This window comes from Chiloscyllium punctatum, chromosome 52 (assembly GCF_047496795.1).
Source record: "Chiloscyllium punctatum isolate Juve2018m chromosome 52, sChiPun1.3, whole genome shotgun sequence".
Classification (NCBI taxonomy): Eukaryota; Metazoa; Chordata; class Chondrichthyes; order Orectolobiformes; family Hemiscylliidae; genus Chiloscyllium; species Chiloscyllium punctatum.
This window is the reverse complement of record NC_092790.1, coordinates 46,436,440-46,507,916: the sequence shown is the minus strand read 5'-3', so window position 1 is coordinate 46,507,916 and position 71,477 is coordinate 46,436,440. Positions and strand designations below refer to the sequence as shown.

At 50.3% G+C, this 71,477-nt stretch overlaps 1 protein-coding gene across 1 annotated transcript; it reads right to left on the bottom strand.

Annotated features, from left to right (window-relative positions):
- Positions 1-26,142: 26,142 nt before the first annotated feature.
- On the bottom strand, positions 26,143-63,760 carry LOC140470630 (uncharacterized). The gene is made up of 4 exons (XM_072566674.1): positions 63,711-63,760; positions 53,152-56,955; positions 48,060-48,188; positions 26,143-26,203 (listed from the first exon to the last, which is right to left on the bottom strand). The coding sequence occupies exons 1-2, from the start codon at positions 63,758-63,760 to the stop codon at positions 54,864-54,866; spliced, it is 2,142 nt and encodes a 713-aa protein (XP_072422775.1). The 3' UTR covers positions 26,143-26,203; positions 48,060-48,188; positions 53,152-54,863.
- Between the last annotated feature and the right edge of the window lie 7,717 nt (positions 63,761-71,477).

The window sequence follows — 71,477 nt, the reverse complement described above, 5'->3', positions numbered from 1 at the left end:
TAGCAGCAGAATAGTACTCCCGCACAACCTCATGGCCTGGCATATCCCCCTCACAACAATTAACATCAAGCCAGAGGATCAACTTTGATCCAATGGAGTGTGCAGGAGGGCAGGAGCAGCACTGGGAATACCTGAAAATGAGGTGTCTGCCTGATGAAGTCACCAACCATGACTACCTGCGTGCCAAACAGCATAAGCAGTTAGTCATAGACAGAGCTAAGGGGTCCCACAAGCAACGGTGCAGATCTTAGCTCAGCAGTCCTTCTACTTCTAGTAGAGAATAGTTATGGACAATTAAACAAGTCATCGGAGGAGGACATTCCACAAGTATCTCCATCCTTAATGATGGAAGAGCCTAGCACTTCAGTGCAAAAGATAACGTTCTTGCATTCGCAACAATCTTCAGTCAGAAGTGCTGAGTGGATGATCCATCTCGGCCTCCTCCAGTGGCCCTCAACAATTCAGTTACCAGTCATCAGCCAATCTGATTCACTCCACACGATATCCAGATTCAGTTGGAGACACTGGATACCTCAGAGGGTACATACCCTGACAACATTCTGGCAATAGTACTGAAACGTTGTTCTCCAGACCTTGTCACTGCCCTCACCAAGCCTTTCCAATACCGTTACAACAACATTTCCCCGATTACATGGAAAATTACCCCAAGTATCTCCTGTATATAAAAAGCAGACCAAATCCAATCCGGCCAATACCACCGCATCAGTCTCCTCTCGATCATCAGTAAAGTGGTGGAAGGTCTCAGTGCTTTTAAGCAGCACCTGCTCAGCAGTACCCTGGTCAATGACGCCCAGTTTGGGCTCCACCAGGGCCACTCAGCTCCTGACCTCATTACCGTGGTTCAAACATGGACAAAAGAGCTGAATTCCAGAGGTGGGGTGAGAGAGAAAGCCCTTTAAAACAAGGCTGTCTTCGCCCAAGTGTGTTATCAAGGGGCCTTTGCAAAACTGGAATCAATGGGCATCAGGGGCAAACTCCCCGCTGGTTAGAATCATACCTGACACGTAGGAAGATGGTCATGGTTGATAAAGGTCAGTCAACTCAGCACCACGATAAATCTGTAGGAGTCCCTCGGGCAGAGGCCTAGGCCCATACATCTTCAGGGCTTCTTCATCAATGACCTTCCCTCCATTTTAAGGTCAGAAGTGGAGATGTTTGCCAATGATTGCACAATCTTCTGCAACATTTGTGGCTCCTCAGATACTGAAGCAGTCCATGTTCAAATACAACAAGACCTGGACAGTATCCAGGCTGACAAGTGACAAGTAATAGTCACGTCACACAAATGCCAGACCGTGAACATCACCACTAAAATACAATCTAGCCTGCCCCTTTGCATTCAATGGTGTTACTGTCACTGAATCCACAGTGGACTGCAGTGGTTCAACAAGGCAGCTCACTACCACCTTCTCAAGGGGCAACCAGGGATAGGCAATAAATGCTGGCCCAGCCAGTCACACCCAGATTCAGGAAATAAATATTATTTAAATAAAATAACAGAGGAAGGTTTCTGGGATATCACAGAGATCAGTGCTCAGGTCCCAGTTGTTCACAATGCCCATTAAACATTTGGTTGCAGGAATCAAATACAATATATCCCAACCTGCTGATAGAACTAAAGGATGTTGGATTGCGAGTGGGTGAGGAGGTTGTAAAAAAGCTTCAAGGTGACTAAGACAAGTGGAATGAATGGGCAAATACGTGGCAGATGGAGAGCAAGGTGGGTTGAGGTGACAGTGTGCCCATTGGTGGGAACAAGAGATTGGCAGCTTTTCGTTTGAAAAGGGATTGTTTGAAACATGTTGATCTGAAAAGCGACGTATGGGCCTTTTTGTTGGTTCCTTCTGCGCGGACCTCCGAGTTCCCTGCAGCACAGTGAGGTCTGAACCCACAAGGCAATACTGGGAATGGCATTCACACGCTGCCCAGTGTACATAGACCTACCAAGTGGGGAGCTGTAACATTGCAAAGGATCTGGATCTCCCTGTAGACCAGTCACTGAAAGCAATATTGCAGGAGCAAGAACCAGATAGGAAGATCAATGATGTGCTGACCTTCATTTCAGGGGGTTTTGAGTCCAGGAGTAAGCTTGTCTTACTGCAACTGTAGAAGGCTTTGGTGAGACCCTATCTCAAACACTGTGCAGTATTCTGCTGATTTGGTCTCAGTACATAATAAAGGACAAACCTGACATTGAGGGAGAGCAGTGAAGGATGACCAGACCGATCTTTGTGATGACAGGCTTGTTGTGGGAGCAGAGTTTGGGGCGACTGGGCCTGTATTCCATGGGGTTTAGGAAAATGGGTGGAGATCTCAGTGAGATATATAAAGCTCTGACAGGGTGAGACGGATTGGAAGCAGGGATTATAATTCCCCTGGCTGTGGTGTCTAAAACAAGGGTCCACAGTATTAGGTACAGACAGACCATTCTGCAATGAGATGACAATAAACGTCTGCACTCAGCGACTGGTGAACGTGGGGAATGCGCTCGAACCTGGAAGCCAGGACACTGAATATAAATAAGGATTTAGAGACAGTAAAGGAATGGTGGGAGAGAAGGAGAACGATATGGAAATAAAGGGCCAGGTATCACTATATTGAATTGGGTAGCAAACTCGACAGACCAAATGGACTACTGCACTTCCTACTTTATAGCTTCCCACAGTAATTCACATTAAGGGATGTGTACAGTGTGTGGAAAAAGTGCATTGTGTACGTATTTGAACATGAACTGGAATGGGGAAGGCTCAATGTGTTGTATGACCTACTCCATTCCCGATGTTTCTATGTAGTCTGTAAATGTTGTCACAAGCTCTCAGATGTTAGGAAGGAGATCTCTGCACGGTCAACAGGACGGTGTTTCTCATTCCCTTTTTCCGATACTGAGGCTGGGGCCGGGTGTTCTGTCTGGTTTTATCCTTTAGACCTCGGAACAGTTTGACATAATAGAATGTCTTGTTTGGCGGATTCTGAGACCATTGAAGAGTTTATCACATGTCTGTGTGTCTGCAGTCACGTTTAGGCCAGACCAGGAAAGCACGGGAGATTCACTTCCTGATGGGACATTTGTGAAGCAAATTGGTGTGTACAATCGACATTGGCTTGACGGTCACTACGGACACCAGATTTTGCATCTTAATATTTTGTCAATTGTCTTTAATTTACACCAGCTGCCAGAGCATTAGCCTGGTCTGGATTAGTAATCCAGTGACCTTTCCACAGCAGCACTATCTCTAAATGGGGACCTACCTGAAATCATACTTAGCAGGTTATTTCTGTGCTGCTTGGTAACTCTGTCAAAAAGAACTCCCACGAATTTGACTGTCGAGGTGGGTCTGAGGGGAAGATAACTGGCCAGACTGTAATTATAATCCTCTTAGGAACTGGACATAGTTGAGTAATTTTCCACATTGCCAGGGAGATGTCAGAGTTAGAGCTGGAATGAAACAGCTTCCCCAGGGACACGGCTTGTTGTGCAGCACAAGTCTTCAGTCCTATTACAGGAATGGGGTCAAGGACCATTGCCTTTTTCGTACGTACTATGTTCAGCTGTTTTTCATGTCACGTACAGCAAAATGAATTGGTTGAAGACTGGCATCTGTGATTCTGTGGGTATCATGGCGAGGGTGAGGTGGATCATCAACTCAACACTTCTGGCTGAGTTTGGTGCAGCTGCCACATCCTGGTCTTTTACACTGATGTGCAGAGCTGTTCGATTACTGCGGATGGGGATTTTTGTGGAGCCCTTTGCTCCAGTTATTTGTTTAATCATCCATCACCATTTATGTCAGAATGTGACAGGATTGCGGAGCTTCGATCAGATCTGTTGGTCAAATGTGGTAGCTTTAATGGGTTAGCATCAGGTTTAGGTTCACGTGGTTCTGACCCAGTCATGTTCACCCACAGTCATTACTGAAACATAGATCGTATTGATGGCAATGGCAGACTGAGGAAATTATTCGAGGCTAAAAGTTACAGGTTGTGGTTGAATGCTGTTTTGGTTCTGCTGCTGTAGTCTACAGCAATACATAAATACGCAGTTTTGAGCTGCAATATCTGCAATGCAATTCTGCTGTCTGTCCCTTAGTTCACATCGAGACCCATTCACCCATCAGTCATGTACTCAGTGACCTACTCTGGTTTCTGATGTGGTAACACTTCCATTTTCATACTGTCATTCTGCTGAGGGTCTCTTCCCGGGTCACGCTTTCAATCTGACACATTCTGCAAAACCAATTAACTGATTTTAATTCAATTGTTTAATTCATCTGAATCTTTTTCCTTGAGTAATACAATTTTCTGTGTTTAAAGTGAATGTATTTCCTCTGTTTCTCTCCCTGACCATGATTAAGAGCTCTGCAGTGACAGTGATGCCAGCCTTATGTAGTTTCCGAGCCAATGAATTCTCTGGATTCCCAATCATCTTCACCACATTGTATGTTTCCTCTTTTGGTTTGATGCCTTATTACTCATGGTTGCCTTGTCCTGTCATGAGTATATTTCATCATCTTTGGGAGAATTTCTGATATCCTCCGAAATATCCCCAGAAATTCCTGCTTTTGCTGTTCCATGGTCTGCCCAGCTCGGCTCCCCTTCCAATTAACTCTGGCCAGCTCCTCCCACATGTCATTGTAGTTACATTGTTCAATTATAATCACATTACATCAAGAAGAGACCAATAGATACAAACCGACAGAAGGAGCTTTGAGAGAGAAGACGCAAAGAATAATTGGTAAATTTCTTAACTAGATACAAAGAGAGAAAGAGCGAGACAACATAGATGAGGAAATATGAAAAATGAGAAAACTAGATCATCGAAAGAAGTAGATGCACATCCCTCAACGTTTTGGCAATTCCTGTGTGCTGTGGTCCTTTGTATAGTGCATGTACAACAGAGCAATATGTTCAAATGCTGAGTCTGATGCCAGAATTTTTATCTCCAAAAATATGACAGACACTAGCTTTGAAAAGTATCCATCAGGCCAATATATTGAATTCTGGTAGAAAGGGGATTAACTGAAATAAGTTGGGACACCAGAAGCAAGAATTTATAACACATCCTGATAAGAATGAGAGATTGGAGTGGAGAATTCCAGAAAAACAGGGAACGTTGAGAGAAGGGGAACATGTCATTTTAGATGAGAATCAAATGATGTTTTAATGTTTTATAAATTTTATACATCATATGCATCACTTTTTGTTAACTGTGTCTCCGTTGTTCATTTAGAATTTGCTGTGCACATATGAAAAATGTTACTTATCTGCACACACACATTATTTAAACAGTGTATATAAAATCATTTTTCCGCCATTGAATTGGTCCTGTTGTTGTGTTACCAGGATACATGAACACCAACTGGCCACCAAAAGACATGACCCATTATCACTATGTTCCATACATACAGGCAAAGAAGGGCACCACTTTGATTGGGACAATGCACACACATACTAAGACACGCAAGGACGTTCTTAGAGGAATGGCATTCTGACCAGAAGTCCATCAATAAACGCATCAATTTAGATCCTATCTACCTTCTCTTGTGAAACAAGAGAACTGGAAATGACATCACCCATCTTAAGAACCCAAGACCTATAAATAGAGAGGCGCAACATACCACCAGCACTTCAGCAGAGACTCTCACTGATGATGTTACCTAGTCATAGTGTCGAATTGTCAGAAAACAAACCTTCAAGCACAGCGAGCTAACTTGCATGCATACAAACTGTTATTTTTCTTTTATTAGTAGAACTTGGGAGTTCTTTGTCACTCATGTATTAACAGATTACGAGGTGAGGTGAGCTTTTTAGGTTTGTGGTTTTAATTAACAGAAGTGCTCGACATAGATGTCTCCACAGTTTGGGGCCCCGCTGTAAGGGACTTGGACAGATTTGAACAGATTTCAGGTACAAAACGTCCCAGCAAATTCCAACACGTTGCAATTAGTGACCTAGATCTTCAAATAAAACCGGTCGGAAAATCTGTTTAATGTTGTTTACTGGTGGTTGTTTAAATTAAAAGTGAGGGAAACGGCTTTTAACATTACTAAAGAGGTTCCCAAATTTGCCAAGAAAGTTTAGAAAGACAAAAGGAGGACATTTTTTAGAATTACCAAATAGGTTGGAATTGGGTTTAACCAGGGACAAAAGGAAAGCTGAATTTGTAATGGAGTTGGTAAAGCACTTTGATGTATTAGAGAAACAGACAAGTGCAGTCGAGTTAGATAAAACTTAAATTGAAAATATGGCAACTGAAGTTAGAAGATAAAGAAAGAGACGGAAACAGAGAGAGAAAAAAAGTGAAGGAGAGGAAAAAGAAAGAGAGAGAGAATTTGAGATTCAGAAGTTGGGATTTAGACAAGAAAGTTAAATTAACAGGATGGAGATGAAGGGAGAACGTCGGGATGTATACAACTATGTTAGTGCCTTGCCATATTTCGGTGAGAAAAATGTCAAAACCTTTTTTTATTTCATTTGAAAAAAATGACTCGGCAGATAACGTGTCCATTGAACTTGTGGGTAATGCTCGTTCAGACAAAGCTGGTGGGCACAGCTGGTGAGGTATGTACAGCGCTGTCAGATGAGGGGTCAAGAGATTATCAAGATGTTAAATTGGTTATTTTGATTGGTTATGAATTGGTACCAGAAGCATATAGACAGAGGTTCATAAAAATAGAGACGGAACCAGGTCAGACTTATGTTAAGTTTGAAAGAATTAACTACAGTCATTTTGATAGATGAGTGCTGGACTTAAAAATAGATAAGACCTGTGAGGCTCGAAGGGAGATTATTATGCTGAAGAAGTTGAAAGACTCACTTCCAGAGATGGTAAAAATTCATCTGCACGAACAGAAAGTTCAAGAAGCGAGAAGCGCGTCAGAAATGGCAGGTAAATATGCATTGGTGCATGAGATGAAATTTAGCTTCCAGGAGAATTTTCATGCTATGTGGGATAGAAATTGGGAGAAGGGAAGTTCACACATTACAAAGCGAACAGTAGCGCACAATAGTTTACCACAAGTGAAAAAGAACCCAAAGGGATTGAAAGGTGGTGAAAGGCCTCAGGTGTTCTCAGTACAAGGGAGTGGAACACATAAAATGACAGTGCTGATGGTTTAAGAAGGGCACTGGGAAAAGGTGTTTTCATTGAAGTAAGCTGGGACACACTGTGATGGTCGTTGAAGGAGGGAACTTTGGGAAAGATGCGGTAGAAGAGGCTAAGCCAGTGGCTTTAGTGAAACTGGTAAAGGAGACCCCAAGTAGAGCTGAGGAGCTGCAGGAGAGTGCACATCCGAGGCAAGGGCTGGGTATGGAGGCAGTGCCTGATCTCTCTAAAGAATTCACCTCTGTAGATAAAGTTTACTCAGAAAGATCAGGAGGAGAAGGACAAGAAGTTATAATTTTGTGAGATATGGGATCTGCTCAGTCTCTAATAGTTGATAAGTGAGGCGCCAGAAAAGCACAAAAGATCTGGCAGCATCCAAAAAGCAGAACAATCGAATATCAGGCAGAAACCGATTGTCAGGAATGGCGTGGGGGGACAATGGGGCTGAAAGATAAATACGAGGGTAGTAGCTGGGCTGGTGGGAGGGTCACTGGGAAGGCGATAAGAAGATGTAGGTGGGTGTAATAGTGATATGTCGGTTTGGAGGGTGGAGTCGGTAGGTGGGAAGGAAGCTGGCCAGTTAGGATGGTTCAAGAGGGCAGTGCTAGGTTGAATGGTTCAATCTGGCAGAGGTTGGGGGAGGGGAGATTTGGAACTTGGTGAAGTCAACGTTGATGATGGTTCTAGTTTGAGGGTTCTAGTTGTCCTACCACCTATCCACAACACCCTCCTCTCCGATCTATCACCATCACACCCCACCTGCGTCTACCTATCGCCTTCCAAGCTATCTTACACCCAGCTCCACCCCCACCCTCCTATTTATTTCTCGGCCCCCTTCCCCCTCCCTTACCCCACCTCCCACTTTCCTGATGAAGAATTTATGCCTGAAATGTCAACTCTTCTGCCCCTCAGATGCTGCCTGGTTGGCTATGCTTTTCCAGCCCCACACTTTTCAACTCTCACCTCCAGCATCTGCAGCCCTCACTTTCTCTCGGCCTCTAATAGTGAGAGATGAAAGTATTGTCACTCTTTCTGACATATTAATCAAGATCGTAACAATTTGTGGAATGGGGTTAGAAATTAAGTATTCCCTTGTGTAACATCAGGATGGAATGCCAAATCAAGGTTGGGGAAGTAACAGTGACAGTGAGTAACAGAGTGTCAGTTCCAGGAATACAGTTTATTCTTGTGAACGATTTAACAGGATCCAAGGTGGGAGTGGCACTCCTTGTATTGGAGAAGGCAAAAGGAAAACTAGGGAATTGGGGAGTTAAAAGAAAAATACCCAGGATTTTTCCAGACTGTATAGTAACAAGATTCCACTGTCATAAGTTAGAGCAGGAAGGAAAACCGTAATAAAAAGCCAAAGGAGTTGATGTGCAGTGAACTGACTCCCTGTTTGATGTCACAGTGCAGGAAAAACCTGAACAGGCAGAGGGTCAGGCAGAGGTGTTTAGTCCAGAAAGGCTCATGGACTTACAACAGATATATACACTCATTCACACACACATACACATGCACACACACAGAAAAGGAATCCGAATATATTGTCGAACGTTATTAACTTAAAGATAGAATGCTAAAATTAAAATGGAGACCCCGATCGGTTAGTGCAGAAGGGAAATGGGCCGAAGTGCACCAGATTGTTTTAGAGGTAGCGTACAGTGTTACGGGTAGCACATAAACTAACGACAGGGGGTCACATTGGTGTACAGAAGACTCAGGTTAAGGTACAGAGGCATTTCTAGTGGCCTGGAATGCACACGGACGCGGGTTTTTTTGACGTACATGTCAAACATTCTAAATGGTAGGTACGTCACAGGCAGTAATAAAACCAGCACCTTTGTTACCAATTCCTGCATTCGAAGAACATTTCACGTAGGTTATGATGAGTTGTGTAGCTCCCCTATCTAAAATAAAAGTGGAAACTAATATTTGCTAGCCATAGTGGATGTGTCTACGAGATTTCCAGAGGCAATTCTATTATGGAGAGTTAAGGTAAAAAGGGAGGTGGAGGAGTTGGTATCTTTCTTTACTCACAGTGGGCTCCGCAGAGAGATTCAGTCAGACCAAGGTCTCATTTTACCGCTCAGCTATTTAAGGAAGTCATGGATAGCTTAGGCATACAGCAGTTTAAATCAAGGGCGTCCCATCCTGAATCCCAGGGAGCCTTGGAAAGTTAGCATCAGACGCTGTTCCAAACTTCAGCAGCGTATGGGTACCACTGATGGACTTAGTAAAGAAGAACACAGAATTGTGGTGGACAGAACAATGCCAGGAGGCATTTGAGAATTTTAAAGCAGGATTAATCACCACACCAGTTTTAGCTCCACCAAATATTTTGAAACCCTTTGAAAATTGTGTTTGATGCTCGGGATATCGGGGTCGGAGATGTATTGATACAGAAAGAGGATGATGGAATTGAATGGCTAATTGGCTACTTGTCGAAAAAACTCAATATCCACCAGAAAAAAATGCAAAATCTCTATTATTGAAATAGAATGATTATGTTCCACACTGGCCTGACAATATTTTAATGTGTATATGACAAACAAATTGTCAGAGATGGTTGTGGACAACGACAAATCTCTCGCAATTTTTGGAATATTTAAAGACCAGAATATGAGAGTATTTCATTGGAGTCTTACCTTACCGACTTTAAACTCACAAAATGTACAAGCTGTGGCTCCTACAATGTGATAGCAGATGGGTTTTCGCTGATTTAAAGGAAAGCAGTGTAGATAAGATTTGACTTATACCAGTGTTGTATTGGTGTGCAGAATTAATATGAATGATATAACTGAGATTAATACTTTTGCATTTCATATAATTGGGATGAAGAATTAGAGGAAAAGAAATGTAGCCATCTTTTCATTCTGCTTGTTCATTTTATTTTCTGAAGCAGGAAGATGTTATGAAGCCAAAAACATGTATGGGTACTTTAAGACATATCGGATTTTGTTGAATAGAAATTAAAGCCACAGATGCTACCTAAAGGTCACACTGTTCCACATGTCACCATTAGCTGAGAAATGGATACCTGAGTTTTGGTTGCTGTTTTGACAGCCATCCAAACGCAACCAAAGAGGTTAAATAATGCTTAGGATACCAGAAACCAACAGAATTTGAATATTATTGTTTGGACATATGGACAGCAATCAAATTATGAGAATTATTATATCATGGGGAGTACATAAACCCAGCATTTTGAACACTGGAGGGAGAGCTGCTGCCATCCAACAGCAGAGTAACTGCTGTAGAGCAGGAGTGCTAACTGACCATGCGAAACACTCTCTATCAAAGATACATGTTCATGTAAACCTACTTGCAATAGAAAAAACATGACCCAGGGAGATCAGCAGCTGGAAGAGTGAACACAGCGGGGAAGATGGAGACTGTAGGGTCTTGAGATTTTAATGTTTCATATGTGGGTTGTTGGAACAGCATATTTTTACAGAGTTGGAGTCAGATAGTAAGTGGCTAAGAAAAGAGGGGCTTGTATTTGCGAATACTTGTTGTTTAGTGTTCACTATTAAAGTTCAGAAACTAACTTCATAATTTTTGTTTAAATAGTGGAATGTAGGAGATCTGTGTCGCTCTTATTTTAACAGATTACAAGGTGAGGTGAGCTTTTCTGGGTGTTTGGGTTTAATTAACAGAGGGGTACGAGTCCACCTTGTAAATATCCATCCACACTAACCCCATTTCCCTGCAGTTGGCCCATACGCTTCCAGTCCTTTCCTATCCACATATTTATCAAAATGTTTTTGAAATGTTGTTAATGTACCCCCCTCAACCATATCTGCTGGCAACTCATCCACGTACCAGCCTTCTGTATAAAGAAGTGGCCCCTCAGGTTCCCTTTTATTCCTTCCCTTTAACCTTAAACCGATCCCCTCTAATCCTCGATTCTCTACACCTTGGAAAAAGACTGAGAGCATTAACCCTATCCATACCCCTCGTGATTTTGTTCAGCTCTATAAGGACTCCCTCAGTCTCTTACACGCTAAAGAAAAGGTCCTAGCTTGTCCAATCTCTCCCTGTAACTCAGACCATTGTGTCCTGGCAATGTCCTTATAAATTTCTTCTGCACTCTTTATAATTTAATAACATCCTCCCCATAACAAGGTGACAAAACTGAACACAATACTCCAAGTGCAGCCTTACCAAAGTCCTGTGTAACTGCAACATAAGCTCCCAACTTCTATACTCAATATCCTGCCTGATGAAGGCCAATGTGGCAAAAGCCTTCTTCACTGCCCTGTCTACCTGTGACTCCATTCTTAGAGAACCGTGCACCTGAACACCAAAGTCCCTCTACCCACTGCACCCTTAAGACCCTCCCATTCACCATGAAGGTCCTACCTTGATTTGAGTTTCCAAAATGCAAGACCTCATGCTTCTATATTAAATTCCATTTGCCATTTCTCGACCCATTTCCTACCTGATTAAGGTCCTGATGCAATTTCTGATAAACGTCCTCACTGATTATGCTCCCAATTACTTTAATGTCATCTGCAAACTTACTAATCATACCTTGTACATTCTCAACCAAATCATAGATAACAAACAGCAATGGACCAAGCCTCCGGTCTGACAAACATCCTTCCACTAAACCCTTTGCTTCCTACCATCAAGCCAACTGTGTATCCAATTGGACAGTTCCCCCCGCATTCACGAGATGTAACCTTCCTGAGCAGCCTGCCATGTGGAACCTAATCAAAGGCCTTACTGAAATCCATCGAGACTACGTCTATCACTCTGCCCTCATGAAACGTCCTGGTCACTTCATCAAAGGACTCTAAGAAATTTGGAAAGCATGATCTCCCACTCACAAGTCTATGCTGACTGCTCCGAATCAAACCCTGTGTAAGTAATGGGTGCAGACAATGGTACGCTGTCCTTCATTGTAAGATGATCCGAGTACATAAGTAAAGCCATCTTCCTGCTGTTGTAGAGACTTGCTGAGAGAGCATTTGGGGCACTCTGTACAGATTTGATCACCTTTGTAAGGAATGATTCCCTTACCACAGACACGGGTGATGGTAACATGAGGATAGAGTGAAGAAGCTGAGTGTTTAATCTGTAGAGCTGTGAGAGATGAAGAAATGGTGACGCTGAAACACAAGGAGTGGCAGCTATCTCTTATTTCCAAAAGAGACATTGACAGAGACAGAAATTATATACTTTACCCAGGATTTATTGGTTTGATTTATTTTCACGTGTATCTCAGTACAGGGAAACACTTTGCTTATGAGCAGTGGAGGAAGATCATAGTAAGCATGACCAGACAGATCATAGGGTGGAAATAGACTTGGACAGAGTAAGGCATACAGGATACACTGAACAGGACATGCACTAGACAAGATCAACATGAACAAGATCAGCATTATTTGAACTTAGAGAGTCCATTCATCAGACTAATGTGACTTTCCGAATTAACTCTCCCCATGTTATAGTGCAGTCGGCGAGTGAACCCTGTACTGAACGTTAGGTTGCTCACAATCCCCAACAGCAGCCACAATATCTTCCATCTGAAACAGGTAGCCATTCCCACCAGCTTCCGACCTACATAGAGAACACCAGGCCATCTTTGTGGAGATGGAAGATGCCTTCTTGAGATTTCACACAAGACATATGGCTTCCCTGCCCAACTCTAGAAAACCATGTTAATGTCCCACATGTGTATCATAAACAACGGAGCCAAGAGAAACAACGTGGAATAGTCTGTCTGTGCAGCCTCTGCCCCACTTGTTCATCATCTTCGTGCATCAATTAGGAGACCCTTAAGACTGCCGATGCTGGAGATCAGAGTAGAGCATCAATTGCTGATAAAGCACAGCGGGTCAGGCAGCATCCGAGGACCAGGAGAATCGACATTTCAGGAATAAGACATTCATCAGGAATCAGCAACAATTACCTCATTCTGCCCCCGTGTAAGTGCATTGAGGTGGGAATGGCCTCCTGCTGTTCCTGTGTAAGTGACTCAAGGGAGAGATTGGCTTCAACCTCGTCCGATTCGACAGGGCCAAGGGCCTGACTGGTTAACCCGGGTTCCTGTTTGCCAGCTCATTGTACTGACTCGTGTGACAATGTTGCAGCTTTAAGAGGTTATTTTGTCCTGGTTTATTTTATGAGAGTTGGAAGCTTCAGTGAATGTCTCCTGGCTGCTACTCTCTCTGAAATTCCTCTTGATACTGTTTTTAATTCTTGGATTGGAGAAATGTTTGTGACAATCTGTGTCTGAATATTTCTTTTTGCGAAGGGGCTGTGTTTATGGGATTTCCCTATATTGGAACAGTTCATCAGTACTAGTTCCGAGATGTATTATTCTCTTAAGATATCCAATAGAATTGCGTTATTCTAAATTCCTCTTTCTTTGGTTTCATTTTCTCTTTCGTGTTTAAGTAGATGGTGTTTTGCTTCACACCGAGTAGTTTGACCAGTCACATTGCATCTGGAACAGACACTTTACATTTCCTTTAAAATAAGAAAACATTAGAGTCTAGGCTACCGCATTCAAATATTTTCGAGTGGCTCTGGTGAGCTCCATCACACTAGACTCCTTCTCTTCCTGAGTAATAGGCTGGAGGCACTGAATGGGCTGTCCCTGTTCATCTCCAATAGTGTCAATGGGCTGAATGGCTTCCTCATATTCCTGTGAAACCAGCGTGAGGTGCTGAATGAACCCTTGTTTTGCTGTGGCAATGTGCAGTGCCAGGCAGTACTGTTACATGAATGTTACTGATACTTTAACAGCACAAGTCTCAATGGAGTCTGGATCCTGCTAGTTACAGACAAAGACCAGTTCAGGAGCTGACGGGGGACAAAATGTTCTGAACATTGTGGAATCTTCAGCGAAAATCCCCACTTCTGATCTTATGGTGGGGAGGGTGAGTGTGGGGAGACATTGATGAAGCAGCTGAAGATGTTTGTGAAGAGGAAGCTACCCTGAGGATCTCTCGCAGAGGTGACCCAGGACTGAGATGATGAACATCTTCCTTTGATCCCAAACACTGGAGAGGTTACTCTGATTCCCATTAAGTTCAGTTTTGTTAAGCTCCTTGATGTCAACAGAAGTTAACCACTGCCTTGATATTGGGGCCAGTCATTTTTACCTGATCCCTTGTCTCAACTTCTTTTGTTCACATCAATAGGCCATGATATACGAGCAGCAAGTGTTTTCTTCAAACAGGTGGTATTGAATGTCAGGATTTCTCTCCTCAAGGGTGTTCGGGGAGCGAGATGACTGAATGTATTTGAAGAGGAGGTAGATGGACATTAACCTGTCAGAGAGTTGAGGGCGATGAAGAATTGGATATGAAAGAGGGTTTGAGACGAAGAGCAGATCAGTCATGATCTTAGTGAAGGGCAAGGCAGGCTTGGGGAGGTGAACAACATGCCCCTGTTTCTGATGTTCTCCCATTCTGTTATTGGAAAGTTAGTTGGTGTTATTTTCATGAATGTTCTGTTATTGAATGTTGCAGTCAGGGAGACCAGAGGATTTTGTGAGCCATCCCTGAGTGAGGTATGGGGGCTGTATTCACACTGAATCTGGGTGTACAACATGACCAACAAATGAAGCACAAGTTGCAGAGAGGGGAAGCTCTGTGAAGAGAGATGAGGGGCCTCTTTCATACCCAGCCTGGGTTTTCCAATTACATTTCCCAATTCACTTCAAACCGTGTGGGACAGTACAGAGGGGGCTGAAATGTCTCCTGTGTTTCTGTGCAACAGGTTATAGGAGTAAGTAACCTCTAACTGCTCCTGTCTAGCAGGTTTGAGGAGCTAAATGGAACACAGGAACTTGGGAGTGAGCAGCAGGAGTGGGTCATTAGATACTTTGAGCCTTCTCCACCAGGCACGAAGATTGTAGCCGATCAGGTTATGGTCTCAGCCCCACTTTCCTGTCTGCGTCCCATTGTGCACTTCTTTAACAAATATTTAACTAACGCAGCTTTCAATCAATGTGAACATAGAGACACGATAACTTTCCACTGAAGAGAATTCCGACTTGAAAAGTCCTTTCAGAATTATTCGTCATCCATCTTATAGAATCAGAGAGTCATGCAGAATGGAAACAGACCCATTAGTCTAATCTGTTCACTCCGATCAGATATCAAATCTGATTTAGACCCATTTGCCAGCATTTGGCCAATATTCCTCCTGTGATTGTACCCGCCTTGACCACTTCCTCTGACTGCTCTTTCGGTCCACACATCACTCTCTGTATGAAATATTTACCTTCAGGTCCCTTCTAAATCATTCGCCCTCTCCCCTTCAACCTATGCTGTCTTGTTCTGGACTCCCATATCATTGGGAGCAGAACATGGCTGTTCAGAATATCCATGCCCCTGATGATTTTATAAACCTCTATAATGTTGCCTCTCAACCTCTCACACTCCAGGGGGAAACACCTCAACCTAATCAACCTCTCCCTAAAGCTCAAGCCTCCAGTCCTGGAACATTCGTGTAAGTCATTTCTGCAGAAAACCGAGTTGTACGCAGTATTCTGAAAGTGGCCTCACCAACGTCCTGTACAGATGTAACATATCACCACAACTCCTATACTCAATACTCTGACTGATTAAGGCAAATGTGCCAAATGTGTTCAGCACCACTCCGTCCACCTGCGACTCACTGCTAGAGGTAATCATGTACGTAAACATCAGAAAGTTAACATGATGGTAGTGCCAGCAGATAGGAGGACCAGTGATACATTAATCATTATTGAGATTAGATTGTGTTGGGAACATGAGCTTAACATGTCAGGAAGTGAAATCAAATCAATGGTTTCAGGGTAGTTAATACACAAAATAACAGATAGCCCGGAGTGATTTACAGACTGGAATCTAATGGAGGGGTTCGGGTGATTAATATACAGAATACCAGATACCCCGGAGCGAGTTACAATCTGGAATCTAATCTAGGGGTTCAGGGTGGTTTATGTACGAATAACAGATATTTCAGAGTGAGTTACAGCATAGAATCTAATCTCGGGTTTCAGAGTGGTTTATATGCGGAATAACAGGTAGCCCGCAGTGAGTTACAGCCTGGAATCTAATTGCAGGGTTCAGGGTGGTTTATATACAGAATAACAGATAGTCCAGAGTGAGTTACAGCCTGGAATCTAATCGAGGGATTCAGGGTGGTTTATTTGCAGAATAACAGATAGCCTGGAATGTGTTACAGGTTGGAACCTAGTCGAGGGGTTTAGCATGGTTTATGTACAGAATAACAGATGCCATGGAGTGAATTACAGACTGGAATCTAATCGAGGGGTTCAGGGAGTTTTAGATACAGAATAACAGATAGCCCGGAGTGAGTTACAGACTGGAATCTAATCGAGGAGTTCAGGGTCGTTTATATACAGAATAACAGAGAGCCCACAGTGAGTTCCAGCCTGGAATCTAATCGAGGGGTTCAGGGAGTTTTAGATACAGAATAACAGATAGCCCGGAGTGAGTTACAGATTGGAATCTAATCGAGGAGTTCAGGGTCGTTTATAAACAGAATAACAGAGAGCCCGGAGTGAGTTACAGCCTGGAATCTAATCGAGGGATATGTTCACCTTTTTATATGAAATAACTTGTAACTGGGAGTGACTCACAAAGTGCACTATTGGCCAAGTGGTTTCAAATCTTGACTCACATAAACAGAATGCAGTCACAAACTACACAACTTTACTGACTCCCAACTTTACTTGTTTGAGGACTATCCTCCTCTGTTTTCCCCTTTCACTGAAAGTATTAATATACCTTTTATACTGCACTGCCATTCTGGTTACAGTGCTACCTATCTCTCACTGTCTCATTTATCTTCAATCCTGTTGAAAGATACGTAAACCAAATAAAAACACAAAGTTCCAGAAAGAGTTTTGTTCAATTGCAGGTGCATTACTTTCTTTGATTTGTAGACAACACACAATTTGAACCCATAGAAGGTCAGTGTGGGATTTGAGAAACTCTTCACTTTGGGATGAGGCCTAGCCAGGCAGGCTTCTGATCCAAATCTGCAAATCTACAATTCAGTGACTAAGCTCTATCAGGTTTTGTATATTATGTTTCTTCATACATTAGGAGCTTGGAAAGTAAGGCAGACCTTACTGGAATGTCACATTGTCTCTCCGCATTCACTGTAAACAGGTTCTGGGATTTACATTTTAACCACCTTCAAAGAGCTGTCTCCATTTCCTATCTCTGCTGGCATCAATGAATGGAAATGACTTTTGACACATTGCCCCCTCTCCCTTGCTGAAAGTATTCCGGACACAAATCAGTCAGGCAGTCATTTTAGATTTGTCCACAGCCACCATTTTATATCAGCAAAACGATGACATTGAGTTTATAAATAAGGAAAAGCAAGAGAGACTGGCAACATCAATACAGTTCGAAAATACATAAAACGATTCACTAGAGAGGAAGAAAAGGACAACCAACTCCGATTCCTAGACGTGATGGTACAGAGAACACCGAACGGAGAATTCACCAAGTCCTAAACTATGAAAGCAACCACCCAAACACACACAAACGAAGTTGCATCAGGACACTATTCAAAAGGACCACAACACACTGCAGTACACCAGAACGACAAAAAGAGGAAGAGGAACACCTATACAAAGTATTCACCAAAAACGGACACCCTCGCAATTTCATCAACAGATGCCTAAGGGAGAGACAACAGAACGAGGACATGCCGCAACCCAAAGGACTAGCCACACTACCATACATCAGGAGCATTTCTGAACTGACAGCCAGACTACTGCGATCACTAGGACTCATAACAGCACACAAACCAACAGCCACTCTCAGACAACAACTCACCAGACCGAAGGACCCGATACCCAACATGAGCAAAACTACTGTAGTGTACAAAATCCTATGCAAGGACTGCACAAAACACTACATCGGACAAACAGGAAGACAGTTAACGATCCGTATACATGAACACCAACTAGCCACAAAACGACACGACCAGCTATCCTTAGTAGCCACACACACAGACGACAAGCAACATGAATTCGACTGGGACAACACTACCATTATAGGGCAAGCCAAACAGAGAACAGCCAGGGAATTCCTAGAGGCATGGCACTCATCCACAGACTCTATCAACAAACACATCGACCTGGACCCAATATACCGGCCACTGCAGCGGACAGCTGGAACTGACAACCGGAAGCAGCAGAGACAGGCCACTATAAATGCCGGAGGAAACAGCACAGAAGCGCTTCACAGAAGGCTCCCAAGCACTGAGGATGTCACCTAGACAGGGGACAAAACGTTTGTAAGACAAATTCCCAGCTCAGCGACCAGAACCACAACAACATAAAACATTGAACACGCACACAAAATCACACATAAACGTGCATACACAGACACACAGAATCACACACAGAGAGATACAGACTCCTTCCAGAAGCTGTCTCCATTTCCTACCTTACAATGGAATTCATGTTATAATGATGCATTCATGCAGGACAAGAAACAGCTTTTGAGACTTTCCCCATTGTGACAGGAATTCAGCCCCAATCTGAAACTTGGAGATATGCAACAGGACACAAATGTACAGCAGCTTTCTGTGTTCCTGCTCCCAATGTAACATTTGACCATTTAGTTTATCTTGTCTTCGGTCAAACATCCAACAAGGATCACTACACAGATCAATAACAGATCCCCAGGAGTGAGTTCCAGACTGGAATCTAATTGAGGGGTTTAGGGTTTACATACAGCATATGAGATACCCAGGAGTGAGGGACCGACTGGAATCGAATCGAGGGGTTCAGGGTGGTTTACATACAGAATAACAGATAACAAGTCGTGAGTCACAAAATCGCAGAGTTATACAGTCATAGAGATGTACATCATGGAAACAGACCCTTTGGTCCAACCCGTCTATGCAGACCAGATATCCTAACCTACTCTAGTCTCTTTTTCAAGCACTTGGCCCATCTCCCTCCAAACCTTCCCATTCATATACCCATCGAGCTGAATTTTAAATGTTGCAATTGTACTACCCTCCACCACTTCCTCTGACAGTTCATTCCATTACTGGACCACCCTCTGAGTGAACAAGTTGCCCCTTAGGTCTCTTCCATATCTTTCCCCTCTCACACTAAACCTCTGCCCTCTAGTTCTGGACTCCCTACCCAAGGAAAACACTTTGTCTATTTATCCTATCCATGCCCGTCATGATTTTATAAACCTTGATAAAGTCACCCCTCAGCCTCTGATGCTCCAGGGAAAACAGCCCCAGCCTGTTCAGCCTCTCCCTGTGGCTCAAATCCTCCAATCCTGGCAACCTCCTTGTAAATCTTTTCTGAACCCTTCCAAATTTCACAACATCCTTCCGATAGGAAGGAGACCAGAATTGCATGCCATATTCCAACAGTGGCCTAACCCATGTCCAGTCCAGACACAACATGACCTCTCAATGCCTATACTCAAAACTCTGACCAATAAAGGAAAGCATACCAAACGCTGCCTCCATTATCTTATCCACCTGCCACTCTACTCTCACGGAGCTACGAACCTGCACTTCAAAGTATCTTTGTTCAGCAACACTCCCTCAGACCTGACCATTAAGTGTATAAGTCCTGCTCAAATTTGCTTTCCCAAAATGCAGCACCTCATATTTATCTAAATTGAACTCCATCAAGTGGAATAGAAGTGAAGGTTTTGGGGTGTTTTTGAAACATGCCAGTCACACATACATGGAAGTGAGTTACACGTTGGAATCGAATCGAGAGGGTTCCGGGTGATTCATATAATCCCGACAGTGGGGAAACAAGCCCTTTAGCCCAACAAGACCACACTGACCCACAGAAGAATAACCCATCCAGACCCATTTCCCCACATTTACCCCTGACTAATGCACCTAACATACACATCCCTGAATACCATGGGCAATTTTAACAGATGAATGGTAAACCGTTTGTGTATTGCCATAATATAATCAATATTACACACACACACACACACACACACACTCCAATTTTAACTTGAAAGAACGTTGTCCAGATATTCATGGAACTCACGACAAAGGAAAAATTGCAAGATTGTTCAAAACAGTATTCTGCTTCTGAAGATATTGTACTCACACAGCTGCTAGCAATGGGATTTCATCCTGGGAGAATTGAATTTGGCTGAATTCCCTTTGCTTTAGGCAGTGAGTAGATTCCAATGAATTCTGGTCAGGGAGCACCCAAAGGGTTGCACGATGGTTAGCACTGCTGCCTCACAACACCAGGGACTTTGGTTCGACTCTAGCCTGGGTGTGTGGAGTTTGTACGTTCTCCCCGTGTCTGTGTGAGCTTCTAGTAGGTGCTCCAGTTTCCTACCACAGCTCAAAGTGTGTAGGTTAGGTTGATTGGTCATGCTAAATTGTTGTAGTGATCAAGGATTTCTAGGTTCGGTGCATTAGTCAGGGGTAAATGTAGGGGAATTTTTTGGGAAGGTTAGTATGGACTTGTTTGGCCGAAGGACCTGTTTCAACACTGCAGGGATTCCATAAAAATAAGAATGGTAACGATGAGTTTAGAGTATTTTTTTAGCTCGCACACATTGCTGTGATGAGGAACATTGAAGGAGAGAGAGTGCAATAGGCCATTCCTTCTCAGGCAGATTACATTTTCTCCCTCTCTGAGCTGAATCACACAGTAATGTCATCTTCTCCCAAACTGGACCATGGGAGGTCTCCTTGTACATTGTCCAAACTTCCTTGTACATTGTCCAAACGATGTCTCCATCACATTCCCTGTTCCATGTAGGTGCATCATTGCTGCTGTCATGTACAGAGACAGACCCGTAGCAGAAAATGATCTTGGTCGATTTGAAGATATGTTTATATAACGCTGCGTCATTAAGAATTAAAATTGTTTAAGTTATTCAGAATACTTGTGTTAAACTGAATGCATTTTTAAGAGAAATACAGAAATTGCTGAAAAGCTCGGCAGGTCTGTCAGCATCCAGATGTCTTTTACATGCTGTAGTTGTACCAGCCTCCACCACTTCCTCTGGCAGCTCATTCCATAAGCACACCACCCTCTGTGTGAAATGGTGCCCTTTCGGCCGCATCAAAACCTTTTCCCTCTCAATTTCCACCAATGCCCTCCACTTTTATGGACGCCCCAAACCTGGGGAAAAACCCCTGACTACTCATCCTATCTATGGCCATTTTGATTTTATAAACCTTTACTGCTGCGAAATGTGACCCCAATCAACACGAATGGCTGTACTTTCAGTCATCCTGGGCCTAAATTCTGAAATGCAATACTGACACCTCTTCCTTCTCCATCAAGTCACAATTCTAAATCCATTTTAAACAGTTTGTTCAGATGTATCATGAGACACTTCTGTGGGCTTTACACCGAGACCTTTGTGCCCAGAGAAAGGGACACTAGCATCACTCGACAATACCCATAAAGCTGGAACAGTATTCTCCTGTGTGTTTGTTCATCAGACTGTTCTGTCATGCTGGGACATACCTCTGCAACAGGTAGGATTTGAATCCGGGCCTTCTAGTCCAGAGCTAGGAACACTCCCACACAAGTTCAGGAATTGAAATCAAATCCAGAGCTCTGGCTCAGAGACAGGGACACTACCCACCACACTATCATACCCAGATTTTGGGTCATATTTTAGTGACCACTTTCAGTTCAGTGTGGATTTATTATAATCAGGTTAACATTGCTATAAACATCTTTAATCACTATTATCTGTAGTCTGCAATATTAAGGAAAGAAATCCTGCAGACACACTCTGCCCAATGAAGAGTCTCAAACAGATATTTATTACTGAACACCAGAGACGAAGGTAGAGCTTAATTTCTGGTCCCAAAACACCGATCACTCTTACCCACCTCTAACGTGCGACTGCCCTCTTCCTAAAACCATGAAGCGACACCAGGCCGCTGATTACTGTCCGGCCTCTCCTCCCCACTGACTGTGTCTGTAATCTGTCCCTCCTCCCCCTAACCACACAAGACAACCCAAGCTCAGGGTCTTTGTGACAATCAAGGCTGGAGTGTGCAGGCCTCCTGGACAGGGATGGGCGTTTTAAAATTGAAGGGGGAGGGGGAGGTGGCAGTAATATCACACACTGGGCTGAGGGGTGGCAGATGGAGTTTAGTTTGGATTAATGCGAGGCATTGGATTTGGTAAATCAAACAAGAACAGGACCTATACAATTAAAAGTAGGGTCTTTGGCAATGTTGTAGAACAGAGACCTAGGCCGTCAGGTATAATTCTTTAAAATTTTCATCTCATATAGATAGTGCGATTAAGGAGGTGTTTAACACACTTGTCTTCATTGGTCAGACCTTTCAGTATCGGAATTGGGACGTCAAATCTTGTGGTTGTACAGGACATTAGTGAGACCTCTTCTGGAATACTGTGTCCAGTCTGGTCATCCTGCCCGCCCATTCCATAGGCACACCTCCCTCTGGGTGAAAAAGCTGCCCCGAAGATCACTTTTAAATGTTTCCCCTCTCACCTTAAGTCTATGTCCTCTAGTTTTGGACTCCCTGTGCCCTAAGAAAATACCTTGACTCTTCACTTTAATATTACTGACCTTGATATTATTAAACTGGAAAGGGTTCAGAAGAGTTTAACCTGGATGTTGCTGGGAAAGGAGGGATTGAGCTATAAGGAGAGGCTGTGTAGGCTGGGATTTTTTCACTGAAGAATATGAAATTAAGCGGTAACTTTACGGAGGTTTATAAAATATTGAGGGGTACAGATAAGCCGAAGGGCTGATGTCTTTTCCCTAGATTTGGGGATTCAAAACTGAGGGATATTTTAAGGTGCGAGGAAAAAGATTTACAAAAGTCAGGAGAGGTAATTATGTAAGACAGAATCTGGCTTGTGTGTGGAATGAACTTCCAGATGAAGTGGTGAAAGCAGGAACAGTTACAACGTTTAAAGGACATTTAGATCAGTCCATGGATAATACATCAGTTTGGATGGTGCTGTGAGCAGCTGCCCTCTCCCTCCCCCTCTCTGAATGTATCCCTGTTGGTTTTCACCCTCTGCAAATGCCTGTGCAGTGGCGTGGGGAGGCCAGCAGAGGGTGGCATTGCATCACTTTAGGCACCACAGAGACTGGCAGACCTGCCCCACACAGAGACACACAGATACACACAGCAATTGTTAGGACACAACAGTGAGTTCATCTGGTAATATAAACTAAACATAAAGAAATGCTCAATTTGTCTTGTAAACTGTTAAAATATGAGTGACAGAAAACTCCCAAATTCCACTGTTTAAACAAAAATATCAATTTATTTTTTAACTCTGAAAGTGAACAAATTTCATCAACTATTCACAACTCTGAGACCCCATTTCTCTAAACTGCTTATTTCCCCATTCCAACTCTACAGCAATTACATAAACGTAATTTCAAAACCACACAGCAGCTGTTGTTTCATCTGACCTCACACCAAAATCCTTTTTTCCCATCTTTCCTGGGAAGACAGGCTCATGTTACAGGATGCTATCGAAGTGTCTACATTTCAGCATTCTGCAACCTGGGAACACATCCTTCCATGACACTGTGTCTCAGTGTCCCCATCTTTGTCTATACACCAAACCCGTCCCATGTGGTGATATTTAAACTGATTCCCCCGCCGTGTCTCTGTGGCAGTGATGTTCACACCCACAGCACCCCCTTGTCAGGGCACAATGGAGAGTTCGAGCTGTAAATCGGAGGGAGCTGCACATCCTGTCACTTCCAGCCCGGGCTGCAAGTTTCCCCACACTGGGCAGGAATCTCAGTGTTACTGAGGAATGCACTGGGGTGGTATACACAGTCCTACATGCTGGGAGGGTAACTGCTCCTGGGTTACAGATCAATGCACTGGGGTGGTACACACAGTCCTACATGCTGGGAGGGTAACTGCTCCTGGGTTACAGATTAATGCACTGGGGTGGGGTACACAGCTCTACACGCTGGGAGGGTAACTGCTCCTGGGTTACAGATTTATGCAATGCGGAGGTGTGCATAATCCTACATTCTGGGAGGGTAGCTGCTCCTGGTTTACAGATGAATTCATGGGTGATAACTGCACAGGTCGCTGTGCTGGTCAGACTATCTAGTTGAGGTTTATAGATAATACAATGATGTGGTTTGTGCAGCTCCCAATGCAGGATGGATATTTGTTTCAGGTTTAGACATTAGTGCCCTGTTGTGTTCTGCACAGCTCCCCGTCCTGGACAGATATCTAGTCCGGGTTTATAGATAAATGCACTGCTGTGGTTTACACAGCCCCCCGTACTGGACAGATAGCCGGTTGCTGAAGAAGGGCTGATGCCTGAAACGCCGATTCTCCTGGTCCTTGGATGCTGCCTGACCTGCTGCGGTTTTCCAGCAGCACATTTTCAGCTCTGGACAGATATCTAGTCTGGGTTTATAGATCAATGCACTGCTGGGGTCTGCGTTGCTTCCCAGGCTGAATACTCGCTGGAGGGACACCGCAATCCAGGCAGCATCAGGAGGTGTAGAATTTGATGTTTCAGGTGTAGCCCTCCTTCAGGATCCTTACAGAATGGTTACACCTCCTGATGCTGTCAGGATTGCTGTGTTCTCACAGCTTCCTGCCTGTCTTCTTTGGACTGCAGCATCTGCAGCTTTTCTGTCTCTATCACAGCTTCCCAAACTGGACAGATGTCGAGCCTGCGTTTGAAGATAAGTGATGTGACATGATCTATGCAGTGTGTCACTCTGGCCATATTGTTGGGTTGTATTGACCAGTGTAATGGATGAATCTGCACAGATTGCTGGGTTGTACTGAGCAGTACACTGGCCTGGTCTGCACAGTGTTCCCCGGTGAACAGATATCTCCTCTGGGTGTATGGTGTCTGGGCTGGTTCTGTGAGGTGGATTGAGAATGTGGCATATCTCACCATTTCAGCTGATCTGGCAATGCCTTTCGTTCCCATTCCTGTGATTGGACGCTCCGTCTCTCATCCCATTAATGTTACAGTGTGTCCAGGCACAGGACATCATGTAGGTGGGGTGAGTAGGGGGGAAAGGTCATGGACAGGTCAAGGGGTTACACGGAATGTTCTATCCCCAACATTCTGTAACTGCCATTCCCCGGAACGTTCTGTCCCTGACATTCTATAACTGACATTCCCCAGAACGTTCTGTCCCCAACATTCTATAACTGACATTCCCCGGAACGTTCTGTCCCTGACATTCTATAACTAACATTCCCCGGAACGTTCTGTCCCTGACATTGTTTGTGAACGGCCGGACGTCAGTGAATTGAACAAACGATAAGATCCCGAGGGAAGAGATCCCGTTCCAGGGAGAAGGAGACACTGTTCCGAAGGACCCTCAGGCAGTTAAAGGGGTGAATACGTTTTCCCTGCATTTACATTTCTCCACGACACAGGATCGACCACAATTTAGACCAAAATACAGAAATTCCCAAACTCCATTTGTCTTCAGGAAACTGGGAGAGAATCCTTCAGGACAGCAACGTTTCCACCCTCTGTATTAGGAACTGGGAAGGAGTGACCTGTGTCTGCTCTCGAGTGATCAAGTGTGTGGGAATGTTCTAGAAACCATCTGTCCTTATGGATGTGTCTCCGTGTGTTTGGGGAGGGAGGGTTTCTTGTGGCTTATGTCACATTTTCGTCAATAATTCAGACCTTCCCATTTGTTATTCCAGCTCCAATTATTTTAATAAATCCCTGAACACAGGGACACATTTGAAAATCTCATTGGGTCCCCTATCAAACGGGTCCCTTTGCCTCCAGGCTGATGGATAATGGGTTTGTTTTCCATCCTCACAGTTAACGTAGTGACCATCTACGTCCTGCTTTATAAAGATTGTGGATTGTCTCCATGTGTCAGACGTTACCTGGGGGCCATGGCAGCGGCGGATCTCCTGGTCATTATCCTCGACCTGATCCTGAGACACATTCCCATTGTTTATGGGGAACAGTTTTATTTCCTGAAGGACTCTGTCCCCGTGTGTAATATCCACGGGGTCCTGCTTTATGCAGCCACTGACTGCTCTGTCTGGTTCACCGTTACTTTCACCTTTGATCGGTTTGTGGCCATTTGTTGCCAGAAGCTGAAAAGTAAATATTGCAGTGAGAAAACGGCGGCTGTGGTTCTGGGAGCAGTGACTGTGCTGAGCTGTTTAAAGAACATTTCCTGGTATTTTATGCTCACGGCTCGGTATTGGCTGGGGAACGTCCCCTGGTTTTGTGATGTAACAGACGCTGTTCGATTCTCCAGTGTCTGGGTCACAATCGAGTCCCTCCACCACATTCTAACCCCGTGTGTCCCATTTCTCCTGATTCTGCTGCTCAATGTTCTCACCGTCAGACACATTTTAGTGACCAGCAGAGCCCGCAGGAGACTCCGCGCTCACACCAATGGGGACGCTCAGTCTGACACTGAAATGAGAAACCGAAAAAAATCCATCATTTTACTGTTTGTGATCTCGGCCAATTTCATCCTGTTATGGTCAATGTTAATGCTGTATTCTATATGGTACCGGATGTGGTTGATTGGGTATCGGTCTGTGTATCTCCATCACTTTGTGCAGGAATTGGGCTTCATGCTGCAGCTCCTCAGTTGCTGCACAAACACCGCGATTTATGCCGTGACCCAGACTAAGTTCAGGCAGCAGCTGAAGAATGTGCTGAAATATCCCTTCACCCAAATCCATCCATCCATCAAATTCCCACATTAATCAATCCATCCGGGATTTTCTCATTTCAGTTCAGTGTTTCAGCGATGGAGCAGCCTGTCGCTATGGTAACAGACTGAGGGTAGCGCTGGTTTGTCCATCCTTATCCCACAGGGGGGTTACAGGGAAACATTTCAATGTTTCTCACAACTCAGGGACCAGTGAGAAAAGGCACCATCCCACTGACTGTATCCATCACTTCCATTTGTAACCAATAAAAATGTTGATTAAAGCGTGCCGAGCAGCAGAGTGACCGATGTTGTTGTGTGTCTTTGTGTTGGAAAAGCTGAGCTGGAGAGAGACAGACTCAGCCCCAAGTCCTGGTCCTCAGGGAAGGGGAGGGCACCACGCCCTGAGCTCAGGAGCTGGGTTTAACTCCCTCTGTACCCCCACTCCAACCTGGCCTCCCCATTTCCTCTCCCCCACTCTCTCCACCTGCCTCCACTCTTTCCTCTACCCCTCCCCTGCACCCTCTCTCTATCCTGCCATCTATCTCCCTTCCCCAATTCTGTCTCTACTCCATTTTTCCCCCTCCTCCCACTTCCCACATCTCTCTATCATCTTACAACCACCCCTCCAACCACATGCAGCCACAGCACCAACCACTACTACTCTCCCCAGTCTCTGGATCAGAGGGAGAGGGGCGCGTCAGGGAGACAGACTGCGTCACAGAGGGAGGGAGGGGCAGGAGGGAGAGAGATTTAGTCAGAGAGGAACAGGGAGGTGGGGAGAAAGAGAGACCGAGGTAGGGGGATCGAGAGTGAGAGAGGTGGACAGAGAGAGAAGGAGCAGGGAGAGACAGAGAGAGGGAGGCAAGGGAGAGATAAGGTGAGGGAGAGAGAGAAATAGGGGAGGACATAATGACAGAGGGGTCAGAGAGTGCGGGACAGAGAAGGGGAACAGAGACTGGAGGATGGAGAGAGTGGTGGACGGGGGGACAGGGGGGACAGAGAGGGAGGTGACAGAGAGAGGAGGGAGTGAGAGGGGGACACAGAGAGACGGGGGACAGAGAGCGTGGGGACAGAGAGGGGACAGAGAGAGGGGGACAGAGAGAGAGGGATACAGAGAAATGGGGGACAGAGAGGGGGGGACAGAGAGATGAGGACAAAGAGAGGGGGACAGAAAGGGTGGGACAGAAAGGGGGGGACAGAGAGAGAGGGGGACAGAGAGAGGGGGCCAAAGAGAAGGGGGCAGAGAGAGGGGGCAGAGAGAAAGTGGGGACAGAGAGAGGGGGAGAGAGAGAAAGGGAGAGAGAGGGGGACATAGAAGGCGGGACGGGGTGGTGCACAGAGGGGTGTCAGAGAGTGGGGGGACACAGAGGGGGACAGAGAGGGGAGGGACGGAGATGGGGGACTGAGATGGGGGCAGAGAGAGGGGGGAACAGAGACAGTGGGGACAGGGAGAAGGGGGACAGAGAGTGAAGGGGAGAGACAGGGGGACAGAGAGAGGGGGGACAGATAGGGGGGCAGAGAGAGTGGTAAAGAGAGACGGGGACAGAGGGGGCAGACTGAGAGCGGGGGGACAGAGAGAAGGGAAACAGAGAGCGGGAGAGAAAGAGAGACGGCTGGGACCGAGAAGGGGCGAACGGGGGGCAGAGAGAGGGGACAGAGAGAGGGGGAGACAGAGAGAGGAGGACAGAGGAAGAGGAGGGACACAAAGAGGGGGGACAGAGAGAGGGCTGGGACCGAGAAGCGGGGGACAGAGCGGGAGACTGAGAGAGGGGGACAGAAAGGGGGTGGGGGACAGAGAGAGGGGGACAGAGAGAGAGGGGGACAGAGAGAGGGCGACAGAGAGAGAGGGGGCAGAGAGAGGGGAAACAGAGGGGGGTACAGGGAGAAGGGGACAGAGAGAGGGGGCAGAGAGAGTGGGGACAGTAAGCGAGGGAAGACAGATAGACGGGGCGGCAGTAGAGGGGGGACAGGGGTACGGAGAGAGGGGGGACAGAGAGAGGGGGAAAGAAAGAAGGGGACAGAGGGGGCGGACTGAGAGCAGGGGGAACAGAGAGCGGGAGAGACAGAGACAGGTGGGGGGACAGAGAGAGTGGGGGTCACAGAGTAAGGGCAGCAGAGGTGGCAGAGAGAGGTGTACAGAGAGAGGGGAACAGGGGGGACAGACGGGGGGGTGGGGACCGAGAGAGAGGGGGGGACAGAGAGAGAGGGGGGACAGAGAGAGGGGAAAACAGAGAGGGGGGCAGAGAGAGGGCGACAGAGAGCGGGGGGACGGGGGTCAGAGAAAAGGGGACAGAGAGAGGAGGGAACAGAGGGAGAGGGGGTCAGAGAGAGATGGGCAGAGGGGACGAGAGAGGGGTGACAGAGAGAGAGTGGGGACAGAGAGAGAAGGACAGAGAGAGAGTGGGGACAGAGAGAGGGGGTGCCAGAGAGAGGGGAGAAAGAGAGAGAGAGGGGACGGATAGAGAGGGGGACAGGGAGAGGGAAGGGCAATGAAAGAGGGGAGAGAGAGAGAGGGGGACAGAGAGAAGGGGGACAGAGGGGGATGGTCAGAGAGAGAGAGGGGGTCAGAGAGAGAGGGGGACAGAGAGAGAGGGGGACAAGAGAGTGGGGGACAAGAGAGTGGGGGGAGAGAGAGGGTGGAGTGATAGGGAAGAGACAGGGGGTAGGGAGAGGGGGTAGAGAGAGGGGGGACAGACGGAGAGGGAGGGACAGAGTCAGAGGGTGACAGAGAGAGTGGGGATAGAGAGAAGGGTGACAGAGCGGGGGGTACAGAGAGGGGGGAACAGAGAGAGGGGGACAGAGAGAGAGGGGGGCAAAGAGAGGGGGCCAGAAAGAGGGGGGCAGAGAGAGCGGGGGAAACAAAGAGGAGGAAAGAGAGAGGCGGACAGAGGGGACGGACAGAGAGAGTGGGACAGAGAGAGGGAGGACAGACAGACAGGGGACAGAGAGAGAGGGGGACCAGAGAGTGGGGGGAACGAGGTAGGGGAGAGATGGGGAGAGAGAGGGGGGTATAGAGAGGGGGAAGAGAGAGAGGGTGAACAGAGAGACGGAGACAGAGAGAGAGGGGGACAGAGAGAAGGGGACAAACAGAGGGGGAACAGAGAGAGAGGGGGACAGAGAGTGGGGGACAGAGAGAGGGGGACAGAGAGTGGGGGATGGAGAGAGTGGGGGACGGGAGGGGACGGGGGGACAGAGAGGGAGGTGATAGAGAGAAGAAGGGAGTGATAGGGGGACACAGAGGGGGAGCAGAGAGAGTGTGGGGACAGAGAGAGGGACAGAGAGTGAGGGGGACAAAGAGAGGGAGAGAGAGAAAGGGGGGACAGAGAGAGGGGGCAGAGAGATAAGGACAGAGAGAACGGGAGAGAGAAGGGGACAGAGAGAGCGGGACAGAGAGAGGGGATACTGAGAGAGGGGGACAGAGAGGGGGGGACAGAGAGTGGGGGACAAAGAGAGGGGGACAGAGAGAGGGCGGACAGAGAGAAAGGGGGCACAGATAGAGGGGGACAGAGAACGGGAGAGAGATGCGGGTCAGAGAGAGGGGGACAGAGAGATGGGGACAAAGAGCAGGGGGATAGAGAGAGGGAGACAGAGAGTGGGGGCTGGAGAGAGTGGGCGACAGAGAGGGGGTCATAGAGTGGGGAATGGAGAGAATGGGGGGACAGAGGGGGGACAGGGGGACAGAGGGGGAGGTGACAGAGAGAGGAGGGAGTGAGAGGGGGACAAAGAGAGAGGGGGGACAGAGAGAGCCTGGGGACAGAGAGGGGGACAGAGAGAGAGAGGGACAAAGAGAGAGGGATAGAGCGAAAGAGGGGCAGAGAGAGTGGGAGAGAGAGATGAGGACAGAGAGAACGACAGAGAGAGGGGGACAGAGAGAGTGGAACAGAGAGAGGGGGACAGAGAGAGGGGGGACAGAGAGAGTGGGACAAAGAGGGGGACAGATAGAGGGGAGCAGAGAGAAAGGGGGCACAGAGAGTAGGGGACAGAGAGAACGGGAGAGAGAGGGGGACAGAGAGAGGGGGACAGTGAGAGGGCAACACACAGAGGGGGACAGAGAGCGGGGGACAGAGAGAGGGGGACAGAGAGCAGGGGGACAGGGAGAGGGCAACAGAGAGAGGGGGACAGAGAGAGGGGGACAGACAGAGGGCGACAGAGAGCAGGGGGATAGAGAGAGGGAGACAGAGTGAGGGGGACAGAGAGCAGGGGGATAGAGAGAGGGGGACAGAGAGTGGGGGATGGAGAGAGTGGGGGCAGAGGGGGGAGGACGGGGGGACAGAGAGGGAGGTGACAGAGAGAGGACGGAGTGAGGGGGGACACAGAGAGAGGGGGACAGAGAGAGCGTGGGGACAGAGAGAGGGACAGAGAGAGAAGGGGGACAGAGAGAGTGAGGGGACAGAAAGAGGGGGTACATAGAGAGGGCTGGGACCGAGAAGGCGGGACGGAGGGAACAGAGGGGGGGTCAGAGAGAGGTCAGACAGAGAGAGGGGGACAGAGACGGGAGGGGCGGAGATGAGGGACAGAGATGGGGGCAGAGAGTGGGTGAACAGAGAGTGGGGACAGGGAAAAGGGGGACAGAGAGTGAAGGGGACAGAGAGACGTGGGGACACAGAGAGGGGGTCAGATAGAGGGGTGGCAGAGGGAGGGGTAAAGAGAGCCGAATACAGAGGGGGCGGACTGAGAGCGGGGGGCGAGAGAGAAGGGGGACAGAGAGAAGGGGGACAGAGAGTGGGAGGGACAGAGAGAGGGCTGGGACCGAGAAGGGGGTGACAGGAAGGGGGGAACAGAGAGAGGGGAGAGAGAGATGGGTACAGAGACGGTGGACAGAGAGGGGGGGAAGAAAGGGGGACAGAGAGAGAGAGGTTCAGAGAGAGTGGGGTGGAGAGAGGGGGGTCAGAGAGAGGGGGACTGAGAGAGGGGGGACTGAGAGAGAGGGGGACAGAGGAAGGGGGGAAGAGAGAGGGGAGGACAGAGAGAGGGGGGACAGTGAGATGGGAGACACAGAGAGAGTGTGACAGAGAGAGAAGGGGACTGAGAGACGGCTGTCAGAGAGAGGGGGGTCAAAGAGAGGGGGACAGAGAGAGGGGAACAGAGGAAGGGGGGAAGAGAGAGGGGAGGACAGAGAGAGGGGGGACAGTGAGATGGGAGACACAGAGAGAGGGGGACAGAGAGAGGGGAGACAGTGAGAGGGGGGTCAGAGAGAGAGGGGGACAGAGGAAGGGGGGAAAGAGAGGGGGGACAGTGAGAGAGAGGGACAGAGATAGAAGGGGACTGAGAGAAAGACAGAGAGCGGGGAACATAGAGAGGGCTGGGACCGAGAAGGGGGGGGGGACAGAGAGGGGGACTGAGCAGGGGGGACAGAGAGAGGGGGGACAGCGAGAGGGGGGCAGAGGGAGAGGGAGACAGAGAGAGGGCACAGAGAGAGAGGGAGGACAGAGAGAGGTGGTACAGAAAGAGAGTGGGGCAGAGAGAGGGGGACAGAGAGAGATGACAGAGAGAGAGGGAGGACAGAGAGAGGGTGGACAGAGAGAGGGGGAACAGAGAGAGGGGGAACCGAGGAGGACAGAGAGAGAGGGAGGGACAGAGTCAGAGGGTGACAGAGAGAGTGGGGACAGAGAGAAGGGTGACGGAGCGGGGGTTACAGAGGGGGAGACAGAGAGAGGGGGGACATTGTGAGAGAGGGGTACAGAGAGAGAGGGGTGGACAGATAGACGGGGACCGAGGGAGAGGGAGGAACAGAGTGTGAGGGTGACAGAGAGAGTGGGGACAGAGAGAGGGTGGGACAGAGAGAGGGGGACAGACAGGGAGGGGACAGAGAGAGAGGGGGACAGAGAGAGGGGGAACAGAGGGGGGTACAGGGACAACGGGGACAGAAAGAGGGGGCAGAGAGAGTGGGGACAGTAAGAGAGGGGAGACAGAGAGACGGAGGCACAGTAGAGGTGGGGGCAGGGGGATGGAGAAAGGGGGGACAGAGAGAGAGGGAAAGAGAGAAGGGGACAGAGGGGGCGGACTGAGAGCAGGGGGAACAGAGAGAAGTAGGGACAGAGAGAGAAGGGACCGAGAGAAGGGGACAGAAAGCGGGAGAGACAGAGAGAGGTGGGGGGATAGAGAGAGTGGGGTTCACAGAGTAAGGGCAGCAGATAGAGATGTACAGAGAGAGGGGTACAGAGAGGGGGACAGACAGAGGGGGGACAGAGAGAGAGGGGGGGACAGAGAAAGTGGGGGACAGAGACAGTGGTGATAGAGAGAGGGGGACAGAGAGAGGGGGACAGAGGGGGAAGAGAGAGGGGTGACAGAGAGAGTGGGGACAGAGAGAGGGGGTGCCAGAGAGAGGGGAGAAAGAGAGAGGGGGGATGGAGAGAGAGTGAGGGGTACCGAGAGAGGGAAGGGCAAAGAAAGAGGGGACAGAGAGAGGGGGGACAGAGAGAAGGGGGACAGAGAGGGGGTGGTCAGAGAGAGAGAGAGAGGGGGTCAAAAAGAAAGGGGGACAGAGAGAGAGGGGACAAGAGACTGGGGGACAAGAGAGTGGGGGGAGAGAGAGGGTGGAGTGATGGGGAGAGAGGGAGGTGGAGAGAGGGGGAAGAGAGAGAGGGGGACAGAGAGAGGGGTGCAGAGAGTGGGGGGACAGAGAGAGGGCAACAGAGAGAGGGCAACAGAGAGAGGGGACAGAGAGAGGGGTGCAGAGAGTGGGGGGACAGAGAGAGGGCAACAGAGAGAGAGGGGTGGACAGAGAGATGGGGACAGAGGGAGAGGGAAGGAAAGAGTGAGAGGGTGACGGAGACAGTGGGGACAGAGAGGAGGATGACAGAGCGGTAGGTACAGAGAGAGATTGGGGACAGAGAGAGGAGGACATTGAGAGAGGGGGTCAGAGAGACGGGGGCAAAGAGAAAGGGGGGACAGAACGTGGGGGGCAGAGAGCGCGGAGGAAAGAAAGAGGAGGAAAGAGAGAGGGGGTCAGAGGGGTCGGACAGAGAGAGTGGGGACAGAGAGAGGAGGGAACAGAGGGAGAGGGGTGAGAGAGAGGGGGTCAGAGGGGGAAGAGAGAGGGGTGACAGAGAGAGTGGGGACAGAGAGTGGGGGTGCCAGAGAGAGGGGAGAAAGAGAGAGGGGGGGATGGAGAGAGAGAGAGGGGTACCGAGAGAGGGAAGGGCAAAGAAAGAGGGAACAGAGAGAGGGGAGACAGAGAGAAGGGGGACAGAGAGGGGGTGGTCAGAGAGAGAGAGAGGGGGTCAAAGAGAAAGGGGGACAGAGAGAGAGGGGACAAGAGAGTGGGGGACAAGAGAGTGGGGGGAGAGAGAGGGTGGAGTGATGGGGAGAGAGGGAGGTGGAGAGAGGGGGAAGAGAGAGAGGGGGACAGAGAGAGGGGTGCAGAGAGTGGGGGGACAGAGAGAGGGCAACAGGGAGAGGGGGACAGAGAGAGGGATGCAGAGAGTGGGGGGACGGAGAGAGGGGGACAGAGAGAGGGTAACAGAGAGAGGGGTGGACAGAGAGATGGGGACAGAGGGAGAGGGAAGGAAAGAGTGAGAGGGTGACGGAGACAGTGGGGACAGAGAGGAGGATGACAGAGCGGGAGGTACAGAGAGAGAGTGGGGACAGAGAGAGGAGGACATTGAGAGAGGGGGTCAGAGAGACAGGTGCAAAGAGAAATGGGGGACAGAAAGTGGGGGGCAGAGAGCGGAGGAAAGAAAGAGGAGGAAAGAGAGAGGGGGACAGAGGGGTCGGACAGAGAGAGTGGGGACACAGAGAGGGTTGGACAGAGAGAGGGGGTCAGAGAGAGGGGGGAACAGAGAGAGGGGGGGACAGAGAGAGGGGGCAGGGGGGATTGAGAGAGGGGGACAGAGAGAGAGAGGTGACAGAGGGGGGAAGAGAGAGACGGGGCAGAGAGGGGGGACAGAGGGAGAGAGGGGATAGAGAGAGGGGGAAAGAGAGAGGGGGACAGAGAGAAGGAGGGGCCTAGAGAGAGGGGACCGAGAGAGGGGGACAGACAGCGGGAGAGACAGAGAGAGAGGTGGGGGACAGAGATAGTGGGGGTCACAGAGAGAGAGCGGCAGAGGGGGAGAGAGAGGGAACGGGGGGGACAGAGAGAGGGGGGACAGAGAGAGAGGGGGACAGAGAGAGAGAGAGAACAGAGAGAGCGGGGGACAGAGAGTGATGGGGTCAGGGGGGTGGAACAGAGAGAGAGGGGGACAAGAGAGTGGGGGGAGAGAGACGGTGGAGTGATAGGGGATAGAGAGGGGGGTAGAGATAGAGGGAAGAGAGAGAGGGGGACAGAGAAATGGGAAGAGGGAGAGGGAGGCACAGAGTCAGAGGGTGACAGAGAGAGTGGGGACAGAGAGAGAAGGGAACGGAGAGAGAGGGGTGACAGAGAGAGGGTGGACAGAGAAAGGAGGACGGAGAGAGAGGGGGGACAGAGAGAGGGGGGAAGAGAGCGGGGAACGGAGTGAGAGGGGGGACAGAGAGAGGGTGGACAGAGAAAGGGGACAGAGAGAGGGCCCCGGAGAGAGAGGGAAGACAGAGAGAGGGAGGACAGAGAGTGAGTGACAGAGAGGAGGAGGACAGAAAGAGGGGAACAGAGCGAGGGCAACGGATAGAGAGGGGGCATTGAGAGAGGGGGACAGAGAGATGGAGGGACAGAGAGAGAGATTGGGTGACAGAGAGAGGGGCGGTCAGAGAGAGAGGGGACAGAGAGAGAGGGGGAGGGAGGGAGGGGAGAGATGGGGAGAGGGAGGGGGGTAAAAAGAGGGGGGAGAGCGAGGGTGGACAGAGAGATTGGGACAGAGGGAGAGGATGGTTCAGAGAGAGGGGGGACAGAGAGGAGGGGGACAGAGAGGAGGGGGGGACAGACAGGATGGGGACAGAGAGAGGGGGGACAGAGAGAGGGGGGACAGAGAGTGAGGAACGGAGAGAGAGGGGGAACAGAGAGGGGGACAGAGAGAGGGGAATAGAGAGAGGGGAATGGAGAGAGAGGGGGGACAGAGAGAGGGGGCACAGAGAGAGTGGAACGGAGAGAGAGGGGGACAGAGAGGGAGAGAGAGAGGGGAGAGAGTTCGGTGACAGAATTGGGTGAGAGCGTTAATGAAGAGAGAGTTGGGGGAGAGAGAGTGAGGGGTAGAGAGAGGGAGTGAGGGGGAAAGGGAGGGGGAGGAGGAGAGATGGGATAGAGAGAGAGGTGTGGAGAGAGAGGGCGGAGAGAGAAGGGAAGAGAGAGAGGGGGTAGAGAGCAAGTGGGAGAGCGGGGAGAATGAGGGGCGAGGGAGAGAGAGGGGAAGAGGGGGAGTGAGGGGGAGAGAGTGAGCTGGACAGAGTGAGGGGGAGGGAGGGGAGGAGAGAGAGCTGCAGGGAGAGGGGGCAGGGAGAGGGGAGTAGAGAGGGGGCAGAGGGAGGGGACAGAGGGATGAGATCGATGGAGGCGGGCGAGAGAGGGGGGCAAGACAGGGGGCGAGAGAGTGGAGGGGGTGAGGGGAGAGAGAGGGGAGGGGGGTAGAGAGGGGTGAGAGAGAGGGGAGAGAGCATGGGGAGAGAGAGAGAGTGGGGAGAAAGTGGGGAGAGGGGGTGTGACAGGGGAGGGGGAGAAGGTAAGAGAGTGGAGATTGGAGAGGGGAGATGGAAAGGGGAGTTGGGGAGGGGAGAGGGATCGCAAGAGAGGTTAGAGAGAGAGAGGGGAGAGAGACAGAGGGAGGGAAAGACAGGGGGAAGAGAGAGGAGAGTAGAGAGACGGGGGAGAGAGATGTGGAGAGACGGGGGGGGGAGAGAAGGGGAGAGAGAGGGTTGGAGAGAGGGGGATAGAGAGGGGTAGAGAGTAGGGGAGAGAGAGAGACGGGAGAGAGAAGGGGTGAGAGAGAGAGGGGAGAGAGAGGCTGGAGAGAGGGGTGAAAGAGGGGGAGAGAGAGAGTGGGAGAGAGAGGGGGAGAGAGTGTGGGGCAGAGAGAGTGGGGGAGAGAGTGGAGGAGAGAGAGGGGGTGAGAGAGAGAGGACAGAGAGGGGGGAAAGGAAGGTGGGGAGAGAGAGGGGTGAGACAGAGGGGAGAGAGTGGGAGGAGAGAGAAAGGGTGATAGAGAGAGGTGAGAAGGAGAGGCGAGAGGGGGGAAAGAGAGGGGGGAGAGGGTGGGGGAGAGAGTGAGGGTGAGAGTGGTGGTTGGGAAAAGGGGAAAGACAGGGGGGCGTGGGGAGAGAAGGGGGCAGAGAAAGGAGGAGAGGAAGAGGGGGAGTGAGATTGGGGGAGACAATAGAGAAAGAGTGGGAAAGAGAGAGGATGAAAGTGAGATTGTGAGAGAGGGAAGGGAGAGAGAGTGGAGAGATGGGGGAGAGAGAGGGGGACGAGAGAGAGGGCGAGAGAGAAAGGGGAGAGAGATGGTGTGAGAGTGGGTGAAGAGAGTGGGGGAGAGAGGGGGGAAAGAGAGTGGGGGTGAGAGAGGAGAGAGTGAGAGCATGAGAGAGGCAGGGAGTGAGAGTGGGAGAGATTTAGGCGACAGAATGAGAGAGAGAGTTAGGGAAGAGAGAAGGGGAGAGAGAGAGATTGGGAGTCGAGAGAGGGGGTGAGCAGGGTAGAGAGAGAGAGGGTAGAGAGATGTGGTGAGAGAGTCGGGTATAGAGAGAGAGGGGAGAGGGAGGCGGAGAGAAGAGGAGGCGGAGAAAGGGGGAGAGTGGGGGACAGAGAGGAGAGAGAGTTGGACAGAAGGAAGGGGACAGAGAGTGGAGTGAGAGAGAGAGGGGGAGAGAGAGGGGGAGAGAGGGAGGGGGAGAGAGAGTGTGGGGACAGCGTGGGGGATAGAGTGGGGAGAGAGAGTGCGGGGAGAGAGTGGGGGTGAGATTGGGGGAGGGAGACGGTTAGGGAGGGAGGGAGTGTGAGAGAGGAGAGAGATTTAGGTGACATAGTGGGGGAGAGTTAGTGAAGAGAAAGGGGGAGAGAGAGAGTGAGGTGTAGAGAGAGAGTTGGTGAGAGAGAGAGAGGTGTAGAGAGAGGGGGTGAGAGAGAGACGGTAGAGAGAAGGGGAGAGAGGAGCGGAGAGGGGGAGAGAGGGGTGAGAGGGGTGTGGAGCGAGGAGGAAGAGATAGAGGCGGCAGAGAGAGAGAGGTAGCGAGGGGGAAGAGAGACGGGGAGGGCGAGAGAGAGGGGGAGAGAGTGGCGAAAGAGAGAGGGGAGAGAGAGGGGGAGAGAGAGGGGGAGAGAGAGATGGGAGAGGGAGGGGGAGAGAGGGGGGAGAGAGACGGGGAGAGCGACAGGGAGGGGGGGAGAGACGGTGAGAGAGAGGGGGAGGGAGAGGAAAGTGCGAGGGAGGGTGAGAGGGGGGGACAGAAAGACGGTGAGGGCGGGGGAGAGAGAGGGGAGAAAGAGGGGAGAGAGTGGGGGAAGAGAGAGTGGGAAGAGAGAGGCGAGGGTGGGAGATGGATGGAGAGAGAGGGGGAGTGATGGGGAGACGGACGGGGAGAGAGTGGGCAGAAAGAGATGGGGGAGAGTGGGAGAAGAGTGGGGGAAAGGGAGGGGGGAGAGGGAGGGGGAGGCAGAGGGGGAGAGAGATGGGAAGGGGGAGACGGGGAGAGAGAGGGGGAGAGAGCGCGGGGAGAGAGAGGGGAGAGTGAGAGGGTGAGAGAGGGAGGGAGTGTGAGAGGGAGAGAGAGGGGAGAGATTTAGGCGACAGAGATAGTGAAGAGTGAGAGGGGGAGAGAGAGTTTGAGGGGTAGAGAGAGACGGGATTGAGAGAGGAGGTGAGAGAGTGGGGTAGAGAGAGGGGAGAGGGAGGGGGAGAGGGAGAGAGGGTGAGAATGGGGTAGAAAGAGGGGAGAGTGGGGGGAGAGAGAGGCAGACATAGAGGGGGAAGAGGGTGGGGGACAGAGAGTGGAGGGGGAGAGAGAGAGAGGGGAGAGAGAGAGGGGAGAGAAGGAGGGGAGAGAGAGTGTGGGGAGAGAGTGAGGGAGAGAGTGGGGAGAGAGAGTGGGGAGAAACAGTGCGGAGAGAGAGTGGGGAGGGAGAGAGGAGGAGAGGGAGGGTGGAGAGAAGGGGAGGGGAGAGAGGAGTTAGAGGGGGGAGAGTGGGGGAGAGAGAGGGCAGAGAGAGGGGAGATAGACGGGGAGATCGACAGGGAGAGCGGGAGAGACGGTGAGAGAGAGGGGTAGGGAGAGGAAGTTGCGAGGGAGGGTGAGAGTGGGGGGACAGAAAGAGGGTGAGAGCGGGGGGAGAGAGAGGGGAGAGAGATGGCGAGAGAGTGGGGGAGAGAGAGAGGAGAGTGAGAGGGGAGAGTGATGAGGCGAGAGAGGGGGAGGGACAGGAAGGTGCGTGGGGGTGTGAGAGAGGGGGACAGAAAGAGGGTGAGAGCGGGGGGAGAGAGAGGGGAGAGAGATGGCGAGAGAGTGGGGAGAGAGAGAGGAGAGTGAGAGGGGGAGAGTGATGAGGCGAGAGAGGGGGAGGGAGAGGAAGGTGCGTGGGGGTGTGAGAGAGGGGGACAGAAAGAGGGTGAGAGCGGGGGACAGAGAGAGGGGAGAGAGATGGCGAGAGAGTGGGGGAGAGAGAGAGGAGAGTGAGAGGGGGAGAGTGATGAGGCGAGAGAGGGGGAGGGACAGGAAGGTGCGTGGGGGTGTGAGAGAGGGGGGACAGAAAGAGGGTGAGAGCGGGGGACAGAGAGGGGAGAGAAAGAGGGGAGAGAGTGGGGGAAGAGAGAGTGGGAAGAGAGAGGGGATAGAGAGAGGAGGTGAGAGAATGGGGTAGAGAGAGGGGAGAGGGAGGGAGGGTGAGAGTGGGGGAGAGAGAGGGGAGAATTGGGGGAGAGAGAGGGGAGAGAGGCAGACAGAGGGATGTGGAAGAGGGAGGTGGACAGAGAGTGGAGGGAGAGACAGAGGGGCAGAGAGAGAGGGGGAGAGAAGGTGGGGAGAGAGTGTGGGGAGAGAGTGAGGGAGAGAGTGGGGAGAGAGTGGGGAGAAACAGTGCGAGGAGAGTGGGGGTGAGAGTGGGGGAGGGAGAGAGGAAGAGAGGAAGAGAGGGAGGGTGGAAAGAAGGGGAAGGCAGAGAGGGGATAGAGGGGGAGTGGGGGAGAGAGGGGGAAAGTCGGGGGAGAGAGAAGGAGAGAGAGAGGGGGACAGAGGGAGGTGGCCAGAGGGAGGCGGACATAGAATGCAGGGAGAGAGAGAGAGAGGGGGAGAGAGGGGGAGAGAGAGGGAGAGATTGGAGGAGAGAGAGGGGAGTGTCGGGGTGGAAAGAGAGAGGAGAGAGTGGGGGACAGAGGGAGGGGCCAGAGGGAGGGGGACAGAGAATCGAGAGAGAGATAGAGGGGGAGATAGAGAGGGGAGAGAGAGAGGGGGAGAGGGAGAGTGGGGGAGAGTGGGGTAGAGAGAGGGGAGAGGGAGGGGGAGAGGGAGAGTGGGGGAGAGTGGGGGAGAGAGAGGGGAAAGAGAGAGGGGGAGAGAGGGAGGGGAGAGAAAGTGCGGGAGGGAGAGAGGAGGAGAGGGAGGGTGGACAGAAGGGGAGGGGAGAGAGGAGTTAGAGGGGGGAGAGTCGGGGAGAGAGAGGGGACAGTCGGGTGGAGAGAGAAGGAGAGAGTGGGGGACAGAGGGAGATGGCCAGATGGAGGGGGACAGAGGGACGGGGACAGAGAATGGTGGGAGAGAGAGGGGGAGAGAGAGAGGGGGAGAGTGGGGGAGAGAGAGGGGAGTTTCGGGGTCGAGAGACAGAGGATAGAGTGAGGGACAGAGGGAGAGGGCCAGAGGGAGGGGGACAGAGGGAGGGGAGAGAAAATCGAGAGAGAGAGAGGGAGATAGAGGGGAGAGAGAGGGGTTGGAGAGAGGGGGGAGAGAGAGAGGGGAGAGAGAGTGGAGGAGGGAGCGGGTTAGGGAGGGAGGGAGTGAGAGAGAGGGGAGAGAGAGTGGGGAAGAGAGAGTGGGAGAGGGAGTGGAGGGAGAGAGAGAGGCGAAGAGAGAGAGGGGGAGTTAAGGAGGGGAGAGAGAGTGGGTGACAGAGTAGGGGAGAGAGTTAGTGAAGAGAGAGGGGAGAGAGAGAGAGAGTCAGAGGTAGCGAGATGGGGTGCGTGAGAGAGGTGCCGAGAGAGGGGCTGAGAGAGACGGTAGAGATAAGGGGAGGGGGGGGCGAGAGGGGGAAGAGAGAGAGGCGGTAGAGAGAGACAGAGAGGGAGAAGAGAGGCAGGGAGGGGAAGAGAAGGGGAGAAGGAGGGAGTGAGTGAGGGAGGGAGAGTGAGGTGACACAGAGAGGGGCAGAGAGATAGGGGCGAGAGACGGAGGGCGAAAGTGGGAAGGAGAGGAGGCAAGGGAGAAGGGGCAAGGGAGAGGGGGAGTGAGAATGAGAGAGACGGTGAGAGGGAGAGGCGAGAGAGAAGGGGAGAGACAGGGAGGGAGAGAGAGGGGAGAGAGGGCGGGAGAGAGGGGGCAGAGAGCGAGGGGAGAAAGTGGGGGAAGAGAGATGGGGAGAGTGTTGGGGGTGAGTGAGGGGGGTGAGAGAGAGAGGGAGAGAGAGAGGGGAGGGAATGGGTGTGAGAGAGAAGGGAGGGAATGGGTGGGAGAGAGAGAGGGAGAGAGAGAAGGCGAGAGAGAGGGGGAGAGGGGGAGACGGGGAGAGTGACGGGAAAGAGGGGGGAGACGGGGAGAGAGAGGGGGATGGAGAGGAAGGAGCGAGGGTGTTGAAGAGAGGGGGACAGAATGGGGGTGAGAGTGGGGAGACAGAGCGCGGGGAGAACGAGGGGAGAGGGATGGGGCGGGGGAGATGGGGAGAGAGACTGGGAGAGTGAGAGGGAGAGAGAGGGGAGAGAGGGCGCACGAGTGAGGGTGTGAGAAGCGAGCAATGGGGCGAGATGGGGTGAGAGAGAGGGGAGAAACAGCTGGAGAGAGAGAGGGAGAGAGTGAGAGTGCAAGAGAGAGGGGTAGAGTGAGGGGGAGAGGGAGGGGATAGAGAGAGGGTGGAGAGACGGGAAGAGCGAGAGGCGTCGAGAGAAGGGACAAGAGCGAGGGCAAGAGTGGGTGGCGAGAGAGTGGGGCGAGACAGGTGGGTGAGAGAGACGGAGCGAGACAGGGGACTGAGAGAGGGGGGTGAGAGAGGGGGAGAAGGGGGAGAAAGAGGTGGAGAGAGAGGGGGCAGAGAGAGACAGTGTGGAGAGAAAGGAGGAAGAGTGAGCGGGAGAGTGAGAGGGATAGAGAGAGAGGGGGAGATAGAGGGGGAGAGAGAGAGTAAGAGTGAGAGAAGGGAGAGAGGAGACGAGAGAGCGGGGGTGGGTGAGCGAGTGGGGGCGAAAGAGCGGGGAATGAGAGAGGGGGCAGAGAGCAGGGGAGAGAGAGGGGAGAGAGAGGGGGGAGAGGGAGCGAGAGAGCGGGAATGAGAGCGCGGAGGTGAGAGAGAGGGGGAGAGAGAGGTGGAGACTGAGGGGGAACGAGAGGGGAGAGAGAGGGGGAGAGAGAGAGAGGGGAGAGAGAAAGGAGGAGGGAGATGAAGGGGGCGAGGGAGGTGGAGAGGGGGGACAGAAAGGGGGTGAGAGAAAGGAGAGAGGGGGGGGAGTTAGAGGATGCGAGAGAGAGAGGGTAGAGAGAGGGGAGAGAGAGGGGGCAGTGAGAGAGAGTGAGGAGAAATAGGGGGAAGAGAGATCAGGGAGAGAGAGGGGAGAGAGACAGGGGAGATAGGGGGCAGAGAGAGAGAGTATGGAGGGAAAGGCGGAAGAGAGCGCGGGAGAGTGAGAGGGAGAGAGAGAGGGGGAGCGATAGAGGGGGAGAGAAAGGACGAGAGAGAGAAAGAGAGGGGGAGAGAGGGAGGTGAGAGAGAGGGGGTGAGAGGGCGGTACTAAGACAGCGGGGTATTAGAGAGAGGGGGAGAGAGTGGGGGGCGAGAGAGGGGGAGAGAGGGGGAAAGAGGGGGGAGAGGGGAGAGAAATGGGTAGAGCGACGGGGAGAGGCGGGAGAGACAGGGGGTGAGAGGGGGAGAGAGAAAGGGGGCGAGAGAGGGGGCGAGAGAGGGGAGAGAGGGGGAAGAGAGAGGGAGTGGGAGAAAAAGGGGGGAAGAGAGAGCGGGAGAGTGAGAGGGAGAGAGAGGGGGAGAGAAGGAGGGGGAGAGAGAGAGGGAGAGAGGGGGAGTGAGGGTGGTGAGAGAGCGGGGTGAAAGAGCTGGGGGTGAGAGAGAGGGGGCAGACAGTGGGGGAGCGAGAGGGGGAGAGAGTGGGGGGAGAGAGATGGGGAGAGAGAGGGGAAAGAGAGAGAGGAGAGGGAGGGGGAAAGACAGGGCGAGAGGGGGGAAGGGAGAGGAACGTGCACGGGAGAGATGGAGGGGAGATAGAGAGGGAGAGAGAGGGGTGGGCGGGTGGTGAGAGAGCGGGGTGAGAGAGCCGGGGGTGAGAGAGAGGGGGCAGACATGGGGGGGAGAGAGGGGGGGAGAGAGAGCGGGGACAGAAAGGGGGTGAGAGTGGGGTGAGAGAGAGGGGAGGTGGATGGGGAGAGAGTAGGGGAGAGAGAGAGGAGAGTGAGAGGGGGAGAGTGACGGGGCGAGAGAGGGGGAGGGAGAGGAAGGTGCGAGGGAGGGGGAGAGAGGCCAACAAAGAGGGGGTGAGAGCGGGGGAAGAGAGTGGGGGAGTGAGAGGTGGAGATAGAGGGGGAGAGAGAGGGGAGAGAGAAGGGGAGAGAGACAATGAGAGCGACGGGGAGAGGGGGAGAGACAGGGAGAGAGAGTGGTAAGGAGAGAAAGGGGGCGAGGGAGGTGGAGAGAGGGGGACAGAAAGAGGGTAAGAGTGGGGGGAGAGAGAGAGGAGAGTGAGAGGGTGAGAGAGGTAGGGAGTGAGAGACGGAGAGAGAGAGAGGCGAGAGATTTAGGCGACAGAGTTAGTGAAAAGCGAGGGGAGAGAGAGATTTTGAGGAGTAGAGAGAGAGGGTGAGCAGGGTAAAGAGAGATGGGGGTATAGAGAGGGGATGAGAGAGTAGTTAGAGAGAGAGGGGAGAGGGAGGGGGAGAGAAGGGGAGAGGAGAGAGGGGTTACAGGCGGGAGAGTAGGAGACAGAGAGGGGAGAGTCGGCGGGGAGAGAGTGAAGCAGACAGAGGGAGGGAGACAGAGAGAGAGGGACAGAGAATGGAGGGAGAGAGAGGGGAGAGAGAGGGGAGAGAGAGAGGGGAGAGAGAGTGGGGGAGAGAGAGTGGGGGGAGAGAGTGGAGGAGTGAAAGGTGGAGAGAGAGGGAAGAGGGAGGGGGAGAGAGAAGGGGAGACAGACGATGAGAGCGACGGAGAGATGGGGGTAGAGAGAGTGGTTAGAGAGAGATGGGAGAGGGAGGGGGAGAGAAGGGGAGAGGAGAGAGGGGTTACAGGCGGGAGTAGGAGACCGAGAGGGGAGATTCGAAGGGAGAGAGAGAAGACAGCCAGGGGGAGAGAGTGAGGTGGACAGAGGGAGGGAGACAGAGAGAGGGGACAGAGAATTGAGAGAGAGAGAGAGGGGAGAGAGAGAGGAGAGAGAGAGTGGGGAGAGAGAGTGGGGGAAGGAAGTCGGGGGGGAGAGTGGAGGGAGAGAGAATGGGGGAGTGAGTGGGGAGACGAAGTGGGGAGAGAGTGGGGGGAGAGAGAGTGGGGTGGAGGGAGAGGTTTAGGGAGGGAGGGAGTGAGAGAGAGTGGGAGAGAGTTAGGTGACAGAGTGGGGGAGAGATTTAGTGAAGAGAGAGAGGGGAGAGAGAGAGAAAGGGATAGAGAGAGGGGGTGCGAGAGAGAGGTGCTGAGAGAGGCGCTGAGAGAGACGTTAGAGAGAAGGGGAGAGAGAAGGAGAGAGAGGAGAGGGAGAGTGGGGAGAGAGAGGGAAGAGAGACAGGCTGTAGAGAGAGATAGAGAGGGGGAAGAGAGACAGGGAGGGGAGAGGGGGGAGAGAGAGTGGGAGAGAGAAGGGGAAGAGAGGCGGTGAGAGAGGGAGGGAGTGAGAGAGGGAGGGAGAGTGATGTGACAGAGTGAGGGGAGAGAGAGGAGCAGAGAGAGGGGCAGAGAGATAGGGGCGAGAGAAGGAGGGCGAAAGTGGGAAGGGGAGGAGGCAAGGGAGAAGGGGCATGGCAGTGGGGGAGAGAGAAGGAGAGGGAAGGAGAGGGTCGGGGGTTACAGGCGGGAGAGTAGGAGACAGAGAGGGGAGATTCGGGGGAGAGAGAGAAGGGAGAGAGGGAGAGGGAGGTGGGAGAGAGGGGGGAGAGAGGGTGGAAGAGTGGGAGCAGAGAGCGGGGGGAGAAAGTGGGGGAAGAGAGATGGGGAGAGCGTGGGCGTGTGTGAGGGGCGTGAGAGAGAGAGGGAGAAAGAGGGGAGGGAGTGGATGGGAGCGATAGAGGGAGAGAGAGGGAGGGGGAGCGAGGGGAGAAAGAGTGGAGAGAGGGCAGGAGAGATGGGGCAGAGAGCGGGGGGAGAAAGTGGGGAAGCGAGATGGGGAGATTGTGGAGGTGAGTAAGGGGGGTGAGAGAGGGGAGGGAGTGGTGGGGAGAGCGAGGAGGAGAGAGGGGACAGAGCGCTGGGGGGGAAAGTGGGAGAAGAGAGATGGGGAGAGTGTGGAGGTGAGTGAGGGTGGTGAGAGAGAGGGATAGAGTGGGGCGAGAGATTGGGGCTAGAGAGGGGGAAAGAGAGAGGGGGAGAGGGGGGGGAGAGAGAGAGGGGGAGACAGAGTGGGTGGGGAGAGAGTGGGGGAGAGCGAGTGGGGAGAGAGGGGGAGGGGGAGAGAGAGGGGCGAGGGGGGAGAGAGGGGGAAGAGGTGGCGATAGAGGGGTGTGAGAGAGGCTGGAGAGAGCGGGGAGCGAGTGGGCAGCGAGAGGGGGAGTTGGAGAGTGGGGAGATGGAGAGAGGGGAGTCGAAGAGAGGGGAGAGAGAAGATGGAGAGGGGAGGGATAGAGGGGAGAGAGACGAGAGAGAGAGAAGGGGATAGAGGGAGGGGGAGAGAAGGAGGGCGGAGAGAGTGGGGGAGAGTGACTAAGGGAGAGTGAGTGGGTAGAGAGAGAGACAGAGGGGGAGAGAGAGAAGGGGAGAGAGAGGGGGGAGAGAGAGAGGGAGAGAGAGGGGGTGAGAGAGAGGGAGAGAGAGTGGGGAGAGTGAGGGGGAGACAGAGGGGGAGAGATAGAGGGAGAAAGAGAGTGTGGTGCGGGAAGAGAGAGAGAGGAGAGAGAGAGAGATGGGGGTAGAGAGACAGGGGTAGAGAGACGGGAGAATTGAGAAGGATAAAGAGAGAGGGTGGAGAGAGAAGGGGGCGAGGGGGGCTAGAGAGGGGGACAGAGGGAGTGGGAGAGAGTGAGGGGAGAGAGGGGGAGAGAGAGGGGAAGAGAGAGGGGAGAAAGAGAAAGGTGAGAGAGTGAGGCAAGAGAGGGGGCAAGAGATGGGGAAAGAGAGAGAGGGAGAAAGAGAGGGAGAGAGCGAGGGGGGGAGCGAGAGAGGGTGGGGAGAGAGGGGTGGGAGGAAGTGGGGGGGAAGACAGAGGGGAAGACAGAAAGTGGGGGAGAGAGCAGGGAAGAGAGGGGGAGATGGAGATAGAAGAGACGGAGAGAGGTAAGAGGGAAGATGGAGAGGGGAGAGAGAGTGGAGAGAGAGAGAGAGGAGAGAGAGAGAGATGGGGGTAGAGAGACAGGGGTAGAGAGACGGGAGAATTGAGAAGGATAAAGAGAGAGGGTGGAGAGAGAAGGGGGCGAGGGGGGCTAGAGAGGGGGACAGAGGGAGTGGGAGAGAGTGAGGGGAGAGAGAGGGGGAGAGAGAGGGGAAGAGAGAGGGGGAGAAAGAGAAAGGAGAGAGAGTGAGGCAAGAGAGGGGGCAAGAGATGGGGAAAGAGAGAGAGGGAGAAAGAGAAGGAGAGAGCGAGGGGGGAGTGAGAGAGGGTGGGGAGAGAGGGGTGGGAGGAAGGGGGAGTGGGAAGTCAGAGGGGAAGACAGAAAGCGGGGGAGAGAGCGGAGAAGAGAGTGGGAGATGGAGATAGAAGAGACGGAGAGAGGTAAGAGGGAAGATGGAGAGGGGAGAGAGAGTGGAGAGAGAGAGAGGAGAGAGAGAGAGATGGGGGTAGAGAGACAGGGGTAGAGAGACGGGAGAATTGAGAAGGATAAAGAGAGAGGGTGGAGAGAGAAGGGGGCGAGGGGGGCGAGAGAGGGGGACAGAGGGAGTGGGAGAGAGTGAGGGGAGAGAGAGTGGGAGAGAGAGAGGAGAGAGAGGTGGTGAGAGAGAGAAGTGGGGGAGATAGAGAGGTAAGTGAGAGAGGTGGGGGACAGAGAGGTGGCGGAAAGAGAGAGAGGGGGAAGAAAGAGCTAGGGAAGAGAGAGGGGAAGAGAGAGGGCGGAAAGATAAGGGGAGAGATAAGGGGGAGAGATAAGGGGGAGAGATTGGGGGCGAGATTGGGAGAGATTGGGGAGACGTACCAGGAGAGATAGGGAAGAGAGAAGGGGAAAGAGAAGGAGAAAGAGAAGGGTAAAGAGAAAGGAAAAAATAGGGGAGAGAGAGGGGTTAGAGAGAAATGGATTAGAGAGAGCGAACGGGAGAGAAAGGGGTCGAGTGCAGGGGTCGAGAGAGAGGGTCGAGAGAGTGGGTCGAGAGGGGGAGAGTGAGGGGAGGGAGAGTGAGGGGAGGGGGAGAGAGGGGTGAGAGCGCGGGGGAGAGAGAGTGGGGAGAGAGAGAGTGGGGGAGAGAGGGGGCAGAGATGGGGAGAAAATGAGAGAGTGGAGAGAGAGATTGAAGGGTGAGAGATGGGGAGAGCAAGGTGTGAGCAAGAGAGACGGGCGAGAGGATGGCGAACGAGAGACAGAGAGAGGTCCAAGTGTAAGTGAGTGAGTGAGTGAGGGGACAGAAATGAGACAGAGTCAGAGATCGAGAGAGAGAGTGCGATAAGAGGACAAGAGGGAGAAAGAGAGAGAGAAAGATAGAAAGAGGGGGAGAACGAGATAGGGAGAGATACAAGGTGAGCTAGAGAGAGAGGGACGTGAGTGAGAGGCACGCGAGGTGGGGAGAGAGAGAGTCAGGTGAGAGAGAGGGATGAGGTGGAGAGTGAGTGAGTGGGTGAGAGAGAGAGTGAGTGAGGGGAAGAGAGATAGAAAGAGAAGTTGAGAGAGGGGCTGAGAGAGAGAATGAGAGTGAGAGGGTGAGAGATAGAGAGTGAGGGAGTGAGAGAGGTGATCGAGAAAAAGCAACAGAGAGTCTGAGAGAGAGTCAAAGAGAGATGTCTCAGTGAGGACCAGTCCAGCAGAGGTGAAAGCAGGACCCTCACAAGATGATGTGAATGAAGCCTAGAACGTAGCTGTTCCTTACCCAGCTCTGTGTCTATGTCCTGTCTTCCGGGTCTGAATACAGAAGGTCACTAACCCCTCCCTGTGCTGTTTACTGTGAGTGATCTTACCGGCTGCAGGATTTACTGAAGGCTCTAGATCTCCCTCTTCATGTCTCTCTGGCTGACCAAGCGTCTTTGATGTGGTTATGGACGAGACAGGAGTTAGGAATTTGGCTGAGACAGGAACAGCCTGATGACCTACAGGAGACAGGGAAACAGACAGAATGGGAAGTTAGACTGATGCAGTGAGGGATCTGGAAAATCCCTGTCTCCATCCCTGGCCTGTTCTGCTGTGTCTCTCTGGAAAGGGGAATTCCATTGGCTCAGGATCTGGAGTAGCTGCAAGTGTGAGAGACACTGACAGAGGCAGCAATTAGACCCACACAGTGAGGGATACCACATGGAGAGAGACTGAGTGATATCACCAGAGTGCAGGAAGGTATCAGGATCACACAATGGTCATGATGAAAGGGTTGTGATTCATGGTGCACGGGGATCAGTACTCAGTGACAGGTGAGCTACGAGTGGGACAGGTGATGGCCTCGTGCTATTCTCACCCGACTGTTCATCCAGATGTTAATGCTGGGGTCCAGTATAACCCATCTAACTGCTTAATATCCTTTTAGGAAGGAAATCTATTATAGACAGCGGGTCTGGCCTACACATGATCCAGACCCAGAGCGATGGGGTTGACTCTAAACTGCTCTCTGCAATGATACAGCAAGGCACTCAGCTCAAGGGCAGCTCGGGGTGGGCATGTGATGCTGGCCAGCCAGAGACAGCAACATCCCATGAGTGAATTAAACACAACACTGCTGGGAGCAGTGTCCTGGTCAACCATGTCGGTAAGCTTATGGGCAGGACTTTAAACTGACAGAGAGGATGCAGGGCCAGGGTCCGGTGAAAGGAGCTTTCCAAATCCAAAGAGAAAATGGTGATGTAGCTGAAGACAAGCAGAAAGGAACAGGAAGAGACAGAGTGTAACTGAAACTGTTCATCAGTGAATTGGACTGTGACAAGAAATTGTGGAAAGAGTCAGTCGTAATGTTCTTTTTTGGACTGTATAAAGTCTCAGCAATAAGGAGGATGGACTGGGGCACAGAGATAAATGAGGTTTAGTGGTGACAGGGTGAACAAAAGGTGGAACATGAATATTCTATTGTTCACCTCCTTGAGGGGTGACAGGGAGTGCAGGATGGGTAACCCTGACAGTAATGGGTAACAAAGGCATTACAGAGAAAGCATTTGGCCTCAGATGATGAAGCTGAATCAGTCTGAATGCAGATTCTGGGTAACACGTGTCAAAAACACAAGCAGGAGAACAGTTTAGACGCTGCCTAACAGCATTTCATTGCTCAGACCTGTTACACATTCCAATGTATTCCTGTGTAATGCAAAGGCACTGTGATCATTTTGGGAGACTTCAGTCTTTATATAATCTGGGACAGTCACATCGGCAAAAGTGATGTTCTCTGAACTCCTCTTTGGATGTTTCTATCAGTGTTTCTTTGAATAACACGTTGTGCAAACGGCCAGGGAGGTGACTATCTCAGATCGACCGTTGGGTGATGACGCTGAGGGAAGCAGTAATGTCACACTGACATATCCTCTGGGAAATTGTAGTGTAGTGGAATTCAGCGAGATGATGGATTTTTAAAGTGACCATAAAGCACACCCAACAATCATAACCAAAGCCATTGACATGTGTTTGAGAGGGGAACTGACCAAGGTAAACAGGGGAAACAGTGAAGTCTATTGATTGAAATGGATAGTGGAAAACATTTACAGTCAGAGAGATGTACAGCACAGAAACAGGGCCTTCGGTCCAACTCATCCACACCACCAACATATCCTAACATAATCTCATCACATTTGCCAGCACTTGGCCCAAGTCCTTCTCAACTCTTCCTGTCCGTATACCTATCTAGATGCCTTTTAAATGCAGTAATTGTACCAGCCTCCACCACTTCATCTGGCAGGTCATTCCATACACGCAACACCCTCCACATCAAAACGTTATCCCTTACGTTCCTTTTATATCTTTCCCCTCTCATCCTGAACCTAGGCCCTCCAGTTCTGGACTACCCCACCCCAGGGAAAAGACCGTGTCTGTTAAACCTAACCATGCCTCTTATGGCTTTATAAACCTCCATATGGGTTACCCCTCGGCCTCAGACATTCCAGGGAAAACATCCCCAGCCCATTTAACCTCTCCCTTTAGCTCAAATCCTCCAATCCTGTCAGCGACTTTGCAATCTTTTCTGAACCATTTCAATTTACACATCATTCCGATAGGGAGGAGACAAGAATTGCGCGCAATAAGCCAAAACTGGCTTAACCAATGTCCTGTACAGCCAGAACATGACCTCCCAACTCCTCTACTCAATGCACTGATCAGTAAACACAAGCATACCAAACTCCTTCTTCACTATCCTATCGACCCACAATTCTCCTTTCAAGGAACAATGAACCTGCACTCCGAGGTCTCTTTGTTCAGAAACACTCCCTGGGACATTAACATTAAGTGTATCAGTCCTGCGAAGAGTTGCTTTTCCAAAATGTAGCACCTCCCATTTATCTAAATGAAGCTCCATCTCCCACTCCTCAGCCCATTGGTCCATCAGTTCACCATCCCGTTGTAATGTGAAGTAACATTCTTCACTGTCCACTACCCCTCCAATTTTGGTGTCATCTGTAAACTTACTAACTATACCTGCGATGTTCACATCCAAATCATTTATATAATTAATGGAAAGTAGTGGACGCAGCACCGATCCTTGTGGCACTCCACAGGTCACAGGTCTCCAGTCTGAAAAAACCACCCTCCACAACCACCCTCTGTCTTCTACCTTCGTGCCAGTTCTGTCTCCAAATGGCTGGTTTTCCCTGTATTCCATGAGATCTATCCTTGCTCTCCAATCTCCCATGTGGAAACATTTCGAACACCTTACTGAAGTCCATGTCTCTCACATCCAACGCGCTGCCCTCATCAATCCTTTTGTTACTTCTTCAAAAAACTCAATATCTTGAGCCATGATTTCCCACGTACAAAGCAATGCTGACTATCCCCAATTAGACATTGCCTTTCTAAACACATGTAATTCCTGTCCCTCATGTATCCGTCTTTCCACGTGCCCACGACTGATGTCAGGCGAACCAGTCTGAAGTTCCCTGACTTGTCCTTCCCAGCCTTCCTAAACAGAGATACCATGTTTGCCAACCTCCAGTCTTCTGGCACCTCACCTGTAACTATCAATGATACAAATATCTCAGTAAGAGGCCCAGCAATCACTTCTCTAGCTTCCCACAGAGATCGACAGTACACCTGATAAGGTCCTGGGGACTTTTCCATCTTTAACCATTTCAAGACATCCAGCACCTCCTCCTCTGTAACATGGACATTTTGCAAGATGACATCATCTATTTCCCAATGCTATTTCCCAAACCATCATTCTATTCTATATCTTCCTGGTCCTTCTCTACAGGAAATACTTGTTCAGTTTCTCCCCCATCTCCTGCAGCTCCACGTGCAGGCAGTATTGATCTTTGGGGGCCTCATACTCTCCCCAGTGACCCTTTTGTCCTTTATGGATTTATAAAAACATTTTCCAAACAATCTCAAGTCCCCTTTTTGCCCTCCTGATTTCCCTCTATCACTACAAAACACTGCACTTGCCCCCTCCCCGAATGATCCATACCCAACACTGTAATTTCTCCCTCCCTGACTGATCACTACCCAACACTGTAACCACCCCTTCCTGACTGATCCCAACCAAAACACTGCAATCTCCCCCTCCCTGACTGATCTCCACCCAACACTGCAGTCTCCCCCTCACTAACTGATCACTACCCAACACTGCACTCAAGCCCTCCCTGACTGATCCCTACCCCACACTGCAATCTCCCTCTCCCTGACTGATTCCTACCCAACACTGCACTCACCCCCTCCCTGACTGATCCCTAACCCACACTGCAATCTCCCCCTCCCTGACTGATCCCTGCCCAACACTGCACTCACCCCCTCCCTGAATGATCCCTACCCAATACTGCAATCTCCCCCTCCCTGAATGATCCCTACCCAACACTGCACACAACCCCTCCCTGACTGATCCCTACCAAAAACTGCAATCACCACCTCCCTAACTGATCCCTATCCAACACTGCAATCTTCCCCTCCCTGACTGATCCCTGCACAACACTGCAATCTCCCCCTCCGTAACTGATCCCTACCCAACACTGCAATCCCCCCCTCCCTGACTGATCCCTATCCAACATGTGCGAGATAAGTGGCTGTCCAGCCCCATCTACGGCACTTTTTATTTCCCTTCCCAGGAACAAAGACACGGAGGAGTCTGTCCAAAACTTTTTCATTCAACTTTGCAAAGTCGGGTGCTGTTCCCAAAGGTACACACACACAAGCATAGTAATCTCCACACATTATATACATGTATATGTGGGCTTGGTCTACTACTGCTGCCTTGACCAACGAGTGCTCGGATTCCCCACTGTTTTCCTTATTTGGGTTCTGGTGCCTGGGATTATTTTATTATTCACTTGGCCAATCAGTGTTTGAGCTTCCCATTCTTCCCTTATATGGATGATGTTGTACAACTGTGGTTAAGGGCGGCCTCTCAACTATCGAGGAAAGCTGTTACAACTGTTTCATTCATATAAACGTGGGGGAGGTCCGGCAACAGTTTCGAGTGTCTGCTTGTGTTTACTATGAGGTAGAAAAGACTAAAAGGCAGCTAACCGTCTACCCCCTACATGCTTGTGTTTACTATGAGGTAGAAAAGATTAAAAGGCAGCTAACCGTTTAAAAATTACACTACCCCCTACAAATCCCCCGTGTCTTTTCTTACGGCCTGTAATTTTTCAACCATAAGTTTCTTCTCCAGGGCATTTAATAACTCCCGAGCTTGTTCATCAAACTGCCCTTCTCTAATACTACCCCCGCCCAAGAGGGATTCACGTTGTTCCATCTCGAGATTTATTCGTTCAACCTGCCCATAGGGAACATCCTTCTCAGTAAGGGCGGTTTCGATCAGTCGTTGAGTTAATCCCGGGACACAGGGAATAACGCAACACCCAAGGGCAGTGAGTACCCCTGCCACTACTATACATGAGACAAGAAAGGGAACGACCACCCCCGTCCATTTACCGAACCAAGCTTCCAACCAGTCCGTGAGGCCAGAGTCGATGCCCGAGTTTTCGGCCAGTTCGTCCGCCAATGTGGTGAGTCCATCCAGGGCGCGGGTGATGGACCCATCAGGGGCTGTGTTGTTGGGGATGAAAGTGCAGCACTGAGTGCCTATCATGACACAAACACCCCCCCTTCTCTGCCAACATCATGTCTAAGGCCAACCTATTTTCCCACGCCATCCGACTAGTGGCGTCCAGTTGTTCTGCTATTCCTTTCACTGCATCCCGGGTATAATTAATGAACCTCTGCTGATTGTAGTAAATATAATTAATCCAATCCACATTCTTATTGATGGTCACCCACCAGAACAGTGACGACTCAAAACCCGCCGCTATCTGGTTCCTCGCCTTGTATTCGTCAGGAACACCCCTGGGGACCCCTATGGCATCTAAATATATGTTATCATCGAAAGAGGTCTCCAAAGCTCTCTCAGTTCTTCCACTAGAACGGGGTCGCTCTTGTTTTTCGAATACCAGGGTGAATGGGATGGCCAATTGAACGATCGCACAAGTGCCCGTCCATTTTTGGGGCAGGGTCGGTCGCAGAACCCTCCCACCACAGTACCACCAGAGGTCTGCCCTAGGTACATGAATGTGGGAGTAATTCCCGCCCCCGGTAGTTTGATTGACCAGCCGGATTGATCCGCTGCACTTGTCAAATGTCCCCACATCGTCGTCCCACTGTAGTCCCGTCCGAGAGACGCAGGCCTGGTGCGTACCCGTTACCCCTGAGAATGATGGCGGGCGGGGCGCCCCCTCAGACCTGACGGGGGGAAACTTCAAACTCAAGGGTCGACAAGTGGGGTCGTTCCAGGCCTCTCGGTCCTGGTACAGCCTTATCATGCAGTCCATGGCTCGTGGGTGTTTCTCCCATCCCAGCGGGAATGGGACCACCTGAGGGTTAGGGCGGGCACTCGTGCATGCGTAGCAATCACTCTTTTTCATGCTCCTCACAGTATATTTGACCTATTCCATCCAGGCATTCGCCTCCCCGTATCCCGTTTCTATTTCAAAGGTCTTTTCCAAATCCGTCGTCTCAATTATTCTAATCTTTTCCTGCTTATCAGTGGTGGATGAGCCCCCAGACTCAGCTTCAATGACCGTGATATACGTGCAGCACAGCTGCATCCCCCCCCATCCTGCCTGGCCCCCAACTCTAATACCCAGTATTGTTCTATTAAGTCTCGCCTCGTTCTTTTCCAAGTTCTTTATGGTCAGATAAAGCGGATTGCACTGATTCTGCCCACAATCCCGTCCAGGGGTGATGGGATCACGGACAACTGACACCATAGCCTGGACCCCGGGGGCTGGAAGCCTACTTAGGCCTTCCCTACCATACAATTGTAATACTAACGTCTGACCCTGGAACCCCCTTTCTCTCTAGATTCTGCTTAGTTTGATTCAGTTGACTTTTAGTCCTACAGGGCACCAACTCACAAAGGTCTAAGCTAAATGTCTGTGTTGATTGGTTGGCAAGCACGGAGATGGTGAACCACTGACGGTCCTCTATTTGTTTCATCCAGAGGCCAAATTGGGTAACACGCACACTATGACCCAGCCCAAGGACAATGGCATAGCAAGTTAACAATACGATTGACCGCATTTTGTCGCGACACCCGTAGCCTGAGGGCACAGTTCCTTTAGACTCGCCAAAGTCCGATTAGTTCGTTCTCAGAGTCTCTGTTCCTTAGATGCCTTTGTCAGAGAGGTTCGTTCGTCCTCCGTCGGTTGTGGCACTGGTCCCTTGACTCGAGTGTAATGTGTCCAGCCCTTTTCGGCCGTACGGACAGCCGTTTCGGTCGTCAAAAGTACCAGGAAGGGACCGTCCCAAGTTGGTTCGAGGGTACGTTGCTTCCAGCTTTTAATCAGGACCCACTGACCCGGCTTGACGGTGTGCACCGCAAACTCGAGGGGCGGCGTCTGTGCCAAAAGTCCCTGTTGGCGTAAACGAGATAGAGCAGACCCCAGAGCCACCACATATTTTTGCACAAACATATCCCGAGACTCAAATACAGGAGGTTCCCCCTTCGGCCCATGGAACGGGAGGCCAAATAACATTTCGAAAGGGGAGACGCCCAAATCCCGCCTTGGCTGGGTGCGAATTTGCAACAGGGCAAGGGGTAGGCATTTGGTCCAATGCAGGCCGATTTCACTAGTGAGCTTGGTTAGCTGCTTTTTGATGGTCTGGTTCATTCTTTCGACCTTGCCCGAGGAGGAGGGATGCCAGGGGGTGTGCAAATCCCAGTCAATCCCCATTGCTTGCACTACATTCTGGAGGACGGTCGAGGTGAAGTGGCTCCCCTGGTCAGAGTCAATAGCGCGGGGTCGCCCAAATCGTGGGATGATTTGCTCGAGTAGAATCTTGCTAACCTGAGTTGCCATTGCCGTGGTAAAAGCTTCCACCCATCCTGTCAGGTGATCTACCACTACTAATAGATACTTCAGGCGACCTATGGGGGGGAGCTCAGTGTAATCTACCTGGATATACTCAAACGGCCTATAGGCCGGACTCCTACCCCCTTGTCTTGCATGCTGCCGCAGCCCCCTTTTGTTAATCTTTCGACATGTTATACAATCTCCTGTGACCTGCTTGGCTACCGTGTACAGACCAGGGTGAGCATATCGGCGCAGGAAGGCATCACACAGTGCCTGGGCGCCCCAGTGACCCCCTTGGTGTAAACGGGCAATAATGTCCCGCGTCAACGGTCGATTTAGTAGCTGGCGGCCATCGGGTAAGTTCCACTTGCCTTCCCTATCCTTTGTACCCCCCAGAGACGCGAGAAGAGTTTCTTCTTTGTCAGTAAACGTGGGCACTTCGGTAATTTCGGATATCTGTGGAATCCTTACCAGGCAGTTTATTACTTCCTTCCCCATCCCAGCCAATTTTGCCTGTTCATCTGCCAATTGATTCCCCAGAGTCTCTATTTTATCGTCTTTCTGGTGTCCTTTCACATGTACTACAGCAATCTCTTGTGGCAGCAACAAATCCTCCAAGATCATGGCTACTAGTTCCTCATGGACCAACTCCTTTCCTCTACTATTTATCATTCCCCTTTCTTTCCAGATCTTCCCAAAGGTGTGTACTACCCCAAAGGCATACTTAGAGTCAGTGTAGATTGTCCCGGCTATTCCCTTTAAATTCCTCAGAGCCCGGTGCAAGGCGTACAATTCGCACGTTTGTGCGGACCAGGCATTCGGTAGCCGTCCACTTTCCACTAATTCCCAACCAGTCTCACTAATGACTGCATAACCATTGTGTCTCTTCCCGTCTATCACTCGAGAGGACCCATCAATGTACCACCGCCTTCCTTCATGTAAGGGGGTATCCCTCAGATCTTCCCTCACTTTACTCTGGTACTCTATTATGTCTGAACAGCAGTGTTCCAGTTCCTCCTCCCCTTCCCCTTTCCAAAGAAAGTCCGCCGGGTTCTGGCAGCCCCCGACTTCTATTCGGAGGTCTTCTCGGTCTAACAATATGGCTTCATATTTCAGAATTCTCGAGTCAGTCAGCCACCTCCCGGCCTTCTGATTCAGGATAGTTCTAACCTGGTGGGGAGTAGTGACTGTCAAGGGGGCCCCGAAAGTCAACTTCCTGCTTTCCTCTACCAGCTTTGCCGTGGCTGCCACCGCTTGGACACACTCCGGCCACCCTCGGGAGACTGGATCCAGAATTTTTGACAGGAAAGCCACGGGCTTCCTTTTACCCCCCCCCCCCCCCCCCCCCCCCCAGTCCTGGGTCAATACTCCAAGAGCGGTTCCCTTTCTGGAGTTCACAAAGAGGCGAAATGTCTTACTAAAATCCGGCAAGCTTAAAACAGGTGCGGCCATCAATTTTCCTTTTCGGATTTCAATTAACTTTTTCTCCTCCTCCTCCCATTTTATTCTGTTGGGTGCCTCCTCAATGAGTTTTAGGTACAAGTCTTTAGTAAGGGGGGCATAGTCGTCTATCCATAACCGACAATAGCCTAAGAGTCCCAAGAACTTCCGCAACTCCCTCTTGGTCGTTGGGAGGCCTAGTTCGATTATTGCCCGCACTCTTTCCGGACTTATTCGTTTCTGTCCCTGGCTTATCAAGTGTCCCAGGTACTTAACCTCTTTCTCGACATATTGGAGCTTCTTCTGACTCACTCTTAACCCCTTCTCAGCGAGGTAATTTAACAGGGCATTAGTCCCAAGTAGGACGTACTCCTCCGCCGGTCGGGATAAAAGGAGATCGTCCACGTATTGTATAAGCTTAAGGGCCGGGGACAAGGTTAGTCCCTCCAATAATTGTTCCAGAATCTGCCCGAACAGAGTCGGGGACTCAGTGAATCCTTGGGGGAGTACGGTCCACCTGTACTGTTGTTTTCTGCCAGTATCAGGATCCTCCCATTCAAAAGCAAAAAGATCCCTACTGTCCTTGTCCAGGGGACACGCCCAGAAGGCATCCTTTAAGTCTATAACACTAAACCAGCCATGGTCCGGGGGGATTCGCCCCAGAATAGTGTATGGGTTCGGTACCACAGGGTGCCGTACTTGGACAATTTTATTTACTTCCCTTAGGTCTTGGACCATTCGGTAGCTCCCATCCGACTTCCAGACTGGCAGGATGGGGGAATTGTATCGTGACATACAGGGCTCTACCAATCCATCTTTTATTAGGTCTTCCATAACTGTCTTCAGGCCCTGCCTCCCTTCCCAAGAGATGGGGTATTGGCGCACTCTCACGTCGGGGCTCTGGGGCTTTAATTTTACCTCCACAGGTCGAATTGCGAGTCCCCCACGGTTCCCTTTGGCGACCCAAACCCTAGGGTCTATCTCTGTCAATCGGGACTCACTAAGGTATGACATGGTAACGGCTAATTCTTCCTCTTCTCCCACTTCTATTCGCAATCCGAAACGGACTATCAAATCCCGTCCCAACAACCCATAGGGAAGATGGGGGAGGTGAAGGGGTTCCACCTGGAGTTCCTCCTCCTCCAGCCGCAAGGGTTGTGTTTCGAATATTTTCGCATTAAAAACCCCACCCTTAACTCTTGAAATGTTTACTGTTTTAGCTTGGAAGCCAACCCCCCTCGGATGGAGGGGAATTGAGGACCTGCCAGCGCCTGTGTCAACTAAGAAGGTAACATCTTGTCTAAATGGGCCCACCCGTAAATTTACCAGGGGTTCTTGGTAGGCCCGTGTTCCGATCCTCCCCTGACTTCCCTAATCCATTTGTTCACACTCCATTTCATACATCCCTTCTCTTTCCCTTTTAAACTCGGGACAATCCCTTTTGAAGTGTCCTAGTTTCCCGCAATGGTAACATCCGGCCTTCTGAGGGCGCTCAATTCCATAAGATCCTCCTCTCTCACTTCTGCCCCGTCTCGCTTCTCTCCCTCTCCAACTTTTCTTCGACGTTCCTCTTTCCACCCCATAATCTCCCTCCCCCATTCCGGTGGACTTACAAGCTTCCCGTACGGCTGCCACCATCATTTTTGTCTTATGTTTCTCCCTTATTACATCCCTCTGAACGCACACCTTCTGTGCTTCCCGTAATAATTCTGCAACATCCTTTTCAGCCCAATCCTCCACTTTCTGTAATTTCTTCTGAATGTCAGGCCATGACTTAGTCACAAAGTGCACCTTAAGCATGCTCTTGCCTATTTCCCCATCGGGGTCTAAACCTGAATACTTTCGCATGGACTCCCGCAAACGGTCTAAAAACTCACTCGGGGATTTATCCTTTTTCTGTCCAACTTCAAATGCTTTTGCTAAATTCCGCTGTTTGGGCACGCAGGTTTGGATCCCCCTGATTATAAGCCTTCTGAGGTCTGTCATATTGGCCCGTCCCCCCGCGTCGTTATGATCCCACCGGGGGTCCTCTAAGGGGTACTTCTGCTCTCCACGCTGAGGGCCGTCCTGATGCTCCCTATCCCAAATGGCCATTGCACTATTCCGGATCATAACAATTTCATCGTAATTAAATAGTATTCTCATCATGGCCTGCAGTTCAGCCCATGTGTATATACTGAGCCCCAGAAATTGGTCCAGTTGCATTCCCACACTGACGGGGTCGTCCAGTAGACGGGGTAGTTCATTACGGAGTTGCCGGATATCCCCAGAATTTAAAGGTTGTACTAAGAACCCGGTCCGTTCATTCCCAAACGGCACCTCTCGTAAGGGGTTCAGCTGTTCAATATTGTCACTCCTCCCAGCTCTCAATCCCTCTTCTCGACCTCTCCGCATCTCGAGTCGGACTGATTTCCTAGTGCCTGGGGTGAGTTCTGTGCCCCCTCCTGTGCCCCCGCCAGCAGTCCCTTCCTCACTGGTCGTAGCCTGCTGGGACCCGGAATTATCCGTCGCAGGAGGGAGGTCCGCGCTGGACGCCTGGTCGTGCGCAGGTGGTATATACGGGGGCGGGGAAGACGGTGGCAAACCGTCGGTGAGGATGTCCCAAGACTTCTGGGGCTTCCTCGGGTCTGTTTGGGGAATCAGAGGATAGAGACGCGTGGGACTCTCGCCGTCGCCCGCCAACCAGGCGGCGGCATATTTGCTCTCCTCTGGGTCAAACGGTTGTTTTCTGTTAACATATACATTTAGGATTTGACACACCCAGTCTTCATCAGACCCATACTCGGGCCAAACTACCGAGGGGGCGCGGATAGGTTCTTTGGTCCATATAAAACAACAATATTTTATCATGGTCTCTTTCTTTAAGTCCTTCGTTCTACTACTGTCCGTCCATAGACTTAACTTCCGACCTAATGGACTATCGGGGGGTATTTCTTTCCCATTTGCAGTCTTCCCTGACTTTTCCTTAGTAAATCTAGAAGTCTGATTTCCCATGGTTTATCTTCGGTCCTGGTCTTAAACGCCCAAAGCGTTTTCACAGATGACCGTCAAAACCACAATTTCCCGTGGTTTATCTTCAGTCCTGGTCTTAAACGCCCAAAGCGTTTTCACAGATGACCGTCAAAACCACGCGGCCAACAAGGAAGAACAAAAGAATCTCTTACCTTGATCCGTGCACGGAGTTGTCTGGCCTTTTTAAATGTGTGTACCCCCGTGTATAGTCACTAACCGGTCGTCCCAGCACTCGTCCGTGTGTTCCTTTTCCAGGATTCAAAATTATTTTTAAATGAGCCGGGTCACATCCTCTCTTGGCCGACCGCCAACGGAACAAGCCGATCAGTGAGAAGTATAAATATATACTAGACGCGTCTTTGTTGTAATCAGGCTTGATCCGTGAGCCGAAGAGACTGCCCCCCCCGGCAATAATTATTTCATCCCGGAGGAGCCCCCAATTGTGCGAGATAAGTGGCTGTCCAGCCCCATCTACGGCACTTTTTATTTCCCTTCCCAGGAACAAAGACACGGAGGAGTCTGTCCAAAACTTTTTCATTCAACTTTGCAAAGTCGGGTGCTGTTCCCAAAGGTACACACACACAAGCATAGTAATCTCCACACATTATATACATGTATATTTGGGCTGGGTCTACTACTGCTGCCTTGACCAACGAGTGCTCGGATTCCCCACTGTTTTCCTTATTTGGGTTCTGGTGCCTGGGATTATTTTATTATTCACTTGGCCAATCAGTGTTTGAGCTTCCCATTCTTCCCTTATATGGATGATGTTGTACAACTGTGGTTAAGGGCGGCCTCTCAACTATCGAGGAAAGCTGTTACAACTGTTTCATTCATATAAACGTGGGGGAGGTCCGGCAACAGTTTCGAGTGTCTGCTTGTGTTTACTATGAGGTAGAAAAGACTAAAAGGCAGCTAACCGTTTAAAAATTACACTACCCCCTACAAACACTGCAATCTCCCCCTCCCTGACTGATCCCTGTCCAACACTGCAATCTCCCCTCTCTCTGACTGATCCCTACCCAACTCTGCAAACTCCCCCTCCCGGACTGATCCCTACCCAACACTGCAATCTCCCCCTCTCTGACTGATCTCCACCCAACACTGCAGTCTCCCCCTCACTAACTGATCCCTTCCCAACACTGCACTCACCCCCTCCCTGACAGTTCCCTACCCAAAACTGTAATCTCAAGGGAATCCCTGGGGATACATAGGGGATACAAGAGTTTACTGAAGAAGGGAATCAGGAGGGCAGATGACCTTGGCTGAAAAGATTTGGGTGAATCCAAAGAGATTCTTGAAGTATGTTAAAGGAAAGAGAATAACTAGAGAGAGAATAGAACTGTTCATGGACATGTTTGTGCAGTATCGCAGGAGTTATTTCCCCTCTGTGTTGACCGTGGAGAAGGACATGAAGGCTTGGGAACTTGGGGAAGTTAGTGATCATCTCTTGGGGACAGTCCATATGACAGGAGAGGAAGTGTTGACGCATTAGAATTTATGAGGGTGGGCAAATCTCCTGGACCTGACTAAAGAATCCAACAACACTGCAAGAAATTGTGAGTCCCAGGCTGATTCTTTTGCATTAGCGTTATCCAGGGGTGAGGTCCCGGAAGATTGGAGGGCAGCAAATGTTGTGCCCGTTTTCGAGAAGGGCTGCAAAGAAAAACCTGGGAACTATAGATCAGTAAACTGAACATGTGTGGTCAGTAAGTTACTTGAGAAGATTCTGAGAGATTAGATATACATGCATTTGGAAATACAGCATTTGATTAGGAGTAGTTAGCATACCCTTTTGTGTGGGAGACTATGCCTCACAAATTTGTTAGCGTTCTTTGATGAAGTGATCAGGAAGGTTGACGAGGGCAGGCCAGTACATGTAGACTCTATAGATTTCAATTAGGCCTTTGATAAGGTTCCACATGGTACCTTGCTCTGGAAGGTTACATCACATGGAATCCAGGGGGCGTTGGCAAACTGGGTACACAATTGGCTTGATGGTAGGAAGGAGAGGGTAACAGTCAGACTGAAGGCCTGTATCTCGTGATGTGCCTCATCGGTCATCAAATCATAGAATCCCTCCTCTGTGGAAACAGGCCCTTCGGCCCAACAAGTCCACTGGTCCTGTGAAGATTATTCCACCCAAACCCATTTCCGTTCCCTATTACTCTACATTTACCCCTGACTAATGCAACTTACTTCTGCATCCATATACAGTATAGGCAATTGAGCATGGCCAATTGACCTAAACTGCTCATCTTTGGGTTGTGGGAGGAAACCCTAGCACCCAGAGGAAACCCACGCAGACATGAGGAGAACATGCAAACTCAGTTGGTGCGGCATATTTGTTCAGTGGTTGGCACTGCTGCCTCACAGGGCCAGGGACCCGGGTTCGACCCCAGTCCCCGGTGACTGTCTGTGTGGAGTTTGCACATTCTCCCTGTGTATGCGTGGGTTTGCTCTGGGTGCTCCAGTTTCCTCCTACAATCCCAAAATATGCAGGTCAGATGAATTGGCCAGGCTAAATTGCCCACAGTGCTCGGTGGATTCGTCAAGGGTAAATATTGGGCAGGGAGAATGGCTCACTGTTCGGCATGCCAGTGTGGTTTGTTGGGCAAAATGGCCTGTTTCCATACTGTAGGAAGTCTAATCCTAAAAGGATTTAACCCAAACAGACCATCCTGTGAGGTTGGAATTGAACCCAGATCCACGGTGCTGTGGGGCAGCAGTGCTAACCATTGTGCCACTGAGCAAGTCAGTGCTAGGCCCACTACTGTTTGTTATCGATATCAATGATTTGGATGAGGATGTTTAAGGCATGATTAGAAAATTTTCATATTGCACTAAAATAAGTGAGGAAGGTTCTCAGCAATTGCAACAGGGTCTTGATCAGCTGGGGAATTGGGCTGAGAAATGGCAAATTGAGTTTAATATAGACAAGGACGAGATCTAACATTTTGGAAAGTCAAATCAAGACAGGGGTTTCATGGTGAATGGTAGGGCCTGAAGGAGTCTAGTGGCACAGAGGGACCTTGGATTCCAGGAGCACGGTTCTCTGAACTCAGGGAGACAGGGCAGTGAAGAAGGCTTTTGGCACACTGGGCCCTTCATCAGTCAGGGCATGGAATATCGAAGTTGGGAAGTTCTGTTGCATTTGTACAGGATTCTGTTTTGGCCACCTTGCCATCGCAAGCATTTTATTAAATTGGAAAGAGTGCAGAAGAAATTTACAAGGATGTTTCGAGTACTCAACTAGACAGTTATAGAGAGAGGTTGGACAAGTTAAGACATTTTCTTTAGTGTGTAGGAGACTGAGGGATATCCTTATAGAGGTGTATAACATCATAGGAGGCATGGACAGGGTGAATGTGCTCAGTCTTTATTCAAGGCTTGGGACATCGAGGACGAAAGGGCATCAGTTTAAAGTGAAAGGGGAAAGATTAAAAGGGAACCTTAGGGACAACCCTTTTCTCCAGAGGTGATATATATATATATGGAATGAACTACCAGTGGAAGTCGTCAAGGAGGATACATTTAATAATATTTAAATGGCACTTGGACAAATACATGGAGAGGAACATATTGGAAGGTTATGGGCCAAGTGCAGGGAAACGGGGTTAGTGTGGATGGACCAGTTTGAGCCAAAGAGCCTGCCTCCATGCTTCGAACTCTATGACTCCATGAACATACCCAGGTGTCCCATAAACAGAAGCAGCCAAAGCAACATGAACATGAGCCATCTCTGGGGATGGGGAGGCAGCCTCAGGTTACATTGACAAACTGAATGGACAGTGTATGAGCTCCAAGCAGCTGCATGGGTCCTGTACACATGCAACATGGAACAACACACATCAGGCCCGAGTAGGAGGTTCCAGGAGCAAATACAATCCCTCGGAAACCAGGGCTCCTCCCAGAATGGGATAATGTGTGCCTTTGGGTTTCTACCTTCCCAGGGAGATAATGACAGGCCCCACACTGATGCAACCACACCCGCTCACAGATGGAGACTCCCACTGCCTTTCTTACGGGTAAGTGCACATTTTGCCCCGAGCCCTGACCCCAGATGGACCCAGATTCCATGAATTATGTGGTTACCCAGTGTAATGCAGCTGATGGTCTCACTCCGTACACAACAGCCATTCCAGGCACCCAGCTGGTGGGCAGCACCAAAAAGATCCCGTCTCTGACCCAGATACATGTTTGGATGAGATTGACCGAACGTCTGTCATACACAGAGTGAACGCTGAGGAGCAAACCGAATAAATCGCCATGTGCCTTAGTCCAGCAGGCCATTCAGCCCTCCCTGAGGTCCAACAGCTAGGGTGGGGCATCCATGATGAAATGAAGGCAGCGATCCTCAATGCTCGAGGGCAGGATAAGGCAGACCCTGCAAAGGCGCTGCATAAATGCAGAACAACAACCAGGGGAATGACCCTCCCCTCCCCCTGTTGCTTCATCTGGAAACTCTGGGTCCAATTTGTCTGGAATTTTGGGGCTATGTCCTGCATCTTTCTTAGCGATGAGAATACAGGCCCGACCCTTTGTCTCACATGTCTCAGAAAGAAGGAGGGCCACCTGGGATTCGAACCCTCAGATGCCCCTGTAATGAGGATTGGGCCCTCCGCTAATTAATCGCTGAATAGGAAGTAGACTTTAGGGATTTCCACGTTGTGGCACAGAGGCTCGGGGACCACAGGTGATTGGTGCTGTTTCCTCAAGAATGGGTGTGTGGTTGTGAGCTATTGAGCACCAGCCCAGACAAGGGGTCAGAGTTCAAACAGTGATATCCCAGGAAACCAACCAGGGAGAATTCCTCAGAAACAAAATTAAAAACAGACTGAGACCAGGAGTGAAGGCTCCTCTCCCAGCTTGTCCCACACACACCAGGTTCTCGCAATGGACTAGTCACTAAACCCAATACCTTGTTCACTAATATTTATCACAAATTGATGCCAATCATAATGAATACATCAGGGATACAGTAACCAGAGTAATGTCCTTCCCCATTAAAATGATTATGTTCCCACCTGACCAACAGGATAAGGGGGTGAAGGACAGGGAAATATGAGGGAAAGCCCACAACAGCAATTCGCAGATGAAAGAAAAGGGAACTCCTCAATGATTTAGCCACAGTACACAAGTCCACTCCCAGGGAAGGAGTGTTTCCGGTCAGTATGCTGACTTGGCTAATTTAGGGAATAAACTCAGGATCCTGAACCAACAACTTTCTAATGAGCCTGAGAAATACTGAATACAGAAAACCCAGAGGAGACTATGGGACAACTGTTGGAGAATCAGGCTAACCATCACTTAGTGACCAAAGTGGAGGGTCACACCAACACGATTAACCAGATCATCCAGGGCCCAATCAGAGATGACGGTGAGAAGTAAAACCACACCCTGTGCAGTAACGGGATGGTGGAACAGATGAGGGAGGAGCTCAGGCAGGCCAGCCATGGGAAAGTCCCATCCCGGTTTAGTGGCAAACAACGTAAATATTTGTTCCAGGAGAACCCCCACACCAACATCTCTCACTGTGAGTGACAGCAGCTCACCAAGGGCTGGGTTAATGACAGCTGTAAGAACACTCTCATTGGGACACTCGGTTTGGTCTGAGGTGTGGGATATAGGTAAAGTAGTGTTATTTCTGCAATTATAATGACTTATGCAAGGTAAATGCACTCACACAAGTGTATAATTGTTTCAACGAAGGGCTGAGGAAAAAGAATAACATCTATGTGGAGGAAATATATAATTGTTTTTGTATTCGCTAAACTGTGCATACAAGAATGAAACGTGCCTGCTAACAATGGTAGACAAATAAATATGGTGCTGTGAGTATGTAGGTTAAGCCAGATATGCTTGTAGAGGCAGTAATTATAATCATCTGTTACCCACTTTTGCAAAAACACAAAAGCCAGCCACAATTAAAAGGTCATAAGGATCAATATGGTTGGGGAAAGGGAGGAAATGTCACAGGTGGGGGTAGTAGATAATAGTGAAGGAGGATATACCTAACAATGGACCACAGCAGGATGTGGTGAAATGGCCCAGTAAAACTTGTACATTGTAATGTACAAGGCCGGATTAGGCAAGAGATAAACAATAGTAATGGGCACCAGGTTTGGAGTAGTGAATCCTATATAAGGAATGTACTTGCTAACCTCTACATGCCCTATTCCGCGCACCATGCTTGCAAGCGTCTAATAAACATACTGATTGCTTCAGATCTTGTCTTGGGCTGAAATTATTGAAGTGAGTGATCTTTGTTTCTCACACCATGTGACAAAGTTAGGATAAAGTCCAATTAATGGAAGTTGCACAAAAATGGTATTTGTTTGGATTACCATGAATCCATCCCACATAATCTGAAGATAGACAGAACAGGGACCACCCCTCAGTAAAAGTGAAGGAACAGGCCATACTATCACATACCCATAGCCTATCATCCATGAATTTGGCTCCTCTCCCATCAAGCTGTGGCCCTAACTGCACTCACCATGATATATCTTGGGGTATTGGTGGTTATGATTGCAGGTTGCAACAGAATGGGCACCATCATTATGCATAAGGCCTGGACACACTCACAGGGGCTATAAGGCTGATATAATTTTCAGGGAATTCTACTCAGAAGGGAATTCAAGGATTTTGAGCCATCAGGACTCTTTCCCTTGTATTTATTCTGATCACTGTCTATGCATCACAATTCTGTACATAATGGCGTTCGGCTCAGACAGCTGGCTACTCTGACAACAAGCACACCCAGCGTTTAAAAGCTGGTTTGCAATTCATTGTATAAGCTTCTTTCCATCTAAATGGATGAGTTGGGGGAAATGTCACAACCTCCTGGCTAAAACACAGATAGACAGCCAAGTTATATTGGCCAAGTAAATCCCCCAAATTACAAATTCCGCACTCCAAGCACAGTGCAAACACAGCGGCCAAGTGGTAATGTCATCAGCATAATGTAAAAGGCAACAGTTCTCCAGGACAGACATATCCCTTATAACGTGTCCACCAAACAAATGAGGGTCCACACAGGAAGGCACTGGGTCCTGCTACAAAAAGAAACTAACATAACAAACCATCAAATGGTTGGAAATATTTCAAACTATTAGCCGATTCTCCTAATTGGCCAGAACTACAGAAAGTTCCGGAAAACCATCCAGAAATGAACACAAACAGGGTTCACCTGAAGACTGATGTCTTGAATCTTCTGGAGGCCATCTGAGGAGACCAGCATTGCAAGAGACAGACAGACAGACAGACACATAGAGAAAGAAGCTTCACAGACCCAAAGGCAGAACCAGAAAGGGAGAGATAGAAAGACAGTTTGAAGCAAACCCAAGAAACATGGGAGAGAGGGAGTGTACAAAACCATTGAGAGAGAGAGATAGAGCTGGAAACATCTGGAATAATGTGTGTCACCCCTTCAGTCTGTCCATGCTTTACCTCCTGTTTGTCTCAGTCTGACGTTCCTTCTCCCTTTCTCTGCCCTTCTCTCTCAGCCTGTCTCTCTCTCTCTCTCACTCACTGCCTTTTTCTCACTCTCCCTTTCCCTGTCTCTCTCTCTCTGCCCATCTTACTCTCATCTCCGTCCCCACTCTCTCGATCTCTCTCTCTCTTTTTCATAGCCTCCCTTTCTCTATCTTCCCTATTTCAGAACTGAAAGTGCTCACCCAATTTTGAACGCCCTCAAAAATATTTTGCCCCCCATTTTCACTCTCCTCCCAAATTGATCCCCTTCCCCAAATATCTTCCCTCCCAACTAATTGCCTCACCAAATGTGCCCCACTCAAATATTTCGCTGCCCCCAACATTGCTGTGAGCTCCACTCCCTGGGGCAGAGGGAAATGCATGGAAAAGTGCCGAGCTGGAAAAGCCCAGCAGGTCAGGCCTGAACCATCGATTGTCCTTCCTGACCTTCTGTGCCTCCCCATCTCCAGACTTTGTAACTCTGACTCTCCAGCAACAGCAGTCCTCACTTTCTCACACTGGTAAAAGAGTCAGTGTTGACTGACTGGCCTGTGACTGTTTTAATGCACAGAATGATCCCAGTCCCAGAATTACAGAAGATTTGCATCACAGATGGAATCCCTTCTGCCCATTATGCCGCCTCCCCTATTAAATGATCCTGGACTTGTTCAGGATCCTCTGGATTGGTCCCTGAATTGCCCCTTTGACTATGCTTCATGTGGAGACCTTTTCTCTGCCCTGTCTCAAATTTTGCATCACATGCTATTCTTCCCTCCATCTCTCTCTGACAACAGATCCCCCCCTTTCTCCAACGACCCCAAAACCCCAACAAATACTCCCCCTGTCTCTGGCTGTCCCACTCCCTCCTTGTCCCCACTATCCCCCTTCCCATGCAGACTCACAGCCCCTGGGCTGGAGGATATAGTGCAGAGACTAACTCACCCTTTAACTGACTGCTGTAATGCACAGCAAGATCCCACTCTAAAACCAACGCCAATTACACACACTGTCCTTCTCCCTCCATATACGTCCTTCTCTCTGTCTCCCCCCACCCTCTCTCTCACACTGTTCATCTCTCACTTTCTCTGTCTCCCTAACTCTCACTGCCCATCTCTCTCTCCACACTTTCTCCATCTCCACTCTCTCCATGTCTCTCTCTCTTTTTGTCACTCTCCCTTTCTCTTTTTCTCTATTTCAGACTCACTCAGAAACATACACCATGTACCTTCCACTCACCCCCTCCCAACAGTTGGGGTAAATCCTGGGAGAGACCAGGCACTGAGGCAAACTCTTCGCAATGCCCCTTCCCCAGTCACTGGGACAGAGCAGATTGGTCCAGGGAGAAACAGTGAGAGAAACTATAGGAGAGAAAGAGAGATGGACAGACACTGAGAGGGAGGGAGAGAACAAGAGAAAGACAGGCAGGCAGAGAGAGGGTGAGAAAGTGAGAATAACTGAGAGAGAGAGCAGGAGAGAGACAGACAGAGAGAGAGTGAAACTCCAGGAAGAGAAATACAATGTCAGACTGATACAACATAAAAATTGGGGAGAAAGACAGTAAGAGAAGGTCAGACAGACAGCAAGACAGAAATCCCAGGGAGAGATATTGGACAGAGAGTGGAGTTGCAACAGCAGAGAGATAGATCTGAGAGAGTTGGATGATGGTGGAAGGGGGGAGGTGGGGGTGGAGTTGCTCTGATGCAGCGAGAATGATGTACAGGCAAGAATAGCAAGATCCCACAGAACTGAGAGATAGATGCAGAGAGAGATGAGCAAGGTGTTGATTTTGTGAAAGATTGAATGATTGAGCATTCCTGAAAAAAAACCTGATGAGATGACAAAGAGGGAAAGGGAATCTACCGGGAAATGTAAACAGGGCAGAGATGTGAAGGATGTTGAGAGATAAGGATTGAAGGAAAGACGTGGGAGAGAGAACTGGGAACACAGAAATAGACAGGAGAGCTGCAGTGAGAGAGGGAAGCAGTGAAATCTGTGGGATCAGACCCCTCTCTAGCATTTTGCTCCCTTGTCTCTCCCCAGTGCAGAGCTCGCCCCTTGTGGCAAAATTCCCACAGAGAGCCTGAATCCCACAATTCTTGTCTGTGTGTGTGTGTCTGTGTGTGTGTGTGTGTGTGTTCGCTCTCTCTGATTCCAGCTACTGTCTGATGATTCCTCATGGCAGAATAATTTGATTCTCTGTCTTTGTATTGTCCTAGTTTCAGCTCCCAAATCAAATGTTGAATCATCCACGATCCTATTGAATAGCAGAGCAGGCTCGAGGGGCTGAATGGTCTCCTCTTGTTCCTATTTCGGATGGTCTTATGTTCTTAACACTACCTCCCAGCTCTTCGCCCCCACACTGGAGGTTATGACTCCACAAGGCCCTGATCTGTCGAGTGCTGCACTCTTCCGTGAGTCTCGGAGGGAAACAGCCTGATTTGGATTGGAGTTGCAGCCTCTCAGTGAGAAGTGAAATCTCCTCGAGATTCCCCTCAGTCTCTCACTGTAAGGTGGAGCAGACCAGTCTCGGGGAAGCAAACAGCAGGCCAGATTAGCTCTGTCCTTCAGCTCCATTTCAGAAGGCCACATGGGAGGGGCTTGATTCCTTCATCAGCTTCCCGTGCTCTCCCTTCTGGGTTAGGGTGGGGGCCGAATGGCCTTGCTCCTGGCTCGTATTGAGGTGCAGGCTGGCTATGATTGGGTTATACACGGCATGCCCCTGGAGTGAGGTTGGTTAGCTCAGTTGGCTGGTCATTTAGCTTACCACACGAGCTAAAGTTACTCTGAAGGACTCTCGTTCCCAACCTCTCCCCTCAGCTGGGCCATGGTGACCCTCTGCTTAAATCCCCACCAGACACCACTCTCTAATGAGGAGCTGTCCCATGCTCTGGTAAGACTATGGTGACATTCCATTGGTTTGTACCTGGAGCACTGTGTGCAGGACTAGTCACTGCATTGCCAGAGGGATGTTAGTGTGTGAGGAAGGTTTACTGGATGAATCCCCATTGGAATGAACAGCACTCTCCCCCAGTTAAGCCACCCTGACAGATTTTGTGTCATTGGAGACACAAGGACCAATTCACCTGAAACAGCAGCTGGATTTTATATTCATGAGCACCTGATAAGATTGGCTAGTTTACACACACACACACACACACACACACACACACACACACACACACACACACACACACACACACATACACACACACACACACACACACATACACACACACACACACACATACACACACGCGCGCACACACACACTCTCTCACACACACACACACAAACACCACTCACCACTCTCTCTTTCAAATACACACTCTCACTCCCTCAAACACACACACATTCCTCCCATACACACGCACACAAACACACACTCAGACAGACACATACACAAACACATAATCCCTCTCTCACACACTCAGACAGACACTCGCTCTCTGTCTCTCTCTCTCTCTCACACACACACACACACACACACACACACAGATACACACTCACACAACCACGATTACTGTACAAACGTGGAGGAAGGTTTGATGGAGAGATTACTTCTCGTAGGACTGAACCCTGATCTCACATGATGACTGCTCGAGGGAGACAGACAGCAACTGCAAATGACTTGTTGGATCTTCCTGTGCACTGCATCTTGCATCGACAGCGTTGGTCTGTTTGGGTGCCTGCTTTTCTAGAGAGTCTCCAAGCATCAAGTGACCATACATTGACAACAGTTTTTCTCCAATCCATGTTTCAGACACATGGTGATGTTATTTTTCACTGATTGTTTAAAAAGATCTGAATCTTCTAAAATGGACGTGGCCTCCATCCCAAACCATTTCCACAAGCTACGCTGACCATCCCTAATCAATCCTTCCTTTTCCAAATGCATGTAAATTGTCTCTCAGAATGCCCTCCAACAGCTTACCCACCACTGGCCTCAGGCTCACAGCTCCATAGTTCAATGGCTGTTCCTTG

What these genes read in the sequence shown, in the direction of transcription:
- LOC140470630 (XM_072566674.1), bottom strand. Translation starts at nt 63,760, where the DNA reads ATGGCTCATGTTCATGTTGCTTTGGCTGCTTCTGTTTATGGGACACCT. An exon ending in TCTGTTTATGGGACACCTGG is followed by an intron (nt 56,956 to 63,710) that starts GTATGTTCATGG and finishes TGTGAACTCCAG; the next exon opens with AAAGGGAACCGCTCTTGGAG.